The sequence below is a fragment of the Zonotrichia leucophrys genome, chromosome 1 (assembly GCF_028769735.1).
Source record: "Zonotrichia leucophrys gambelii isolate GWCS_2022_RI chromosome 1, RI_Zleu_2.0, whole genome shotgun sequence".
Classification (NCBI taxonomy): domain Eukaryota; kingdom Metazoa; phylum Chordata; class Aves; order Passeriformes; family Passerellidae; genus Zonotrichia; species Zonotrichia leucophrys.
This window is the reverse complement of record NC_088169.1, coordinates 29,348,279-29,416,692: the sequence shown is the minus strand read 5'-3', so window position 1 is coordinate 29,416,692 and position 68,414 is coordinate 29,348,279. Positions and strand designations below refer to the sequence as shown.

Below are 68,414 nucleotides of genomic sequence, written 5' to 3'. Positions count from 1 at the left end.
AAGGACCTCAATACCCCAAAGGAGCAAATCCAAATTACTCTTCTTGTCCTATGGTCCAGAAGGAAGTCTGAAATATCCAGGGAGTGATCTGAAGTTGAATCACCATTCAATGCCTTGAAAGACTCTTTCAGCAACATTAGGTTTTTATGCTAATCTGCCAAGCTTTCCTCATGATCACATTTACATTTTCATAGCCATACCTGCTGTTTCCTTCTTTTCTTTCTCTGGTGACAAAGACTGCAGCAAAGCAAGGCCAGTGCACATAAAGAATTGTAAACAAATCTAACAGTCATTAAGGACAGCAGTGTGGTCATTTTGGTGCTCATCCACTCATTTCATGCAAGCTTCTAAAAAACCACCATGATGTAGTTTTCAATCACTGTCAGCAATGGACCAAAATTGAGCTGTGAATTCAACACCCTTCTGAACTTGGGCAGGGGAAGGCCGCACAGACACACAAACACTTGGGGTGCAGAACCAGTTTCCTTGCTGACCAGCTCCTGGCTGACCATGACCCAAATGTCATGTTATCCATTTCACATACTCAGAAGCATGTTCAATCTCAGTAAGGCATTCCATTCAAAAAATTTGGCCTTCTCAGGGTACAGAGTCCCCAGACCAAACCTCAAGCCCTTATCTGACAACATCCTCAAGCCATGTCCAGACCTGAGTAATAATCTGAGCTAGAAATGAAACAGAAGCTGAGTCAGTCCCCTGGAGGTAAAACCTCCTTGACACCTTATTAGACAGGCCTAGATCAAATTTGGCTCACTTTGATCATTTTTTGCCAATCTCTTATGCTTGAGAAGAATTCTTTTGCCCCAAAGGCAAAAGAGAGGAGGCAGAAGAGAGAGGCAGAGCTTTCACCTGTTTATTCTTTATTTGTAGCAATATTTTATATTTCTGAAATCGTGTATTTTGAAAAAAAGGGACTATTTTCAGTGGTCACAAAGTGATGTTTTTACTCCTTCTTAATGTGACTTTTCAGGAAGAAAATTTTTTTTGAGTATAAATAAGGAGCAGCCATTCAAGAATTTTTATTTATTAATAGTTAGATTCTTTCTCTAAAAAAAACAACACAAAACCCTCCATAGCACCTTGATGGCATTACTACTTCATATTTGCCTGCATAAATAAACCTGACGTTTTACTGCAAGAGAGGCAGCTATTTTAAAGATGGCAAAATGTCAGCTCTTGGATGGTTGGTTTCATTTAACAGGGCTCCACATGAATTTATGAACTGTTCCATAACATCTTCTCCCTGCACCAAATGGCAGACTTTGGGCAGAAACCCAATGTATGTTTAGCTAATGTATAACAAACAGAGTATTTACATAGTCAGTGGACCCTATTAGGTATTAAGAATGGTCTCTTTCTAAATTTACTGTTAATTCCCTTCCGCAACAACCTGACTGAAGTGCTCGCTTCTCAGAGAAGGCTAAGAAAATGTGCATTTACTCACATCTGTGTATAGGACTTTTCTTTCATTTTAAAATGTCTTTAACAAAACTTCTGACAGTTATTTTCTTTTGCTGCAAGGGTGAGAATGAAGTTTAAGATATTGTTTCCTGACTTTAAAGGTGCCTTGTGGTTTTTAAGGATATTTCAGCAGCTAAAGAAATTCTACTGCAGACACAATGTACCGGTTCATTTCTTAAGCAATAAATGGCAAGCAGGGTGGTGCTGAATAAGCATGCTTATATGGAATTTCTCTTTGAAAAGACCACTAGTTAGGCCCTATAACACTTCAGTTGATATTTCCACAGTGCAAACACGATAGTGGAAATTAAGTTGCCCCAGCAAATTCAGTTTAGAAGAAATTTGTTATGAATAAAATGCTGCTGCTGGCCTTAGAACATTGAATTTATCCACCAAATAATATCTTAGAAATACTACTTCAGAAGAAATCAGCTCTAAATAATTGATAAATTTGGTTTGTTTAGAAACCTTTTGACCCCTGTAATAGAAAGTAAAAACACATTTCAGTTATTAAAGTCACATATATTCCCTCTGGTAGGGGAAGCTTTTAATTTTAAGCTGGTCTCTGTTGGGGCCATTTGATAAAGCTTGGAAAAACCTTTTCAACTGCTGCTGGTGGATTTGGGTCAGCTTCCCTTGGGAAAATGGCAAAAGATAAATTTGTAGCTTTTCATAACACATAAGAAAACTTCAGAGATTTTAAACATCAAGAACTGTTGGAACTGAAAGACAGAGTTTCTCTTTTGTTTCTCCCCCTCCTCCTCCTGCTCCTTCTTCTCTTCTATTTCCAAAAAGATCTTTAAATTCTCTTGTTGTTTTAATTTTTTTTTTGCACTATGGAGGTTAGAAAGTTTTGACCTCTCTAACTACACTACCAGTGGTCCTTATTAGCGTAAGATTTATTTTGAGATAGAAATACCATTATGCAGTTTTTGTTTTTTAATGGAGCCATTTCATTCTACTAGTTTCAAAGCCAAGAGCAAAGTAAAAACCTTCTATCACCCTTTTTTTAAAATATATTTCTTAAACTTTGCTTTAGTCACTGTTACCAGATCTTTATGTCCACAAATATGTCAGTCTTATTTCCCCAGGACAGCAATCACAGTTTGTGAATGAGGGTACTGATTCTACTGGGATTGCCAAAATGTACCTGACATTACTGCACTGCTGTTCCACAGCAGGGAAATAAACAGGGGTGAAGGAGAAGAAACGTACTTAATGCTTATGAAAACAAAAAGACATAATAACACCCAATGGTCGAATATTTAAGTAGCCACTTCTGCGTAAAGCAAATACAGGCAACAAGACAGATTGTGGTGGTCTCTGAATCTCTGACTTGCAGACATCCCTGCCTTTATTTGCAGAAGTTGCTGCCGTTCTTTGTCCCTTCAGGAGCTGCCTCCAAGAAGCAACATTTGCCGACTTTGTGAGGACCATCCATTTCTATACATTTATCTGAGACTATAAAAATCACTTCATATAAACTACTGAATGGCCATAACTCAACAGAAACAACCACCTTTCTCTGATAGCCTGGGCTGAACAAAAACAAGCCCCCTGGAGCATAAAATCTGTGTGTTTTCTTACAGGCTCTAAAATGATTCAGCCTCTCTTCCCTGTTGTCATTAAGACTAAAGTATGATTCCCTGGAATATATTTGTGAGCACAGTGAGAATCTGGAGTGGTAGACGGTTCTGGCAAGCTGAGTTCCTCTTTCTGATTTTCATGGTGAATGAAGCATTGGCACTTTTGAAACTACAGAACAGCCAAATTTTTTGATAACTGGACAAGTCCCTAAAATTTTGCTTACCTACAGCCTGTGAAGAGTGCTCAGCAACAAATGGGTAGAAGCAAAGCTTTTCTTCCAGAAAACTAGCCTTTCTTGAGAAGCCAGTTCTTTCTTTTTGACTTTTCATGCTTGGTTGCTATTCCCAGTGTAAGACACTTTGTTGCATGGATGCAGTGGTAAATTATTAAAAGGGTCTCTACCAGGTATTCATTCATGCAATCACAAATTATGTGATTGTGTACCTCTGCCTATTCTTGGCAAGTGGAGCTCCTCTGTGAGTACTTTAGCAATTCAAACACCTGCATTATTTTGTTACATTAGAGCTATTATTCAAAGAGTTGCACCTACACCCCATTAGCACCCTCAGAGGGAAGCCAACTCTTGGTAATTTATGTTGTGGAGGGATTGCCACCTTGGACAAGAAAGATGACATGCAGAAAGCTAGGCTCTGATTTTACAGCTACGCTATTCCAGCTTCTCAAATAAACACACATAGCACACATCTTCATGGTCACTTGGTCCACTTGGATGAGTGAAAGGGGCTTCTTTGTGTTTACTGTGCACTCAGTGCTCACACAGGAAATAGTTGAGGAACTGCCAGTATTTAAAAAGGTGGCAGCCTGGAGTATTTCATGGTGTTTTTCTTGTGTAGGAATGTCTTGGAAGGATGTTACATTTTGAATTGAAAAATTAATTTTTATTTTTTAAGGATTTTTTTTCCTGTTGATACACTTTACCCGATGTCTAACCTTCTGTTTGTACCAAATCAGTGTAGGCTGTTCAACAGCCTTTATGTCAGACAGTTTCACAACTCAATACATACTCTAACACAAAGGCAATGCTAGCTAATAGTACATGTTGTCCTGCAGTTTTTACCTGGTTGCACTTGTTCTCCTAGAAACATAGATGACTTTTTTAATCTGTCTTTTCTTTGGCTGTCGCTCATGATACAAGCAGTTTGTGTAGTATCTCTGCTTCTGCTCTTTCTCTGTTCCTTGGACTCCTTTTTCTTCATCTGCATTCTTTCTTCCCCCCCCCCCCCCCCCCCCCATTTCTCTTGCCCATTCTTCTTCTCTCTCTTCCACCCACCTTATGATAACCTCCAGCTCACAGGCAACTGCTGGATGATTCCCTTCCACTGCCTGTCTCATATTTCATTAGGCTGACTCTTCCCACCTACTGCAGCACACAAACTACTGCTGGCTAATTCCTCACCCCTAACGATTGTGAGCAGCACCTTCCCACGCATATGCACCGGCACATATTCACCTGCTAAAAGCCTCTTTATGCCTTTCATCCTCTGACACACTGAAATAAAGCCTGTTCCTGGCCAAAACAATTGGATGTTTACACCAGTTACAGAGGAAGAAGCCAGCGTATGCAAAGCGTGATTGTTTCAGTTACATTACAGTTACTGCAAGTGATTAGTTAGAAGAAAAATCGCAAGGTAAGCAAGAATATTTTTAAGTTTATATAGAACTTAAAACATAAGCACAAACTTCTTCAAACTAATTGCCCAATAGCAAAATGTCCCAAGTCACAAGCAAGTGGAAATGTGCTCTGTTGGGAGAGGAAAAGAAAAAGAATCCTGCAATTATTTCTGTCAACTAGCAGTTCTTCCAGAATACATAATGAAAAAAGCCAATCAAGTTCAAATACGTAGTGTCTGACCAAGGCGAAATTTGGAAGCCGTTTTACAGAATCCTTTTCTAACGGCAAAAAGCAGTGGAAATAAAGTGATATTGTTAAGAATAGAAAACTTGGAGTGTATTTACAAATTTAACATACTTGATAATGTCTTCTCCAAGACAAATTTTCCAAAGTACCTGTCTATAGAGCAGAGAAAAGCCACAGTAAAATAATAAGTTCAGCACACAGCTGACCATTTTCCACACAAATTAATTGCAAATTAAAACACAAAACAGATCTGAATTTTCAGTGCTAGAAGAGGGTAACTGCAGTGGAATATTCATCAGAGGAGGCAGAATTATCCATAGGATAAAAATATTGTAACACCATAATAACAAAACAAGCACTTTGTGTAAAGAACACCACTGTGTCATTGTAGCTAAAGGCAAGAAATCAGGGATGGTAGCATTATCCCTCATTCTTCTCTACATAATTAGAAAACAAAATCCAAGATGCCTTATCAAAAATAAAACATGCAACAGCAAAATCAGCAGTAAATATTCTAAAGTAAGTGCAAACAAAGCACTGAAACCTCATGAGATCCATGATCATGTCAGCCTAGTGTAGGAACAGATTTATTTGAATCAAAGTGGAAGGATTACCTCTTGTAATGATTATTTCTTGAGTATTTTTTAAATTGAGCTGTTGAACAGCCCATTGATGCAACAATGTAATGACACATTGAAAATCACAGTTTGCTCATCACAGGATTCCAGATGAGTTAATAGCAGATAATTGCACACATTTTGCAAGCACGTCATTTCAACAGTTCTCTTTGATATTTCAATTTAAGTGCACCTTGTAAACTCTGGCGATGTACAGCCAAGTGCACCAGAAAAAGACTTTTCTCAAAGAGAAATGAACTTAAAACAACAAGATAAAAACAAGCCAAAACTCAGCAATCCAACCAAAAGCCTACATTTTCTAGGTTAGAACATTTTGATCACAGAGGCATAAATGTTGGTGTCAAAACAAGTTCTCTGAATAAAAGGTTTTTGAACCTAAGTTAGCTTCAAAAGAAAATAAACTAGGAGCAAGCAAACACAGGGACAAAAATGCCATAAGTTCTCTGCATTAGCAGCAGAACTACTGCCAGGAGTTACATCACCAGCACCAAGACCATATGCCATCACTGTTTGTGATACTGGTGAAATGAAAGCCTTTAGAGAACACCCAGCTGGATAATGCTGCTCTGCTTTTTGAGGTAACACAGATGCAGCCTTCTATGTCTCACTAACTTTGGCTCCTGAATGGAATGGAGAAAACAATTTTGAGGCATAATGCACTGTGTCCTAAATTAAACACAAAAAACAAGTTTACCTTCAGTTGGGTAAAGCTCACTCAAACTCACCAGCTATGCCATAAAACAAAGGAGCACACGAACACAGCAGCACACGCTGCATCAGAATGCAAATTTGCTTCGACAACTGCATTTGCTATAGGAAAATGAATTGTTTGGGAAAAGAAAGAGACCAGATGATTTGAACAGCAGTTACTGACAGTTGTCCTAAGTTCCACCTGAGACATTTCTATTCACGTGTGTGTTATGAATAAGTGTCACAAGTTGGTAATGTCTTCATTTCAGCTGGTTTCATTACCTGCATTTCATTTCCAGAAGAGTGGTGATACAGATCTCATGGTATCCACTGCAATTATAAAATTGATTTCTGCCCTCTGTAGATCCACAGAGAGGCTGAACAATCCTCCAAGAAGCACTGTTTCTGAGCCTCTGCCCTGGGGCCAGTGTGTCCAGCTTTATGTTTTTTTGGCTGGCGGTAATAGTGGGGTAACATCAGAGCCCCGGTTTGGCTGCTTGACACGGCGCTGCCGGGTGTGTGACACGTGCTGCCGAGTGTCGGCGTGGCTGCGGATTTGCAGCACATCCTTAGCCCTTTCCCTGCTGAAAGCAGATTGCAATTTGGAGGAGTCATGTTCCCACAAGGCTTAGCACAATGCTCAGCACCTCCCCATGCTGCAGAAGACCATCTGAGCTGCAAATCTTACATGCATTAAGCCATTAGAAATTTGGCTCACATTTTTGTACTACCAATAACATCACTAGGAATCGACCATAATAAAGGGCTGAAGAAAATAGTCTGTTTTTTCGAATATAGATGTTAGGGCTTTTACATCACACTATTAAAGATTTCTCTATTAGGTTAAAAACATTTTAAGCTTTGTGCATGAGTCTTTGAACTGCTGCTATTCTGGAGGTAGCTGAAGGGAAGCTAGCAAGAGGAATGTCGACTTTATCCATCAGTCTCCAAGTTCCTGATTTCATTTCAGAAATCCATGAGAGAGTTCAAAAAAATCTCATAATTCTAATATCAGGAGAAATTCTGAAAGCAAAATATTACTTATCTCTGAACTGTTTTAAAACTAAAGTCTCAAATGCCTCTAAATTAGGAATCTATTTTTCACACAACCCTAGCTATGAAAAGTTTTGGTTGAAGCTGAATATGGTTCTCTTGATAAGTGTATGTGTGTGAAGCTGGGGTTTCATCTCAGAATCTGATAACTGTGAGTCCAGGATGTAATCCACACCTGAGCAGTGTTCAGTATACATCTATGTTAAATGCTGAAGAAGCAAATTCTGGGTTTTCATTCCAGGGCAAAGAACATTATTCTGCAAAGTCTTGTGCAAGATCTCTCTGCATAAGTAAAATATTAGGAGGGTGCAACACCTTCAGTGACTTAATTCACAATCTACACTAATGACATGGATTGCATGGCTTTCATGGGTTCTGGGTAATTATCGAAAATGCTTAAATTCTGTAATTTTTTAACAAAGGAATGACATACACTACCTAAGATATTGACTTTAATGAATGCTCACACTATTTCTGAGCATAACATATGAGATTCCAGGTTCACAAACTGCTAGTTGAAAATAGTTACTTGGTGACTGCAATAATAATAGTGACTGCAAAATCAAATATGTAAGACTAAAATATCAATCTTTTGGTTGTATGTGCTAACCTTCTCCTACCCTCTGAACAGTCCACCCTGAATACTGATTTAAACAGGATCAGTTGGAAAAGGTAGTGTGATCATATATAACACATATTTGCACCAGAACACATTCATGTAAAAGAAGCTAAATTAGGGTTCAGAGGCATTTCTTAAATCTCAAGTAGAAGCTCTTGCAACCGCAGGAAAATTAATTTAAAGATAACTCTTCTTGGAGTTATTTTACACTCCTTCTTATTTCTGGCATTGAAAGTTACACATGAATCTTGAACCTGATGTATTGCAGTGCAGGATGCTATTGCTAGGATTGTTGAGACCATTAAGTGTACAGATGCACATTAGCTGAGAAAGGGGTGTGTGTGTTTATGTGCATTGTGTGAATGAGGAAAACATCTTGAGTCTACAGCGTGAAGAAGTCTGTACTGCTACCCCTTAAGCTAAGTATTTTAGGGATGGTTCGGGACAGAAACTGCTCAGTTTGGAATTTTTTGTAATGTGAGACCACAGGCTGAACCTCTTCTTCACCTACCTTTCCATTTCCTTGTCTTCAGCTAGTTCAATCTGTGTCTCTTGGTGTTGGCAGTGTCAGTGTGAGCTTGGCCTGCAGCATAAAGTCTACTAAGGTTTTCCCAAAAGATAAAAATAAGAGAAGGGTAATGACAATTTCTGTCACTTTGCATCCTAAATGGAATTTTATGGGACAAAGAGAAGAGACTTCTGCTGCCCAAAGGGATTTCCTCTGCTGAATACCAAACACCTTCTACAAACAACAAAAATGTGAGAGATTCTCAAAACAAAAGGTCACAGGGATTTTCTATAATAGAAAGGCTTTAACAAGAGGGTGTTGTCAACAGCTGCCCGTCCAGTGAGTCAGGGAAAATCCTGGTGAAGGACTTCCTCAATATGTTTTTCTGCAATTCAAGGACCTACTAATTTGAGGGATAGTCACTGGAGTTGCCAGAGTTTGTGTCAGGGACCATGATGTTCATTTAGTAGGAGCCCTGAACACAGGGAAGGGAAATAAAAAAGGATTCACAGCAGAAAGGGAGATGACCATTCTACTTGGACAGCTTGGTGACAGCATGTCCAGGCTTGCTCTGCTAAGGTAACATCCATGTGAGGGACAGAGGAACAGCATTTGTTTGATTTCTGGGAAGAGCGCAACTTCCTCATGAGAAAGGAAGGGGAGGAATATGGCTGGCTAATGATTTCAGACTGCCTGAGGCAGTGTCTTGGCAGCTGTAGAGAAAAGCAACTTTTTCTCTGCCCACTCACCACTAGAAGTCATGGTATAAATGGTTATTTATGACCAAATTTGGCTTAGAACATAATCAAGGATGAGCAAGACAGGTCAACAGGTACTGTGGCCATCCTTGCACCTCACTAGGTATCCACAGAAATGGGAGCTGTTTCCTTCTGTGGTTAAGAAGAAACTGGACCCAAGTTCAATCAGGGCTACCACCCACTCCAGAAGTTTGTGTGCCTTGGGGGGTTACTAGCGCACATGGATTTAGAATAATATCAAGTCATTTCAGCATGTGGAGAACATACTGAGTTCTCCACATTCCCTTCTGTCCTTTCTCCACTACCCCTGGCTTCTAGTAATCATCCACATCTGGCCATCACCACTGTCTTCCTCCACCCACTCCTCTCCCTTGGACTCACAAGCTCCATTTCTTCACTCTGGTCATAATTGCTTTATTTCTTTTCTGATCTGAGTACAGAAAGGCATAGGAAGAGGGACAGCATTTGAACTCCATCCATTTTGAGAACAAAGAATCTGACTTTGAGATACAAAGAAATTGGAGCGAAGGGCCCCTCTCCTCCACAGAGGGTCAGGGCAGGGGGGTGTGACACATGTGTCTGTACTTAGGACATAATATGAACACAGTGAGGCCTGTTGGTGAGTCCAATAATATTAAAACACAATGATAACTAATAGACACTTTGAATATTCAGTGGTATGAGAGTAACCTTTTCTATTTATGTGTCCTTCCATAGATAAAAAGAAGCAAAATTGTTGGGGTGCATACGATTTCAAAATATTACTTCATAATGAGCATAAAACACAGCTTAAAGCACATATTATGGGTCCAGAAGAGCACATCTTTCAGTCTTCAAGAAGTATTTAAACTACTCTGGCAGATGAAGGTAAGAAAACATTAATTTCAGCTAGTCTCTCTTTGATACATGCCAATGAGTACAGAAATGCGAAAATGAAACAACTTAAGAATGTGTAGTTCAAATTACATATGAAAAATCATCCATTCAAAGTGTGGATTTAATCATTTTTGTCTTAGTCAGCTCATTCTTTCAATCACCCATTTCCCATTCCAGGTTACAATACTTGCACTGTAGTGTAGATTACTATAATTAACAGGTTAAATGCATGAAAACAGTTTTTTCCCCTTGATGTGCCTTTGGATCCTTTATTTTTGCTAGCAGTTATACTGTAGAGTCACTTCCTATGAAGGAGAAACAACTGCCATGGGGTTTCTTAATGCTGCTTATGTTCTTTTCTTTCCCTCCAGTAATAACAGTAAGAAATTATTGTCTGTAAATAAAAGAATATAATGGAGAGCATATATCAGGAGAAGCATGTTAAAAGCTGCATGTATAACATCTGTAGGTACAGACCACTTGTATTGATGGAGTAGCCAATGCTGGCTTTTATTAAGATGCAGTGAGAACCTTTCTAATTTCTTTGTAAAGAGCAGTCCTTTTCTGATCCAAACGAACCCCTTCAGTTAGCATGCAATTTAATTCTACTGAATAAGAAAGAAAATAGTCTTTTGTGCTGTGATATTTACAGCAAGTATCAATATTGTTCTTACTTTGTTTTCTCCACCAACAATGCTGTGTGACATATCCGTAGATTTATTTATTTTTTAATCATATGTCCTGCTGGTTATAACATAACTTAATGTACCAGCTGCAATTAACAGACTGTCAAAGGATCAACTAACAAGTGCTGATAAGCTTCATTTAACTAATTTGAGGAGTGGAAGTTTGATTTTCTTTTTTTTTTCCAGGAAGGTAGCTTGTTTCCTTATTTCCTGTCAAGTGAGCCAACTCCTGTGACCTGTAGTTAAAAGGGCCCTTTGTAATTAAGGCAGTGAGCCTCCAAGTGAACAGTTCTCACAGTAGGAGGGGGAGCAGGGGGAAGAAGAAGAAGAAAAAAGCAACAAGGAAAAAAAAGAGGATGCATGACACTGCTTAACTAACTAATCGGAGCTGAGCCAATCCATTTTCCTGCGGGCCGCTCAGCGCTCCATGCGCGCGCGGAATCTCGCCCTTCATTGGCTTCGTGTCCATTTTATGGACCAGCGAGTCTATTAAGATCTTGGTGAGTGGCCCTATCCGAGGGCAGGGCTCTCTCCCCGCCTACCCATAGACTACCAGAAACTGATCAGCCGTGTTATATCAATAACGTTCTCACACCAGGTTGTGTAAATTGATCTTTTACAATTTCTCTCGGTGACAGTCTCTGTAACCAACAAGATAAATCATTCCTCCTGTGGTTTTTTTATTGATTGCTGAGACCTGTATAAAAATTACACTGCTCAAGCTGTGAAGTGAACATCCTCATAAAAGAAGACTTTCTATTTACAACCAAAATACGTTTGGTCCAGAGCAGGCGCAGATAGTAAATACCATCCCAATACTATAAGAGACCAGAATTAACTGAGATTCAAAGCACCAACAAAGTAACCTACATAAACTTTTAAATGCGGATAGTGCACAGCAATACCAAGAAAAAAAAGAAAATCAAACAAAAAAAACCCCCAAATTTGCAGGGTTATAAAGTCTTGCTGAAGTAAAGGCAGTTGTAATAGCAAGCCATCTGTTAAAAACAATGATGCAGAAGAAGCACAACACAATCAGCCAGCTTTTTTTTCTTTTTGGTTTTTTTTGGGGGGGTTTTGCAATTGCTTGTGCAAACACTAACACAAATTACTTTTTGATATCTTTTTAGCATCCATGAAAATATATTTTTTTAATGAAACAGTAAGGTTTGAAGACTTCTTACCTTTTCAGAAAAGAAATGATCTTCAACTTTGGAAGATCTGGCAGCTGTAATATCATTCTAGAGAAATTGATTTAAGCTGCTGTATAGTATTGGCTTTACTGTTTTATTAAAGTAAATAGTCTAATGATGTCTAACATAAGCAATCAAATGCATTTGCAGTTTTTAGGCAGAATCAACTCTACAATGATTATATTCCTTCTACTTTATTTGATCATTTAAATTCTGGTAAAATAGTCTCTAATTTCTTTGCTTTAATCATTTAAAACTTCTGCTAATATTGTTTAGAGTGAGTTTACAAGAGTGTCTTTTGAAACAGGTGGACTTAAACTGGAGTAAAACTGTTAAATGTTAAATCATCAAGCATGATGAAAGAATTAGCAACTGATTCAGAAGGCTGCAAACCAGATATGAAATACAAATTTCATTGTCTTACTGACTCAGTTTGTATTTTTTGGATAGGACATTTGTGAGCCAATACTTCAATTTACTCACCTCTAAAAAGTTATTACAGTATCTAGAGGAAATGTGTCATTTCTGTATCATGCTAAGTGAAATCAGTAGAGATACACCCAAGCCAGCCTTGTTCTCTGGGAAATTGAGAAGTTTAAATTAGTGTTTGCAAAGTACTCTGAAACATTTGATGATGAGACCTTCAAAAATGCAAGCTCTTGTTATTATGATTCTCTGACATAAAAAAATGAAGGATGCATTCAAGTATTTCATGTTATCAGAAAACTGTGCAGCCATCATTAGTGCAACCAAGGAGAACGCCGTACTAAGTAGTCTCTCAAAATTAAGGATGTTGTTAAAAGCATAGTTCTCATGAGGTCATAAAAATTATTCTTCTTTTCCTGTTGAAATCAAAATCTATGGTTAATCTAAATACCTGTGATGCTGGAGAAAAGATAGAAATTTTTCTTTATTTTAGATTGTACACATGTAACTAGACATTACATGTTTCTAACTGCTGAATACTCAACTACGCTAAATTCTTTTAAAAGGCAAAACCAGATACTATTTTTGCTGTTTAGAAATCAGTTGGTCAGAGAAACTTCAGAAAAAAATGTGCATCAATCTGAAAATTCAGACTATGAAAATTATTAATGCTATAAAACTCTCCATAAATGACAGAAGCACTTCTTTATTTGCTAGCTGACTAAGGTGATTTCCCCACTTGAATGAAAAGAAAGAAGGGAAGGAGTTTGTTGGATGAGGGGGTTTGTAATAAATATGGTTAGGACTGCACTCTTCTTAGAGAGCTGACTTCAGAATAAATTTTGCTGGTATTGTCTATTCACTTCTCTATTCTTCTTCAAAAGATATTTTCAAAGGGCAAGAGTTAAAACAAAATTTATTAGAAAAACTTGATTGGGAGAAGACAGTTCAAGGCTCAGAACCCAGACAAAGGGCAAGTGCAAACAAAGGATTGTGTGAGGACAATGAAAGTAGTACAAAAAAAGTTATGTTTAAAGAATATATTTTGTCTGTATTTTGGAATTCTTTGGCAAAGTATGTGAATTATCCAAACCAGAATCATCTGAGTCATCTTTCCATTATTAGCTTTATTGATATGATTCCCCTTGAATCTTAGCAGTGAACTGATGATGACAATACCAGTATTCTGGGGCATTGAGGGGTTTAGTTTGTTTCCTTTAGGCAAGAATGAAAAATAACTGGAGCTAATTTCTAGCAGCATCCTCTTGATTTCTCTTAATCCTGGACTGTGATGACTCTTCAAGCATCTCATTGGAAGCAATTGTGGGAAAAAGGCCATTCCCTTTTCAGCTGCTCTTCCCAACCCTAATGAGTTAACAATTGAAATACAGAAAGTTGCTTCAGAGGTCAGGAGAGTATATTCTACACAATGGTCACAGCATTTGAAACCATGACAGCTCTATAAATTGACAAACTAAAGCAGAGCACTTGGTGGTCTGAAGTGGAGAAAAGAACATCGGCCAAGAGCAGTAAAAAGACGAGCCATGAAACCACACAGAAAAAAATGAGTGATTTTTTTCAGATCACCTTGTTAGAATTTAGTGTATCAGAGGTCAGATGAGTAGAACAATAATAAGGTCCAAGGTTGAATACCAGTGGGGAAGCTTAACCCAGGAGCTCCAGGTCAACCATAAGTGAATGAGGTAGAACAGTGAAGCAGTAGTCACCCGGGAAGGGAACGCACAAAAGTCAGCGGGTTAAGGGGAGGAGCCCCACAGTTATCAATTAGACTAAGAGAAAGCCCAGGCTTGAGCACCTGGGATAGAAGAATAATCCCAGTGTGATGAAAGGAGATTTTCTCCTGTGCACGGTTATTGTTCCTTGGTTTTCAGGTTTTGAGAAATTTGAAATGTGTAAAGCTAACGACCTTAAATATGTAACAGATGAGAAAACACTGGCCAGCTGGACACATGTTTATGTGCATATGAAAATGTTTTCATCCCACGCTGGACAGTCTGCTGAGATACAGGCATGAAAGTAAATTTCTTTTAAAAATATGAGCAAACATATACACACACAGGCAAAGATGGGCATGCACACATGTACACCACTGTGAAGGGGGTGTTTTTCAACTTCTTATTTTGTCTTCACAAAAGTATAATTCACACCAATTTTATTTTTAACTTATGAGGAGGAATTTCTTCAGATTTGTGAAGAAAATTGCTTCAAGTGATAAGTATGGAATATTTAAATGACATTTTACAATATAAAATGTGTATATATATATATATATATATATATGATTATGCAACTTCCTCTTCCGATGAACATGCTTCACCTAATTTAGAAGGAATTTTGCCATTGATTTCATTGGAGCTAGAAAAGGCCTAAAATAAAGCAGATCATGTCTCATAGCCCATAGTTCAGAGTACATTGAAAATACCCAAGTAGAGCTAGCCATAACTATCCACCAATATGAACATGTTTCTTCTGTCATGCAGATCTCCATTTATGATTGTCATAAGATATGAACAACTGTGGTATTACCTTTGTACATCTCTGTGTGAGTGGAGTGAGAGTGAGGGGGTAGTGTGTCTATATAACAGAAGATTTTTGATGTCTACACTATGTACCTGAAATTCAGTCCTTGCGAGCAATCTGTGGTGAAAGGGCAAGGATGTATATTGTAAGCTAGACTCAAACTCTAAGCATACTTTGTAACCTACTACCCTATTTTTCTTCTTGTCTATTCCTAACCTAGCATTTCTGAGGAATTATATAGTTCTGGATGGTTGCTAAAACCAGCAAATTCTTACAGGCAGAATAAGTCTCACCAGCTGTAGCAAAGCACACAGTATCCCCACTCTCCTCTGGTGTACACATGCTACTTTTTTGGGTTACAAAAGACCTATTGTCAAGGTATTGTGATAACTTTTTAAACTCCTTCCCTTTTGCTTCTCCAGAACAATTGCACAAATACAGATAAAGCAGAGGCTGACTGCTAAGCACACAGGTACACTGCTCCACAGTCACTGCCTTCCCACATGCACCAAAGAAGATGAAGAGATTACATTGCCAAGAGGCTTCTTTCTGCTTTAAACAGGATGAATTTTCTGACATGAAAGCTTCTCCTACAAAGACTGAAACAGAGAAGTCCAGGGACAAAAATACCCAACCTTTTTTCAAGAGATTATCAATGGCGGCCTCTGAAATCTAACAGGACAGGAAAAAAATTATGGTCTACTTAAACAAGCTGAAAAAGTTTAGGAAAGGAACATGGACTGCAGTTCTCATGGCTGGGTATTATGCTTGTTGAGAAAAAATAGAATAGCTATAGAATAGAATAAGCTATGAATTTATTGCTTATGATAAAAGAAAAAGGGTACAACTTCTTCAAGAGTTCCTTTCAAGATCTGATTTGTCTAAAGGAAAAGATGCTTGATGTATTCTCTCTAAACAGTTTTTTTTTGATGCTGTTAGACACCTGGATTTACATCCTGGAAATTATGGGAAGTCATGCCAGATGTAAGCAGGGGAATCAGGAAAAGGGGCATAAGAATGTCTCTTGTTTTAAGAGAGGAGGTCCTTTATAAAATAGTGTGGAGAAGCATGGGTGGCAATAGTATTTCTTTAGTGTGCAACAAGGGAAGTTGGATTAACTAGTACTAATATGATTTTCTTAGGGGAAAGTTTCTTGCTTTAACTTCACAGAGGAGTGAAACTCGTGCACCATTCAGTTTAATGAATATTTTTTCTTTCTTACAGAACAATAAAGTTTCAAACTCAAATTAATGACATCTCTTTGGGATGCTACTCACAAGAAGACGTCATTGTTTGCAGTGTTCCCAAATAGTGTTGCAGTCTCCAAAAGTACTCTGTATGCATTAAAGTTCATGTTTTTAATATTTTTATACTGCAAATAGCTCCAGGGGAAAAAAAAAAAAAGAATTTTTAGCAGAAGTAGTTCCATTAACTGACTCTGATGATCCATGTTAGAGTAAACCGAGGTAATAATTGTAGGTTCCACCAGCTCAATATGAAAAAAATCATAGTTTCCTACCAGACAGATGGATGGAGTTTTTTGAACTGAAATATACCACAGTCTTGGGGAAGGATTTGGATCTAGCTCAGCTGGATTTTCCTCCAGGCTCCATCACCTATACTCCCTAGAGCTCCATTGATGTAGTGGAGATTCTAAGTCATGTGTTGACATCTACGCCATAAGCATCTAAATTTGAGTGCTTCAATTCATATATATATACAGAGAGTATAGATACAGTTTATATCCACCCAACTAACCCACTTAGATAAGGTAAGTTAGTTGGAATAGCTGTAAAATCATCTGCATCTAAAATGGAACCATACACTCCCCTGGTAGTAAGTAAGAAGGAATAATCACTTGCAAAATGAGATTCATCTCAATCCACAGTAGATGCCTGAAATCAGTCATATAAGTTACACCATAAAAGCTGTATTTTTTTGCTCTGAAGAGAACAGAAAACTAGTTCTGGAAAAGATATCTACATAAGGAGAACAAATGTCTCCTTCACTCACAAGCAGTCAGACAGAGAAATGTAAAGATTTGAAAAAGATAATGAAGTGGTTTTTAGAACTGTTGGTGAGGGTGATCTCCCACAGGAGGAGGATGCCATTGATACCCCATCTGAACTTTAACTAATAGGCTGTGGATATTTGCCAGAGACTGACAAGAGCATCATGAAGTACTTATACACTAAGTCAAAAAGATGAGAAATGCAATGAGATGGGGAAAGGAAACACTGGAAGGATTCAAGGCAGTGATTCCATGAGCTTTGAAAATGGTTATTGTGGCTGTATTTTCAACAGATACAAGCAGGAAACAACAACAGCTGTCAGTGCCTGAAAGGAAAAAAAATGCAGTTCTCCAGATGAAAGTTAAAGTGAGTTGTAAATGGTGGAAATTGAGAGAAGGATGCATTCTTAGACATGCATTGCAGAGTTGGCAAAATAAAGATATGGCCTGTGAATTCACCCTTGCCGACTGTGTAGGCTGCCCCTGTGGTTTTGGAAGAGGGATTCCCAACCACAAGAAATGGCAGCTGTAACACTTCAGATCCCCTGCCCCCAGCATATTTAGATTCTGGATCTTTAGCAGTTAAAATGTCAATAGACTCTTATCTGAGGCATGTTATTAGCTGTAGCTCATTTTCCTGTACAGTTAAAAGAAATTTATAAATTGGTTATACAGATTTATCAGTCTGTTAGACAGAAAGACAAACTCTGTTCATCTTAGGAGGTACTCCTCTTAGCACGTTTTTCCCAGTTGAATGAAGACCAAAATGATTGATCACATCTTTGTTAAGAATTGCAGCGGGGGACACTGGGAAACTGTGGGAGTCACAGTTCATTGAAGTAAATCACATGTACTCTCTTGTGTTAGTGCAGAATGGCAGAGGGGACAGATGACCAGCGTGATCCAGTCTGTCTAATTTCATACAAGCAGTGAATCCTTGACTATGGGCTCTACAGGGCTCTGATTGTGAAAAAGAAGGGACTAAAAGATCACGGCTAAAAACCTTCAGTAAGGAAAATATGCAAAGTTCTCAGTAGGGAAGAAAGAGAGATAAAATATTATAATTGATCATGGAGGCCATAATTCCCGCTCCTCACCCATCATAGAGAAATTCAATTCAAATCAAAGACTGCAGAGTTTTCAAAGATTTTGCAAAACTGGTGGTACTGGTAAAATCAGCCCCATCTTTGGTGTTTTAAATAGTGCTTTTTATACAAAGTCTATATTCTTTTGTGACAATGCAGGATCAAGCTGACACAATAAGAATTCTATCAGAAATAAAATTAATGGCATCACCACTAAATTGTTTCTAAATTCAGTATAAAGAATGTCTAGCAAGTGGGCAGTCAGAAGTGAAAGCATTACCTATTCCCTTTCAAAAAGGGGCAAAAATATATCCTTAGAAAGTTCAGTTCACTCTGGTGAGGGGGTGGAATGATTTTCACCCTTTTCTCATCAACTAGAATGCTTTTCACAGCCAAAAAATCACAAGGTACAGTTAGATACAAGACTACTTCTATAGGAAAATGTGTTCATGTTAAAAATGAATAGAAATTATAGCAACAGAATAAAATGAAACTTGCAAGCCCAGAGAAATAAAACAACTTGTTATTTATGATAAACAACAGGGGATTGTTGTAGGTCTGAAGCAATCAAAAGAATTTTGCACCACAAAGAAAATCTGAACAAAAATAATAATAATACTTAGAATTCAGACTTTTCATTTATTGAATTGTTTCTGTACAACAAGCTTTACAGAATAACACAATACATTCTAATGTTCTGGAATTGTAAATGAAACAACCTAGTTGTAAAAGAATATCGAGCTCTACAGAAGAGAGAGCTGTTATTTTGTTGGTTCACATGCTTCTTACTCACATATCCATTGTACATACTTTTCTGTCCTAAAAGTGTTCCTCACATTAGTTTTTAAGAGTGTAGGAGGGCACTTAATGATTAACTAGAAGAAATAACTGTTTGATAATACCTTACCATGTGTGGACATAAACTAGATCACAGTCTTTATTTTAGTGGTTTTCCATTTCCCCTTGTTATTATTTTTATGGTACACAGTCTCATAGAAAATCTGACTTCTTCCACGGCTTTTCATTTATGCCCTTGTTCACACTTGAAAGCTCTGCAAAACTCAAAGGAGTGACTGTAGGTCTTTTTCAAGACCCAGACGTAAAATAAATCAGTGATCACTGTCAGATTACAAATTTTTCCTTTTAAAAAATCTGCAAATCCTCATCCCAATCTGTAAAACAAAATTCAGCATTCCAGTGGTGCACAAGTCAGGACACTATTTGGTCTTACACACAGTAAGGAAAACACCATATTCCAGTCCATGTAATCCATACACTTGAAATGGAGAAAAAAATTTAAATTCCGGTGTATTTAGTACTTAGACCTTCTTGTGTTCCTACTATCATTTAAGAGCTTTACAGAAAGATGGTCTGAAGGCTTTGTCAGGGAAGTGTTATCTCTTTTTTTATCCTCAGCTGCAGTACAAGCACAGAAGGAAGAAATATTTTCCTCCAAAAAGTTTAGTCAAGTGTGTGTGCCCAAAGCAGAAAAACCTTTCTTCCTTCTTGAGGAAATTTAACATAGCTTGTTAACTTTGGAATACTTGGAGAAAGAGAAATAATTACGCTACTGTATAATTTCAAGTCTGTCAAAATACCTTCTGCCCCCATCAGGATGCTGGTGGTCCCTTCTTAGCAACTACCTTCTCTGCTAGAGTTTTTATCATCTTGCTCAATTATTAAGAAATAAACATATGAAAGCATAAAATATACCTTAAAAGCTGCATATGCCTGCATGAGAAATGTATCCATGAGTTTAAATTTTGAGCACCTCTGGAGTGTGCAAAGTCTATCTGAATTGACCTTTGAAGCTTTTGCATTGCAAAGAGCAAAGGGGACGAAATTCTTTGAACAGATGGTTATAACTTGTTCATCTAAGTCTTTCAAAGGCTACTGGACTGCCAAAAAGAGCATTTTATCCACTGGGGTAGGCAAATACGTGTAGGGAAAGTTAATCACACAATGTCGATAAAATGGGGAGAAATTCATGCAATAAGATTACACTTTATCTCAATTTTATTGAAATTAAATGGAAAGTTTTTTGGGTGTGAAAAGAAGATACACAATGATCCTAAAACAGTTTTAAAGTAGAAAGAGGCAGAAATTCCCTAGCTACCAAGCGCAAGCCATTCACTTCTTGTCTAAAACAGGAAAGAAGAACCAAAAGTTGGATAAGTCTGTGTCTTGTTCATACTTCATTGCATCTTCCTTTGAAGTCGTGGTTTTGATCACTGTTCACAGGACAGTGGACCAAATGGGTTTCCAGTGTGATACAACTGACCATTCCTGTAATCTTGAATGCCTCAGGATTCCTCTATGCTAGAAGACTTCAGCATAGAGGATAAAATTGTGGGCACTTCAGGAAAGAACAGATACCCTAGATCATTTCCCTCTTTCTCCATGTTTTTCTTAGCTGTTGTTCTTTCTCTATACTATTTTTGCTGTGAATAGTTCTTTATTTATCTTTACTGCCCAGGCACGCTGCCTCACAGAAAAGTTTATGATACTGCTGAGTACAGAATGATAGAAAGTTGGTCAGAGAGGAGTGAGCAACACATAAACAAACAGCTATAGCTCAGCCTGATTTCAGCCCTAGATCTGCAGCAGTACAGATCACCTTCTGGTTTTTTCTCCAGCCTACCCTACTACAATATGTTACATATTGTGGTAATTGAAGGCTTTATTCAGAAAGCAACTGTGCCAGGATAAGGATTCTCATGGATGAGCTTAGGACAAAATTTTGTTATTCCTTCTCCAATCTTACATTAACAGAAAATCAAGTACTGCAGAGCAGGATGAATGAGTTCCAATGACCTTTTGCTGAATATAAAGCGCAAAAAAGTTAGTGTTATCCTGTGAACTGTCTGATAGTTTAACACTGTTCTGCTTGGTATCTGCCTGTACATATACATATATGTACTTTTTATTCTTACTCTGAATCTTAGTTAAGTTGAAAAAACTGCCTTCCCCACTGGAATGAGTACTATCAATGTATTTCGTGCCATTGAAATAGAGTGAAGTCCAGTGAGGTAGCGTCTCACTCTTTATGACAGCTTTTCTTGGCCCAAAATCAGTTGGTCAAAGTTCTTTGTCTAAGTTGATCTAAGTTCAGCAACGTTTGTTCAATACTTGTCATGCCATCATAGAGATGTTGATCAGATCAACAGAAAACACTTTATAAAAGTAACCTTTTCCACACTAGAAAAACATCAGTTTCCTTTTTGGAAAGGGAAGCATATTTACTGAAAATTTTCATACTCTTTTAATCTCAAATGACTTTACAGCCAAAATATTTGTTTCACAAAAAAAAATAAAATCCGGGGGAAAAAAAAGCCCCAGCCCTACTTGCTCTTTATCTTCATTTCTCTCTCTCTCTCTTTGCTTTTTTAGGATTTATTTATTGTTTGTCAAGGAAAGCAATATACTAGCAGTATACATACTTTTATACATTTTTTTTTCGCTCTTCATTTTCCACTGAATTCTCAATCGTACTCAACGAAACTCTAGCTTGTAAAGTCATAGCATGCAAAAGCAAAGGAATCTGTTGGCAGAACTGTACAATTACCAAGAGAGTTCAAGAGTCTTTTCTCACTTCTTGGACATGGATATTTGCATAATACTGTATATTTTCCATTATCAAATCACAGGATTTTTTAACTCCACTGTTCTTGGGTACAATCCTGAAATCCAGCCAGAAAGATCCACTGTTTTAGTAACTACTACCTTGCACATTAAGTGATACAGGATGACCAGGTGTCAGGTAGTCCATGGTCCACTCTAGTAGCTCTCAGTGTCCTGGGTAAATTTCAGTTTTCCAATATTTATTTCACTGGCAAGTGCATCTAGCTGCCTGAAAGACTGCCTCTCACACTGCTAGATTTCTCTGCTGTAGAAACTAAATCTAGTGAAACACAACTTTCTGGGATCAGAGCCAGGTCACTCTCAGTTCAGTGGCCTTATCTTTGAATTTACAATTAGGGGCTCATGCATGTCTCCTTTCATGAGAGGCAAACCTCATTCTTCCAGTGATCCATCCCCTCAAATATCGAACTGGTGCTACCAGTAGACTGCATCTTGCACACATGATGAGATTTTGCTGGCAAAAATTGCTGTAGAGTTTTATTCCTCCTTGACTGAATATCTGTCACTTCCAAACTGATGTTAATTGATGCCTCCTTGCTGTGGCGGTAGGGGTTTCAGAACAGATGTTAATACAGCAATGAGTGTGTTAAGGAAATTTAAAATATAAAAAGACTGACTTGTGCTTACAGTCTATATGTACTACCGGAGATTTATTGAAAAACAAAATAAAGAATATACTTAGCTGCTGTGGGTGGGATCTGACATTAATACATTCTCTGCATTTTTCAAACTAAGTCTTCATGAATAAACTTAATTCTCTTCCTCTTTAAGTAGTATTTTAAATGCACCACATATCTTTTTCCTTCACCAGGTAAGCATCTGGAATAACGGACCTTACTGATACACAATCTAGCACTAGCATCTAGCATGAGAGGCACAAGTCAGCTGAACTTAGAAAATATTGCTGTTAAATAATTACACACTGTCTTTAAATTATGGTTTGCTGTTTCTGAAAATGGCTGTATCATCCATCAAAGTAAACTGTAAGCTTTTTAAATAGATATTTCGTGTAGATGTATTTTTTAAGATCACATATAAATGCATTTCTTTTTACTTTGTATTCATATTTAATTTTAACTCCATTATTTGAGATTCAAGATGGGATACATCTAAATATGAAGCTTTTATTCTGCCCTGTAAGTTATACAGTATAGTTTAATATTAAGATTTTACTAGACAGTTACACAGTACTCAGTTTTAATATGGAATACTTCATCATGTTCATTATCGCCTATTTAGACTCATGTAAACTGACACTCCTGAAATAAGCAAGCTTTAAAATGTTAATATAAATGTTATGACTCTTTTAATTGCAATAGACATCTCATTAAGTAATTTAATACCAGTGGGACCTCTTACCAATACACAAAAAAACATACTTAGCCCAGCTTTTACATACAGCACAATATGACAGATAAATGTTTTTCCACAGTGATGCTCATCAGCTTTCTCTTTGCTGTCCATATCCTGAGTGAGAACGTCTTGGCAGCAAGCTGCCTTGATGGGCTGGATTAGCTGGCTTAAACCAGAGCACCTTTGGTAAGGCTGTATCTGTCTGCCCAGGATTAACCAGCAGGACATCTCAGAAGCAGCACCAGAGAGAGAGCTACCTAGACCATGGTGGAATTAGTTCTTCACCTAGGTGGAGAGAAAAACATGCATGACATTTCCATTAGCCTAGAAGGCAGAAACATCTGGTTACTTGGTTCAGCTCATCAGCAGGAGAGCCTGTAGCTGATTAGCCCTTCTCTCAGTAGTAGGCGTTACTACAGTCAGTGGGAATTACTAAACATGGTTTCAGGGGACCGACGTTAATTTGGCTTGCCAAAATAATATGCAATTTTTTAAGGAGTTTGTGTTAATTAGTTGTATAATTTGATGTGATGTGATTGGTTTTGCACAAAGAAAAGCAGAACAGGGTTTGCTATTACAAGCTGCTGTAGGAGAATCAAGAGGTGACACTTAAACAGCTCACAGTCTGAATTTGCAGTGGTGAAAGGCCTTAGTTCATGATCTAATTATACAATGGGATTCCCTTTCTCAAAAGCTAAAAGCCTTTTGATTCTTTTTTATCTTCTAAGATAGTTTATTTTGGTACTTTTAATTCCTTGCAGCTATTATTTCACTACAGATTAAGTCACTTTGGATATCCTATTTTGGCCTGTTTTGTATAATATCCCGCTTTTACGCGAAAAGAAATATGTAAAATTATGAAAGTTGGCAATTTACAGTTTATATAATTCCTAACTGAATCTCTCTGCCTGCCTTTTGTTGTCCATTCACTAACTCCTTCTCAACTATTATTGGCAATTTAGGCTTCTTTGCTACCTGTGGAATGGTAATCAGTGGTAGCACTGATGTCAGAATTACAGTTTCTGCCAGGATAACTGTGTAGCCTGGGAACTTAGAAACATACACGAGGTACTCAACATCCTCTCATTAAAAGCGTTTGCTGCCTGATGACTGTTGAAAAAATTTAGCACTGCACTGAAAAGTATCTGCTGAGGACTCTGGCTGAATGAGAGGGTTGTTTAAGATTTTTCCTCAGGATTTGCTGAGTATGGAAGTAGGCAACCAAAGCAATTCTCAGAAATAGTATACCCGTCCACCTTTCTCTGTTCTTCTCAACTTTCTTGCCTATTTGGACGGCAGATTCTTTGGGCTGGTGGCTGTTTCTTCCTAAGTGCTTGTACAGTGCTCTGCACACAGGGTTGCCTGTCCTGGCAGTGGCCTCCAGGCACAGCTCTCTTAGACATGCCAGTTAATTAACTCACAGCTCTCTCCCATTATCTGCCACCCCCACCTAACATTTTAAAATTTCATGTCCTCCACTAGCAGCAAGAGGCAGGAGTTTATTTATCACTATTTCCACAGGGAAGGAAGTCTGGAACATACAGTAAGCAGTATATACACTACTGAAATTTAGCTACATACTTATTCAGGAGATTTCTCCTTAAGCTGTTTGTCTTGTTAATGGCTACTGCTTCAGACCAGCCTTGGAGTGAGACTGTCTCCCTCCACGAACTACCAAAATTAAGGCAGCATGGACCCACCTCAGGATATCCATTTCGATCCTTCTGCAAGAAAATCCCATGCTTGAAAGCCTGTCTCCACAGAGGATGGCTGAGAGAAACTTATTTGCATGCTACTTGAGAAAGTCCTCTGTGGACTGGGGTTTCACACAAATCTGCTGGGCAATGGAGAACCTTCTCACACTTTGCTGAAAGTCTGCCTGAACTTTGCATGCTGATGTCCAGGCTTCTCAGAGATGTTCATAAATCTCAGACTCAGAGTCGCCTGAAATCTCATACAACTGCAGTTTCCTATGATACGAGGTTCCCTTATAAATATTTCACAGAGCTCTCTTCAAATTTCTAAAAAGAGGCACAGCATAGTTTATGGGATGTTCTGTTCAATAGCTAATCCCTGTGGAAAAGCCCTGTAGTTTAGGTATTACTTCATGTAATAAAGCAAGTCCACCAAACACAAAAGAGAAAAGAGTTCTGATGGAATCTTTGTACCATCAAGGCTTGGGAGATATGAGCTTAGTACTGGTGGGAAGTGTTTAAAAGCCTGAAAAAGATTGGTGTCAAAGGAGGAATGCACTGTATGTAGTGGAGTGAAGTTGGTATTACATATACATAAGGGGCAAGTGTGCTGGTGCAGAAGGGTGCATTGAGCAGTTCTAGTAAGAGAAAAGTGGGGAGGAAGAAAAAGCCCAAACATTTCATTGGACAGATCAGGACTCAGGAAGTCTGGAAAGCTTCCAGGTAATTTCTATTAGGTGCAGCAAGAGTGATTTCATCCATCAGGGTGACTGCCTGTGCAAAGCTCAGCTCTCTGTCATGGGATCACCTGAACCCTTTATGGATCGTACACTTAAAATGCTCTTATTGCTTGCTATTTATTTTCTATTTGAATATCAGTTATCACTGAAGCCATGAAGGTTTGTTTACCTTGAGCAGTCAGTGATTTGTAGTTACTCCTCGGCATCTTTAAACACTACCTGCAGTACTGACTGGTGCTACCTGTTTCTGAAACTGCCTCAGTTACCTGCCTCTTTGACTGTCATTGCCTATCTTAGGCCTAGATTTCAAGTTCATGGAGAATGAATGCCTACATTGCCAAATTCTATATATTCAAACTTTTTGCAGAATGAGTTTCTGTATTTTGTTCTGTATTTTCTACCCATCTATCACAGTGATGTCCATAATGGGGAGTACCAGGAAGTACAGTAAGGTGAATGCTAAGATTGATAGGAAAGAATTAATGCAACCAAAAAAACTGCTAAAAAATAAGTGTTTCATTTTGTCCACTTAGGTCATTTCATATAAAAGGATGTTGCAAGACCAATGTTTTAATCACTTCATGTAAACCTCGCAGAAACAATGCAGTAAACAGACATGGAAAATTCTTCATAATTATCAACTCCTGTGCTATATATGGGTAAATATGTCTTACATCAGAAAAATATGTTCATCAATACATTATTAATTAACAAATAAAAAATGAACACTTCGTTGAGTAAACATATTATTTTTACGTCAGGTTGACTGTTAAAGTCTTATAGTACAAATACGGAATTGTTTCTATTGGTGTAGAAAAGTTATATTTTCACTTATTTAATGAAAGGTGGTAGCAATTGATGTAAAATCAAGGCAGAAGTACCATGCTAATAACCAGGACAGGTTAAGCCAGCCTATATAAATCTATATTAATTTTAAATTAATTATGAGAGTGGTAGATTGATCAATTGAATATGAAGAAAAATTTTCAGATTTTGATTAAATACAGAAGAAGAAATGGATATAGAGATAAATCATTAATTTCCTTTCTTAGAAAAACTGCCTTCTCTTTCTTTCCACCTCTCCTGCCTTCTTCACTTCCCCAAGTGATATTGGAAGGATTCAGGCCAGGAGATTTTCCTACTTTGTGATACATTACAGAAGTAGCCTGAGAACAATTGGTGAATGAATGCATTTGAAATCCATCAGTGGCATCAGTACTAAAGGACATACAGAAAAGACATCTGAGCCTTACCTAGAAAAGTCCTTCGAGGCTGAAAATTTTGGACACGTGTATATACTGAGGCATCCCCGTATGAGCTTTTAGACTCATGAAATGCCAAAACACTATTTTTATTTGTGCCAGTGAAAAGCTTAGAGGCTGTTGTACTATTATTTTTGTTCCTGTTACTCAGACATATTTTCCCTGTGAAGCACATTACAACTTGGGAGTACCCAGTCCTGTGAAAGGTAAATTACTTCAGAGGTACATAAGCCAAAAGCCTCACAACACAAGTCACAAGGAAATCTAGCAAAGCAAATGTACTGACACTAGACAACAGTTGCTGTAAATATGTAGATGCCTTTTCTTTATAACTGATGATTTTAAGATGCTCTTCACCTTTTGAAACGGGGCTGAAATCTTCATTCTTCATCTCACTTCCAGAATTGATGAATCTAATTTTTCTGTCAGTGTAGATTCAAAAATCAGTTTGAATGGATATGACATATCATTAATAAAAAAGAAATACACAATTAAAGTTCTAAAACTATCCATTGTTAAATAAGCCATATATTAACATTTGAAAATTAATTCCCATTCACACATTCACATTCACTTGAAAATTCCTTTATTAAATGTTTAGCCACAGATTTTTTTCCTGAAACCCCTTAATATTGCAACACTTCACCTGAAATATTTCTGAAGTTTTGTTCAATCATTCACCAGTGGTTGGATCTTGAAGCAAACTACAGAACAACATAATGTAATGGCTTCTGACTTATGGACTTATCAATGTCACAGGTTAAGTGGTTTAATTGAGAATCTGTAAAATGTCAAAACAGAGCAACAGTAGTGGACAATATAATTAGACTGCATCACAAGGTGTTCATGGAAGGGAGGGAAAATGGTCCATTCAACCTTAATTTTAATATTCTTGACTTCTAAGTACCAATGCTGTCTCATCTAGGAGAGGCCAAACATAGAACTCATATGGAACTGTGCAGCAAGATCATCAAATTATGCAGTTAAGTAATACACTTTAAAGCTTTTTTAATAAAGGTTTAAGAGTAATGAGGCAACAAGGCTTTGGTGTAAGATATTTCATTATGAAACTCAGTTACACAGCAAAACTATTGGTTTTCCCTTGTTGCCTTCCAAGAAAATGCTGTGATTTTCCAAAAGAAATTACGCTCAATTAAAACCTACTGCTATTGAGGCGTGCTAGCTGCGTGCTTCTCCACCAGAAGCCTACAACAAAGATGGCAGGCAAATTAGCACAGCAAACCACCAGCAGGGATTTTAGTATTTGACTGGGTATAATCCCAAACTCTTCATTTACCTCTAACCTTCCTTCTCGTGGCAGTAGCCTCACAACCTTCCCTATATGTGCTCCTGAGCCATTTGTTTACACGCAAAATGATGGTGATATTACCAACTTCCCCTATTCCTTAGTCTATTTTCTTCCCCTCAAGATTCACTTTTTGCCTTTTTCTCTGTGACATTTGCAAAATTGACTGTGAAGGAAGGGTAACTAGTCCCCAATGGGCTGGTATTCCTCAGTGTGGGTTACCAAGATGCCTAACTAAGAACTGAGTCTGCTATCTCCATGCTTTGTGTAGTCACTTCTGTCTTCTGACTGCAAAATAAATTTACCTCAAGAACACTTTGGGGGGGAATGCTACCTTTTCATTACATGCTTAATATCCATTATAATGGAACCTGGCTTCTAGTTCAGGCCCTAAAGGCATTTCACAATGCAAATAATAGACAATACTAATAATAAAAAGAAAATTTTCATTACAAGGAACTTGATTAGTTGTCCAAATCCTGAGTAAAAGTGTCTATACATGTATAAAGTTTTACAATTTTTATTTTGTTTAAATACATTCCCATTTAAGACTAATTCTGTATTCTCATGCAAATATATATATATGTTTCCATATTGCAATGAGTTCCTTTAGTTGTTGTTTGAAATGCATGTCTCAGATTCACATATCATTCCAAAGTTAAGCTTATGGAGTCTTCACAGATACAATTGTATCTGGTTAACAGATTGTTTGTTAAATGGAAATGGAAATTATCAACTATGTGAATTATTTCTTGCGTTATCCTCGCAAGACAGTGCTTTGAGTCACATGCTGTTAGACACTCACTGTGACATGCAGCACTGTTTTCAGGATACCTACAGCTCCCAAAGGTGTCGTCATGAGAATTAGAGGTCTCAGCAGTTTTTTCATAGGACGGGATTTAAAGCAACATATACACATTATTTTCTTGTTTGAACATTACCCCTAGCAGCATATCCAGGTATATTGTCTTTTATCTCATCAGTCATACAGAGATGAAAAAAGCATACAAGAGAAGTCATCACTTGTGGTGGACTGGTTTTGAAGAACAGATTATTCATTCACTTTGACATCTGCTCTAGGTAGGTAGTATCAATTCTATAGTAACTGCACATGAGCAGGAATATGTTTTCTTTTGGGTTAATTTGCAAAAAACTTTCTATGTGCCACGGTGATCCAAAATTAATGGTGCAGGTTTTTATTTTAGTATTGTCATTACTAATTTGGTCCTTTTTCAGATGCCATTATGCAGTAAAGATAACTGTTATAGTAAAACAATTATTAAAGAAAAATCAACAGAAGATATTTTCATGGCAAAATAATTTTTTATTTTTTCCATACACACATTAAAAAAACATAGCAAAAATGTACATTATTACCAATTTAATCACTTCTTCATAAGTTTATAGACAAATCTGTCCTGGCCGAACTAAATCTTAAGAATAATTTTATAAGATTTGTGTTGTAGCACTTTTACATAAATGATTCTGTATGAACTGATTCTCCATTCAGTGGCAGTCAGAGATATTGCTTCCACAATTTTACATAGGCTATTTACTTGAAGTTTCCTAAATTTTTTTTACAGGTAGCTCATGGTTATGGAGCTATAGCATTTGAACTATTCTCTATTGCTTGTAACCCAGTGCTCTTTTCCTTCTTGGGGATAAGGCAGAAAGTGGTTCAGTCTGGGATAGATGTGGTGAGGAAGCACCATCAAAACAGGGAGATCAGATATTCATAAACCACTGCAAAAGCACTAACTTACCTACTATCACCTTGCTGGAAAATTAAACCTGTCTTCCTTTCTGCTTCATCAGGATGTAGCATCTTCAAGGTGCTGATAGCAGACAGCCTGGACATTTTATATTGGAGACAAGTCTTTCATCACAGGAGGGAGAATGCTTCCTTCATCTTCTCTGAGCTTCCTAGCCTTCATCCTCATCATCCTCCCAGAGATAGTCATGGGTTTTTTTCTTCTACCTCTTCTCCTGTGAACTTGCCCCTCTGTTTCCACTTACCACCAGATCCCCCTCTCCACAGAGCTGATGAGCTGCACTGTACTCTCCCCCTGCTGCTTCCCCCCCAGCACTTTGCTCATGGCAGCTCTCTCCCTCCTTTTTCTGAGGACCAGCTTTCCTGAGAGTAGCTTGCCCTGGGGCACTGTCCCTGGGGCTGGTGAAGCATCCTGCCTCTGGCTAGGCAAGATTCCCAGCCAGCCTTGCAGCTTTGCCAACTCCCTGTCACTCCCTGCCACCCTCAGGTTACTGGGTTGGAGCAGCAGGACACAGAGACACTGCATGCCAACCTGTCTGCACAGGGAATGTCTCCAGGGGTGATGTAACACTGATCCTGCTTCCCTGGGAGGATATCCCACTTTGAGGCACACATCCACACAAGCGCATGCCATGTTTCCAGCAGAACATCTCCTTAATCAATGCACTGCTGTTTGCTCCCTCACCCATTGGTGTGCTGGTTGTTAGCAGGACTTGGTGCACACACACTGCAAAACCAGCAAGATTACACAGCAATAAAATTGCTAGCACAGATAATGAAACAGAGAAACAGATAATGAATGGGAGACTTCAGTAATAAAGGAAGGAAACAAAATCACAGCTGACGTGATAAGTACTTCCAAAATAATAGTAAGGGTCAGTCAGGAATTTTCATCTGTACTCTCCTATCATTACATGAGGGTAAGGAAATACTTCCTGAAAGTAAAAGCTGATCTTTGAAAATTCAATGAAAAAAAAGGAAATATTCCCCTCTTCACTCACAGTATATAATTAGCTTATGGTAATAATTGCCCTTGTGTGTCACCGAGGCCAAGTACTTTGTAAGATACAGTCAGTACAAAATACTTGTAGTTACCTATTTTGTAAGAGGGATACTAATGGCAAGCTTCATGCTTTAGGTCAGTCTCTGTTAAAGACAAGGAGGAGACTTGATACACTGGCTCTTTCAGAGAGATTGAATGTTAGACCACAGAGACTTATTGTCTGACCCTGTATGGCAATTTCTACTGTAAAGAGAGCAAGGATGATGTAGAAGGCTGGAGATTCAAGAGGAAACATGTAAGGAGTGGGGGAGAAGGTCCATTGTAATAAAATGAGAATAAAATTATGGTAAAGAAAAAGGTTTAGCTGATGTTTAGGTATCTAGGTATTTAATTCTGTTTCTTTTACTTGTATTCTGTTTCCGCGATGCTCTACAGAGGTTTTATTAAAGACTATATATTTATCTTTGTTTTATAGAAATATGCTTTTGAGAATCTTATTATTTGACTTGGAAGCTGCCTCCAGTGTTTACCTAGATGATTATCAATATTCAGTAAGTCTGACTTTGATTCCAGTTCCATTGATTTATTCCTACAATTAATTAATCCTAAAAAGAAATGTCCAGCAACTAGCAATTTGTGAAGACCAGATACCATGTGCTGTTACATTTGGGAAAAGTACATATAATAAAGTCCACTACCTGTGTACCAGCTGCAAAAAAAGTAAATTTTGGGATTTTTTCTAATCCTTATTGGAGAAATATGACTCAAAGATATTTAATTAATACCACGGAGTAAGTGGTAGAGATAGTATAAGGCTGACTGACCATTTTGGACATGAAGTTAAACATTTGCTGGGATTTGAACAACTTTTCTTTGATTTTGATCCTTGTGCCTCTCAAGGTTCCTTTACCCCTGGCAGCCAGCCTCCAAGAAAGAAAGAACTGATTTATTGCAAAATACTAAGGCAAAGTTAATGTTGTATGTATTACTGACCCATCTTAAACTGTAACTGGTGGTAGTTTTGCCTAAAAATCCGAACAAAATGTCACAAAGTGGATGAGTGTCATTGCATAGTATGCATTTGAAGCAGAATTATTCTGATCCATGTTACTCCTTCAAAGTTACTCATTTCCAATATTTTCTGGACCGCCCTTAGACCAAGGGAACTTGATGTCTTTCAAAAATTCCTCCTTTAAAAAAAATGCAGGCTGGAAACAGAATTCCTCCCCAGGAATCAAAAGTATTGACTGTAACAACAGTATGTCCACTCATCAAAGTAGTGCTCTGGTTTTCAGTTTAACTGGTAGCTTGTTGTTTTGAGTAGGGACTGCCAGTGAAACCTTAAACCATGGAAAACCTAGTCTGGGACAGAAATATTCCATGCACATATCCATCTCATTGAGTTACTTTAATGTTTCTAAGTTTTGTCAGTGATAATGCAAGACAGTAATTGCAACATAAACAAGAGCAAATGTATCTTTATTTGGGTTATTCAGCTTTCTATCCTACTGTTTTCTCCTTCATATTAGCCTCTATTCCATGCCCCAGGGCTCCTTACCATCTCCTCATTAAGGCATGCACCTTCTTGTGGCTCCCTATCAGCCTCCTGCACTGCAACAATTAACCCATTATAGTACCAAGTACACAACCATTGCAGCATTTATTCAGATTCATAATGTGCTCTCATTGCATGCCAGGTTTTAAATTTAGTTTTGAAGGAAACAAGAGATGTGTTGAAACATGTAAAATTTTCCCAAAATGGATCATGTCATAAATAAACAGGTTTTTCTAAAGAAAGGAAATGCAATAGATCTCATTCCTCTGGTATCCATAAAGCATATTATCATGATTGGAGGGGGAGGGGTATTATTTAAACTGGAGAAAGAGGACATCAGTTGGAAGAACTGAGGAGAACTGATTGGAGAAGAGGTGGCTGCAGGTCGTACTGAAAATAGGTCTACTGGGACAGACAGATATCAGTAATCAGGTCCTAATGTACTGCTTTTATTATTAATCCTTTTGTAGGGTCCTATTTTCATTAGCACCCACACTGCAGCAAAGGGAGTATAGGCAAGTGAAATTTTCTGATTACACAAAGCTAGGGAAAAATACCAATAGTATCTTGTAGTGCAAGGAGAGAAAAGGGAAGAAAAGGAATGGGATGTGACAAGGTGAAATCTGAGAGAGTAGCCTCAAGATGGTACACTTCAGAAAACAAAAAATGAAGCAGTGGATTTAGGCACATGGTTTGGGTGGGTAGCATTCCTTCAGCAGCTGGCTGAAAGAAGAGGAGGATGTTGGGTACTTAAAAATTTTGGATCACTCTCCTTGCTAATAAAAGGTGATCACGAGCCTTAGATATGTTTTGCCGATATCAAAAAAAAAAAAGGTTTGACAAGGAAGAGTGGGAAGGGAAGTGGTGGATTTTTTTCCTAATTTTCATTGGATGATATTTCTCTGAGAGAGTACAGGCAGACAGCGAACAACTTAGGTCACCCATTTTATTTCACCCATATACAACACAATCATTTCAAACTGGAACAAGGACCAAAAAGGTGCCCTGGTAGGAGGAGGAAGGGCTATCTAACACGGCAAATTAAAAGTGTCTTACTTGTTTACACAGACAAAACAAAGGCTGAAAGGAAACATAACTGTTTTCAATAAATATACAAAGAGGGAGAAGAGCTATTTAAAGGATGATGTTGACATAAGAACAAATGGTTATAAAATGGCCATGAATAAACTCCAACAGGAAATTAGGAGGAAGCAACAAAATGATATCCTGGAGCAGCCCTCCAACAGGAGCAGGAGAAGCAAGAAACTTCACTGGTTACAGCATGAAATTTGAGCACTTCATGAAACAAATTGTGTGATGTGCAGTTGACAGCAAAAGCTGGGGTTTGAACTTGATGCAGGAGGCCTTTTAAATCCTATTTCCTATGTTTCCCGAGGAAGCTGATTTAAATCTTCAGCAAGAGATGTCTTAGATGCTGATAACAGTAATTAATACCTTACACTCCAGTAATAACCTTCCATCTAAAGGCCACAAAAAACATTCAACACACGTGGGAATAAAACATCTAAATATCCACCTGTGTTGTTTCTGTTGTTTTGCAGCCAGGAAATTGTGATGCCCTAAGCAACTCTTTTGGATCACTTGGAAAACTCTGTAAAAATGAAGAATAGACCTCACAGATCTCCTAATTTTAAGAATAAACCTGTAGTTTTGAAAATTGTCATTGTGTTTCCAAGGCTTTTTAATTCCAGAAAATGTATGAATTGTATACAATTGCTTGTACAAAGCTATAAGCCATATGCTGTTTAGCTTAAAATGTCAATGAGCGAGTCAGCAACAACAAGAAAATGAAGGTGTTTGTAAATGTTGCATTTAAAAAGCATTTAGAAAAATGAGAGCAGTCCTCCAAAGATGTGCGCATCTTCAAAATCAGAACAATGCAGTATTTCACAGCCATTAAATAACGTGTCACGTAGCTGCAAACAAGAATCATATAGCTTGAAAAAATGTTGTTTTCCTCTTGGGGAGTTGGAACAGAACCAGTTCCGTGTGTGTTAATCCCCACTCTGACTTCCACCGGGAAAGGAGCCAGGGGTGGCGAGGGATAGAGAGCAGTCGTTCCCTGGCTCTGCTCCCTGCCCTGAAGCCCTCCCCTCCCAAACCTGCAGAGCCCCAGCTGTGCTTGCGGGCATTCAAACAGGCACACAGAGGAGGCTGAACACACTGATTTGGCTCTTTTCTGAGGACTTAAAATCCTCTGTCTTATCCCTACTCTTTCACTTCCATCACATAGGAGTAAGTCCTTAAGTCCGTCTGATTTCTTACTTTCACTACGCTGATCACTAAATAATGAAGTGCTGCGTACAGAGATGCATTCAGAGGAAGAGCTCATTTACACAATTCCCACCTACCCTCGTGCTCCTGCCTCTTTCACTGTCATGTCAGATGCCAGGTATGGTCCTGAAACACAGCAGTAAGACCACTGCCTTCTGCTGCTTCAAATTCCTCCACTCTGCATCCTCTGCTAGGGCCTTTACAAACCCAAGCAAAGGTGAGCCACATGGGCTTCCATGTCTGTGTAGTGCCATGCCCTAAAAGAACTGACTGTGTCCAGAAAAATACATAATCCAAGTCAAAGGAAGACACGTGTAGCTGAGCACAGAATCTGGCAGCAGTGGTGTGTAGACCCTGTTAAAAGCAGGTGCTTGAAACAAGACCGTGTGCATTCTCAGGGTAAACCAGCTCTGGGGATGAAGATTTAATAAATTTGGGATGGCGAGCAGGGTTGTGCTGGGTGCAGGGATGGAAGGGAAAGGTACACACCAAGAATTTGTCAGGCATCAGAAAGTGTCCATTTCAAGAATATCAATTATTTGGGAGGATATGACCATGCAGAGGGCTGATGGTTAGGCTGCCTCCACCCTTCACATGCTGCTGGTTCTTCTGGGCCATAATCTGTCCAATGGGTAGGACATAGAGCCTTATTTTCCCAAAGCTCCGGACAATGATACCATGATTCTTATAATAACATACAAATAATAAAAATAATAAGAATTCCTATATGCAAAAAGTCCAGATACTGCCCACAAAAATATATGCTGTGTTTAAGTCAGAGAAAATCGCATGTGTGTAGCTGAGCTCAGAAGCTGGCAAGGAGCCCACTTGTAACTAAGTCATGCATGTGAGGACAGAATAGATCCCATTGTCTCTTGAGAGCTTTTTAATTTTTCTTTGTTTTTCTCTAGGACAGGAATTACCTAAACTGAAAACCAGAATTTTTATCCAACGTAATATGTCTCTGTCTGTCAGAGACACATCATATTGGATAAATTCTATTTCTTTTTAGATCAGTTACCACTTTAAAGACTGCTCAGAGGAAATAATGTGTGTCAACAATCTCTTCCCATAGACCTACCCAAAGAAAGTTTAATCTGTTGTGGATGATGCCTAGAGCAGTCTCTGATCAAGTTCTGCTATGATTCATTTAGTCCAAAACAAGGGGTGAAGGGTTTCCTCCTTTGAGTTCTCTCACAACTTTTTCAAGGCCACACTTTTCCACTAGAAAAGTGACCCACAGGGACTAGAAGATAGAGTGGAAAAGTGTCTTTTCTGACTTTCCTCAGAGTACAATACAGTTTTACTGGTCTTCCCTTGGTTCCTGCCATTGCCCCTCGTTAAGGGCCTTCTAAAGAGCAAAGCCAAATATAAAAATTATATGGTTTCCAAGCACATGACCTTTCAAGACGTTTTTCGGCAGAGTTTTAGAACAGTGGTGCCAATTTCTTCCTGTTTCTCCCTTTTTACTTACATCATTTTCTACCAGATCTTTGCAAAAACTCATAGAGAAAAAGAGTGACAGGAAGGTTTTCCCTACTTCACTGGAGAAAGATGATAGCCTGAAAAGGATCTTTAGCCGAAAATCTCTTCTGGCTGCTGTTTCTGACCTGGAACACACTGGGATTACATCTGAGATCAACAATTTTAGAAAGATCTGTACACATTTTTTACTTGAGAATTCACCTTGGTTCCAGATAGGGCTCCTGATATATAAAGAGGAGAAGACTAGAAATCTTGAGGAGTGTCCACCTGGCTGAAGCAACCTGGGACCAAACAAACTCAACAGCCAGTCTTCCAGTCCCCATCCCCATTTCCTTCTCTCCCAGCCTCACCATCCATCTGAGACAGTTCCATTCAATAGGTAGAACTGTGCCACAGGAAATAAATCCCAACTTGTGTTAACAATCCTTATCTGTCCACCCTCTCACATCCAAAATTCCTATATCAAAGGCAGAGGTGTCTTCATTTTATGTTCCAAGTAGCTCAGGTAGAGCAGAAGACAAAAGCTTGATAAAAAGACAAGAAACTTGACAAAAATCCACAGAAATAAAAAACTGATGGTGAGCTGAAAATGATGACTTAAAAGTATTTTACCTGCATCTAATTATTCTGTGGAGAGAAGGAAGCAACGTAAGAGCAGTTGTTTTCTTATTATTTTCAGCTTCAGCATTCATTAATACATATTGGAGGGCTCAGATGTAACCATGTTAGTGTTTAGGAGATGCATTTCACTGTGAGCTTGTGGGAAGTCTTCAGCTTGAAGACACTGGAATATTTTGTCTTGAAATGGTCTGTGGGTTTTTTGTTGTTTTTTTTTTTTTTCAAGAGCGATAGGATTTAATTAATTTGGTGGTCTCCTGTCTTTTTCAGTCAGAAGTTCCACGTAAGCTGTCTGCTGTTTTCCTCTCCTCCTCTCTCTCCTTTTCCCTCACAGAAGATTTTGCTAGGCATGTACATCCATTTCAGAATCTAATCGTAGCCAGCTTACATTTTTCCAAAGTTACCCACATTAGTAATTGCAAAATAATAAACATGACAAAACTCAGATTAATAGGGCATCCTGCGCAACTGGGATGGCAGGGAGAGTCCTCTGGAATTCTAAGAGTAATAGGTCTGTGTTTATTTCTCAACCGACGGCATAATGTGACTGATTTACAAGAGTTTAACTCAAGTGTTAATCTGACAGTGACGAAGAGCTTCTCAGTGGCAGAATCACTTACACTATCATATTAGTTGCCTCCTCTATTAAAGCAGTATGGTCGATAATTGGAATGCTTTTATGTCTAGTGGTTCTGACAAGGCTCTCTTTAGGTCACATATGGGCGGTCTGGCTTGCTGCACAGCTGAACGGTGGCAAATGATTTAAACTGAGAAAGTATTGTTCTCCTCGTATTATGGAGCAAGGGCAGTTCAAGGAAAGTAAGGCTCTGCGCTGGCTACCTGCTGGTGTGTAGTAAAATAAGATGGACATGATACTGGGTTGGGAGTACAATTAAATCTATTTTGCACCAATGTGTTGGTGGACAGATGAGTTTCCACATGGCAGAGCTTTATGATCTTTAAGGTAGACTGAACTAATAGATTGGTGTGGAGCGCACTGAAGTTACTAAGGATGAGAAAGCAAGCAGCAGTACATTTGAACTACAGGTTTCTCATATGCTCCACGTCATGCTGAGTTTTTATAGCTCCTGGCTTTCAAAAAGCCTGTTTCAAAGAGGTTTGCGCTAGACTGGGCATGCAGTTTTGCTCTGCAGATATTGTCGCTACCGATTTAGTGGAATGCAATTAGGAAGCCTAAATTAAGTGGTAATGGAGAACCAGCTCTTGAAACTGGGGTTTCCACGGCAACCACTGCTTACAATACAGCCTTCAGTTAGTTTTCCCACTTTATCTGCAAAATGCACAATTGAGCTTTAAAACAGCTTTGTGCTGAAAAGCGCACTGTAAACAACTGTTTGCAATGAGAGTTTTACACTGTCTTTAAATACAACAAGCTATCAAATAAAATTTATTTGTCCACACTAATAAAAAAAATATTTAAAAATTCACACAGTACAAAAAGCATTAAAGGGTCCAGAACCTTATTATTCATTCTGGAAATGGATATATCATAAAAAAATTCAAGATCTTGTGGGTCCTCAGTCTGTCTTTTAAGTCTTATCATCATTCCTCAATTTTAAGACACATAATCCCATATCTCTCAGTAGTGAGAAGAACTGAGCATTTTGGTACAAATACTACATTTATCACAATAGTAACACTATATGGTTATAAAGCACTTTTTGTCTAATATGAACTAATAAATGTGCATTTTCATCAGACTTCTTTTAACATCTAGCAATCTTTTGCAATTTCTTTTTCCTTTTCATAATACAATATTATATCCTCCACAAATGTTCTTATTTTACGGCAAAGTAATGCTATGCCATTTCTGAAATGCTTAACATTCTTGATTGCTTTAGAATCATACCCCAAGTTTTGCATCTTGTCAGAGGCAACCACAGGTGATTAAATACGCACAAAATACAGGAAAGTGGAAAGGATGATGTTAAGGTCTTAGATGTAAATTATATTGACCACCCTTTTCATGATAACCCCATCAAAATTAATTTCTAAGCTGAAATTATCAATTTGCAAGCAATCATTCTTCTCTGTTGCACAATTGCAAGTCTTGGATTAGTACTGTCAAGTAATAGGTAAGAGTTGAGACCTTGGCATTTTTTAATTTTTCTTTTTTTTTCTTTTTTCCCCTTCTTATATGTCTTTGTTTTAATTAAGATAAAAATCTCAGAGAAGACATTGTCCAAACTTCCCTGAGCTAATTTCACAAGAGATATCACATAATTTTGATTTCCGGTCTATCAGCTGATAAGTATTCTTTCAAGGAAGCATTTTTTGGAAAAAGAGAAAAAACACACCAGCAAAGGATGCCCAGAGCAAATTAAAACAGACCTAATTTGTGTCTCTGCTGAAGTACAGCAACCCAAGCATCTTGCAGCCTTTCAAGACTGATGCACTTTCTGTGTGTGTGTGTGTCTGCATGTCTGTGTGTGTGTGTGTTTGTGTGTATTAGCAACCACACTGGGTCAATGCAAAGAGAGAAAAAGGGTGTGGGGATGGAGGTGGAGGGAAGGGGAGAGAAGGGGGAGGTGTGGGTGCCTTCTCTCAGGAGCCTGTTGGTCAGAGGACTGCATCCTGACATCCACAGTCATGTATAAATCTGGATTTGATACAGTCTCTGCAGACTTTGAACACGCCAGGCAGGGAAGCTTGCCCTTCACAGTACGGGTGCACTTTCAGATGGGGCTGTGACTATTCTGATCTGCTGGAAAGAGCCTTTTCAGCACTAACCAAAAACAGAGTGAGGATAGCAAGGCTGATTGCAAAGTTCACATCTCCTCTGCTGTGTGCTGGTGCTAATGGGAGTTTCTCCTGTGATGGGTAGGTCATAAAACACACAGCTGCAGAGACTGTGCAGGGTGAACAAATCAAAGAACTCAGTAATAAAAATGATGTGTGTGCCAATATTATTTAATATTAACTTGCGAAAACTGTTGAAGAAACACATCTTTGTCATATATCAGAATTGGCTCTAAAGCTGAATCAACGGATTAATAGGGTTATTTGTAATGATATTGTCCTCGTAAAGGCTTTATTATTTAGGAATCAGAGCTGGAAATTGTAATTCCTTTAATGATTTTTCATCACATAAATTAGCCTGCCTCAACTCCTCCGTCTAGAAGGCAAGAGGAGAGGTTGAGCTGGTCCTCTTCCTCATTCTTACGCAAAATCTGCTCATTTGGATGGATCCCAAATTTTAAAGAAACAAGTTCCTGGAAGAAATGCAGAATGCCAGTGCTCTCAAGACTTTCACAGGGCATCTCGTTTCAACACCGACTGCCTGCATTTTATCGGAGTACTAAAGGACACATTGAAATTATTTTGTTCTGGCACTGGCATGTGTTGTGATGTGTATGCATTCAATTGCACTTGACAAATCTTTGGGGCAAACAAAATGGTCTAATGTAAGGAAATATCTTAACATATTCCAAAATGACATTTTTAGACCAAACATGTGTTCGATTGATTTGCCTTCTCCAGAGATCACTTTTGAACGCAGGCCAGCAGCGAGCGGGGGGGCAGGCTCTCGCTGAAGGCCAGGCGGGTCAGCCGTGCTTCCGCTGGTATTTCCTGCGCGGCACAGTCCCGTACCTAACTGTACAAATAGCTCCACATGGCATCCTGAGAGCGTGCCAGGGAATTTTATGATCGCACGCCAAGTATGGTTGTCAGGTTCCACTCCACTGCTGTGTGTGTATGTGTGTGCTCATATGTGTGTGTGGCTGAAGCTAACTTCAGACTGAGTAATTACCATAATCCAAACAGGGCCTTTACCATCTTATTTGCATTCAGCCAGCAGTGCTGTTTTTATCAGCACCACTACTGAATTGTTGCAAAGTTTTAATTATCTTGACAACTCTCCTTTTTTTTTTTTTTTTTTTCCCATTCCTTTTTTTTTTCTCTCTCCCCTCTTGGGTTGTGTTTGGATTTCAGCAGTCATCCCCCTATGGCAGCAATCACATTTCTGCAATGAGGAAGTTTTCTCACTTTTTCTTCTAGTATTTATAAGCAGCCACAAAGGCTGCTTAGAAGGGGGCAGAAATGGAGGGAGGTTGTATTTATTAGTTAATGCCTAATATTTTTTTCAGCAAAAGTCACTCCAGATGCCTCTTTTTGAATTGCACTTGAAGCCCTGGTGTAACTTTACACACGTGTGTAAGCTTGCAGAATTGAAAGAAAACCATTTCCTTTGCAGAGAGATATCCCCTTGCATAAATGTTTGCCAAAATAGAGCTTTAGTTGTCATGTTTTCAATATTTCCATAATCTTTTGATTTAGGATTAGTATAAAGTGTATCATGTCAGTTATATTTGCTCTCTCTCAAACACCCTGCATTTTCAGTATTTGAATGCTGTTAGACAAATTCAACCTTGAAATAAGACACCGTCTCCTAGCAGTAAGGGTAATTAAACACTGGAAGAGCTTACCCAGGGAGGAGGTGGACTCACCATGGCTTGGAGTCTTTAAAATGAGATTAGACATCTTTCTGAAAGACATTGTTTAATCCACCTACTTGGGAAAGTTTCCAGTGCATGTGTACAGGGGGTCAGAGGAGAAGATTGCCAAAGCCCCTTTTGACTTCTCAGACCATTGGTCTAGAAATCTGAGTTCAGATATGTTTGGGTTCAACATTTAAAGAGAAACTATAACACCTACATACAAAAACTGGTTTTTGGGAACATTAAGACTAAATAGGTTTTAAAACTTTGTTGTCCACTGCAGACAATAATGCTCTGCCTGCTGGGTTTTGCACTATCTTTTGTTTTGCTTTTATAAATAGCTACAAATCACAGAGTTTAATGCAGAATAAAATACTCCAATATGAGATTGCTATGGAGGAATAGAAGACTTTAAAGCCTAAAGATTCACAAGCAGAACAAATGCAAAAATGGTTTCTAGTCTGTTAGCATTTCAGGTACAATGGATGTTTTAAAAAGAAGCCAAATTAATGTATTTTTATAACCATAGAATACTATGACTGTATTTGGCATCTCATCTCTTATGAAGCTTATGCATTATCTTGCATATAATAGCCACTAAACAGTGTTGTAGTATTCTGTTAATCTGAAAGATAGACAAATTCTGTTTAACAGTCCTTAGACATTTCTTTTGCTGCATTTTGGCCTCATGAACACCTTAGCCTTGTTTTTCCTTTAAAAGGAAAAAAATTAAAGGTAAAAACCATTAGGGATTTCTCTTTAAATCCAGCAATCTATGCATACTACTAAGAATCAATGCTCTGTAAGCTGTCTGGTGTTCTGCAATAAATTCTAGCTTTTATAGACTTTTTCTGGGCCAGGTAGCTGTTAATGCCATAGAAATTGATTATTTGTGGTGTTCTTATCACTGCTTAAAATATCTAATTGCTTTTTCTCCACAGATTTGGATTTGGCTTGCTTGATGCTGGACGATTAATGAAGGAAGCCCTAACTGGACAAATGTTGGTCTCCTGAGACAATGTGTTGTTGATAACAGGTCTGATTTGAGCAAGTCTAGTCAAATTCAATTTTAATAGTATTTAAAGGCACACGCAGGACACATGCAGCTGAGCTTTTGGCTGGTTTGTCTGTTTTTTAATGTCTGTTGTGTTACCAAAGCTTATTCCTATTAAGTATTAAACTTTGCAAGGCAGTAAAGACACATACCTGTCATCTGCAAAGACACAAATTTAGCCTCAGTACAGCAGATTTTGTTCAAAATTTGCCTTTCTTCTTTCATACTTATGCAGACTGGAATATGTAATTCATCACTACATGACTGTTCCAGTGGAGGAATTATTGCACTCTGATTATTTTGAACCCTAAAAATTATTGATTGAAGTAAAGAAGAGACAAGAAGGTATTGCAATCAGTTCCCAATCTAGTGAGGGCAACCTACTTAAAGGCAGCTAATCCTTAGCCTAAAAGCTGTATGCAGTTGCTACCGCTCCTGCAGGACTTTTCACATCTCTGTGCCTGTGTCATTTATGTGAAGTACAAAACGTTTTCCACTGCACTACCAAAATCAAGACAACCACCAAACATCAAGGCACTATCTTATTGGATTGCTGCATTGACTGTGAAATTCAGCTCACAGCTCAATCACAGCTCCAGCTGAGGAGGAAAAAGGTCTCACATGCCACCAGAATTCTGGACTTCAGGATGTCTCCCCTCTCATAAGGTGGAAGCAATGACATCTAAAGTCAGTAGGGTCTGGAGTACTTTCCTCCTTCCAAGACCTCCCATTTTCTAGGGAGAGGTAAAACCAGGGGGAAGTGGAAGGTGCCTCTGTGCATCTTGCACCTCTTCTAACCACTGTGCTAGCCTCTCTTTCTTTGTCCCCAAAGAAGGTTATTGACGCAGAGCCTAATGGCCAGCTCCCTGCAGGCCTAGCTATGACACTGCACATTGTTTTAAGCATCACTTTGAAGAAGTGACTGTGTTTTCTTGTGTGGTATTTGTTGTCTTTTGTATTCTCTGGAGTGAAAGGTAGAAATCTCAGAGGGGGAAGAAAAACAGATGGACATGCAAAGTCACGAACACAAGGTCCGTACTCCAGTTCCAGCAATTATCAGTAATCATAACCCTTTTCAGCAAAGTGGCCCCTAGCCAGTTTGGGACCTGGAGTCCTCTCCTCTGGCTGATGTTAACAATATTTGATTCAAATAAATCAATAACCCTGTTGGTATCTCTTGCAGCATTATGATAGTCGCAGCAGTGATGCTGTAAACTGATGTTTTACCTAATAGCCTAAGTACGAGGTTACCCCAGGTCTGTCTCAATTCTCAGAGCAGCCAGACTTGTCACTGCCACCTTGCAGAGACCTCCCCCCCTTAGACACAATGCTCTGAATCAGGGTGTTTCCTCTCTGCATGCCATTCTTCAGGAAAAAATTTAAGATTTATTAGTCTGGAGAAAACAAGAGATAGACCGTAATTTACTTTTTCTCCTGCTGTGCAGGTGCAGAGCAGTTGCCTACAACGAGCTCATCCCACAGTGCCTTTTTGTTTATCAGTTTCAGCCAGATTAATGTTAAGATGGACTGTGTACAAACAGCCGGTTTTGTGCACCTATGGATCAATGACTTCAGGGTGTTTTCCAAGCATTTTTGTAAAAAAGGCAGGAATGGAGAAGAAATGTGTATTCCTGTGAGGTGCTTACTTCCCAAAGATGTTTCTCTGTTCAATCCGGCTGTAATTCTCCAGCAAAGAAATGCAGAGTTACACCCCTGAGGGACAGGAGCACTCTCCCTTTTCTCTTGATCAATGTTATATGTAAAAGGCATAGCACGGAAGCCTGTTTCTCAATATTGTACCTACCTGAGGCTCCTGAAGGTGTGATTAATTGGGAGTAATTAATTAAGCCATGAGTCATGACCTCCTTGTTTTTTCTGTCACATTACTTATGAAAAAGAGGGCAGTCAGTGTAGTTAAATGGTATGAGATAGTAAATTTAGAGGAAATAAAAAGAAATTAGTTGTGTTGCATGTGGTCAACCTGTGGGATTTCCTACTACAGGTGACCATCTGATAAATAGGGTTCCTTGATTGAAAAGAATAGTTGTTAATGCTATTACCATAACAGATGGAACCATCACTGTATTTCTGGGACTTCTGGGTGTACTGGGAAGGCAGAAGTGAGTCCTGCTTGGCTAATAAAGTAAGAGCAAATGTACCATGTGCTGGGAAGTCAGGCAAGAGTGCTGTTCTCCATGGACAACAGCACTGCACTATTAGCTTGATCTATGACTTGCCATTTCATGGTTTGGTTGGCTGTTTATTTGTCTGTCTTTTTAATTCCTCTGGAAAATACTGTACTGGCTCCTTCTGTTGACTGAATGACCAGGCTTGGGCAGAAGACGTGGCATTCTTCTTCTCTGACCTTTACATCAAAATTGATTAACAATAATTCTTTTGCAGAAAAGGATTGACAATAAGATGTGGATGTTCATCTTTAATGAACTCTAGTCACCAAGTGGAAGCCAGCTAAGTTTGATGATGCAATTGACCACCTTCTCAGCAACAGCTGAATGTTTGCTCCTCAAAAGAGTAAGGTAATGTTGCATTCATAGACAATAGGAAGAAACACCTGTTGCTGTACTTGGATTTTTTTCTGTCTGTCATATAATTTCTTGGGACCTCTCTCATTAGTGGTAATAGCAGGATTTACTGGCTAGTATTTATGCAGTCAGAAATGGTAATCAGCAAGAATAAAATTAATAAATAAGAATTAGAGTCCGTGTAATCCTGTAAAATATTGAGAAATTTATGTTTATGTATTTTAATCTATGTAAAGTAAGAAGTCCACTCATAACTTAATTGGTTTTGTTTGTTATCATGTTTGGCATTTTAGAGAAGAGTTCGCTTGAAGGGTTCTGTTTTATATTGTTCTCACTTTCTAATATAAGACTCTTATTTAAAAGACTCTTTGTTTTCAATTATGAAAATACTTTCCTGATCTCATTAGCCAAAAAAGATGAAGTGCTGTTTTTCCTTTTTATTTGTGACAATACAAATTAAACACACCTATGGCAAACCAATTACTGTGTTTATTCTTTTTATACAGAGCAAGCCTGTTAACTGCAAATGTGAAGAGATGAAGCAAGCAAAAAAGAAAAAGTGTGAAGAGTTTGCTGCCACATCATCCCTGTATCAGATAGTTTTGGGATCAATGAATGAACAGGTATGTAAAAGGGACTGTTATTCTACAGAGAAGGGCTATTCCAGAGAAATGAAGGGGGAAAAATTAAAAGGCAGTACATTGTCACTATATGATGACAATGTTAGAGAAAGAACTTCATTTGTCTTCTTTTAATTTTGGATCTTTACAGTGGAAGAGTACTACAGAGAGATCTTGATAATAATATCTTTTATCAAGTGTTGGCACGGTACCAGTATTTTTGTTTTCTTGTTGGAATTACTCATGTAAGAGGAACAACTCTGCTGTATAAGTTAAAAGTTCACATTCTGTCCTTCATTTTTGCACTTTATATTATAAGACACTTTGTTTACTATAGAGGTAATAGATATCATCACCTTTGGTTAACCATGAAAATGTTGATTTTCAAATTACTAGAAATTTTAATTATTCTAATTATAACTTAATATTGCTGCAATGACATTTCACATGCAGAAGTTATATCAGTGAAAATCTTAAGATAACAGGCAGAAATTAAAATGTTTTCCCTGAATATTCACAGTACACTGGAAATTGGGAGGTCAGGATTTCTCACAGATAAGACCATCCATTGCTGTGTTTTAATCCAAGGAGTTATATGCTACATTCCCTTCCTCCCTTATACACCAAAGCAAGAGAAACATTTCCCTCACTAGCAGGGATTCAGTGGTCTTTGTCAGGCACTAGTTTTGGTGGTTTTGGCGCTGTACAAGGCAGAAGATATGGGAGATGTCTGGATTGCCAGCCCCAAGTGGTTACTTTAAATGCCAGAGGTGAAGGAATTCTGGAAAGAGCTGAAAAAATACAAGTAGATTAATTTGCACTTCACAGAAGTTTCTGTTAGACTAGAGACAGAAAGGGACTGAATGAGGCAGGAAGGGAAGAGAACATAGAGGCGAAGTAATGGCAAAAATTAAACATTAAATATTTCCTTTAACTGCACTCGGGGATTATATTTGACCAAACAACCAAATCCTCCACCAGAAGTCAGAGCTAAGGCTAACTGCACTTTTTCATTTCAATACTTTCAATAGAAAGGATCCAGTCAGTTATTCTCTGTGTGCTATATAGTGTACTAGCAACACTAATAGACCAAGCAGATGGTTTTGTGGCATTGTATGAGTGGTATAATATTTTACTGTAAATATAAATAGGATACTCACTCACCTTGTTCAAGTTCCCAATGTACTTTATAATAAACCAAGTAATTTTAACAGAAAAATGTTAATATTTTACTGTAAATATAAATAGGATACTCACTCACCTTGTTCAAGTTCCCAATGTACTTTATAATAAACCAAGTAATTTTAACAGAAAAATGTTGACCAACCCTAGCCTAACAGCATTCACAAAATGAGCTGAATAGTGACACAAATCCCACCCATTTACAAAAAAGTCAGTGGTATTACATTGACTTTTACAATTTGAAGGATAAACACAGAAATGTGAAAGATGGAGTAATAAAAGCCATGTAGTCCCTGCTCTTCAAAGGTCTCACCAGAACCCACAAAGGTAATATACCTACTCTTTTTGATTTTAATAAGCTTTGTATAAGTCAAAAATCATTGAAAATTAGTAACAGGAAAAAGAATCACTCTGTTTGTATTTGTTGGGTTATATCCATAATAAACTTGTAAAAAAAGAAAACAGTAGAAAACATTAAAACAGACCCAAATATTAAATTAATTCTAGACTTCAAGGTTACCTCGTTTTCTGATCCAACATAAGTGTGTGATGACTTTTCCAAAGCCTTTATTGAAAACATTTCCGATCTTGAAACTGTGCATCTTGCTTTCCTCTTGCAGCTGTTCCTTCTAGGGAAATGAATCCTTGGACAGGCAGTTACCAGTATCAGAGGGTAGTCTGGAATATACCACCACCTGGGACACCCAAGGATTACAGATTGCTCTCATGGGAACTGCTGGGTGAGGGGTGGTGGTGGTGGGTCAGGAAAGCATCCAGATAAAGCAGAGTGCCCAGGAGTGCCCCAGGGAACAGAAGTAAGGCCAAACATCGTTCTGCCAGACACAGATGTCAGAGCTAACCTGGATTTCCAGGTAGAGAAGATAGATTTTATTCTTTCAGTGGATTTTTATCTGACAATAAAATAAAGCAAGCAAAAGAAGTATAAAATTAGGTCCTCATTCTGCATATCATAAAAGGAGAACTGAGGAAAAGACAGCTGGAGTGATTTTCTGGAGCAAGTTGAGCCCTAGGTCGAATTGGATCTCTTGTCTTGTTCAGAGGCTGCCCTTTCCTGACTGTGATGTGGAAGAAACACAGCCATTAGCAGGCACCTGCAAAAATGCTCCACCTGTTTTTGCTCAAAGTGACAAAGCCCAGAGGACGATGTCTGTGTTCCCTGCAGGTCTGTAGGGAGCATGATGTAGCTGATGCAATTCCCAGCTCCAGCACACCTGCAAGGTCTCATTGATCTGCTGTTCAGTGCTCTGAAAACTCAGAAATCTATTATCAGTGTGAGCATGTGCTTATTGATCAGGTTACCTGCTTCTGCTCCCTGTGTGTGCCTAATTGTACCAGCATACACACAGACACACACACGTAAATATTCACACACGTGTGCATAGATACAGGCACACACACATGGGTTAGGGGCATGTGTGTATGATAAAGGCTTTACCTTTTCTTTTTTTTTTTAGTTTTACAAAACTGCACATAAATAAAAAGAATGGACCTTCCCTGTGAAACGTGAGCACAGAAACGCTCACAAGTGGCCAAGAGCTGCTAAATAATTAATCAATAGAGCAGTGTGGCAGTTTGAAATGTAAATGTGATGGATGAAGGTGTGATGCTTGTCATCAAGCAGAAAATGATGTGACTGGAATGGATAACCCACAGTACCTGCTAACTGGCAAGAGCTTGGACGCAAAGATAAAGTAAAGCCATCAGAAAGCAGACCTGGCAACCCCTAATTCTTGCCTTTGACCCACAATTCACTTTCATGTCTCTGTCCCAGAAGAGATGTTTAAAAAAATGATGAAGAGAGATCTTGAGGTGGGAAAGGGGTGAGAAAAAAACCATCTGAAGAAATGCTACCTGACAAGGCTGCAGGCTACGTTCTTGAGAACACCTTTCTTTTCTTTATGTTCTCCTTCTCCCGTTAAATAAAAATGCGGCTCCTTTTTTCCCTTCCCTTTCTTCCGAAACTCTCCCGAGCCGTTCCTGCAAGTGGTTCTGTGACTCGGGAGCTGACAACAGCCGCATGCAAAGGAACAAAGAATGAGAGTGACAATTCAGAGTGCACGCAGGTGAGAAAGACACCTTTTACTTATCAAACTAGGCTGCAAAAAATGCTCTTTTTACTCAGTGAGCTAGAAATAGCGGTGATCTAACAAGGCACTGATCCAAATTCTTTATTTATGCTGAGATGTAATGCTAACAGGATTTTTAGGTTGACTAGTAGTCTGTGGCCCCTCCGTTCAAGTAAGGAAGCATTCCTCTGATTTGGAAAGAGGAAAATCCATATAATTACCGTATATTATGTGACAGGAAAATGTATGCTGTAATAGTAAAGGGTGACAGAAAATGTCCATCAAAAAATTTGTTCTCAGAGTCTTCCTATGCCAGTCATTGCATTCTCTCTGTGGAGAAACACAATGTGATAGAACTCAATTGGTCCAAATTTGAGAGAAATTAACTTTTGTAAAAAATGGGATTTTTCTGATCCTTTTTTTCCCCTATAAAATTGTAACCCTGCAAGTAGAATTTAAAAGTTCAATGCCTCCCTCTCCCTGAAAAAGAGAAACCTCTTTCTCAGTAAGTGCCATTTAGCAGGTTGGAGATATTTTTTTCTCTTTTGTTATCAAAAGCACACTCTTTACAGAAAGTGAAAAATACCACAGTTTTACATTAAATTTTCAAACTCCCCAAAATATACATTAGCAGATAACACCCACTAAAAGTGAAAGATAAATATAGATATATAATAATAGTGCTTTTGCATGCAAAACAGATGTTCTACCATTTCTAAGTCATAAAATATAAATACAAGTATTCTCTTAAAATCTTTTTGTGCTTTTAGGACCTCTACAGTTGTGAAGCAGCCTGCAGAAGCAGTAGATCTCCAGGTGAACTGGCCAGTGTTTCCATATTTCCTCAAATGATTATTTTTTACCTTTTTTTTGTTGGGATCAGGTTTTTAATCTTTATGATACCTTTATAAAGAGTCATCAAGAAAACAATTATTTCTACACAAAAAAATAACAACAAAAGAAAAGCCAAATAAAAAAAAAAAAAAAAACAGGTGCCAAAATTAATTTTGGAAGTCAAGAATTAGAGCTTACATTAAAATAGGACCCTAATTTGTCCAGCTCCATAGTAAATATGCCACATTTTGTCTGGGACACGTTGCTGATGTAAATCCATTGAAGGGAAATCCCTTCTGTAAGCTGGCTATCTGGATAAGCTTTGAGCAAAGTGCCAACTATCTGTGTATACAGGGAATCACCATGGTCCAAATAAATATTTTCTCTTTAGAATGGCAAAAATGTGGTCTGATTGGTAATTCAGCTTGAATTTAATTTTTGGGGCATTTTAAGTCTTGTTTTAAAACTTGCTGTTTTGGTGTTTTCATCTAGCTCATGTCAGAGCCACTTAGCTGTATATATTTACTTGCACAGCAGTGTATTAATAATAATTTTTAGTGTTTTTTGACAGCTTCACAAATGCAATATCATCATAAGCAGGAATTAGACCTGGGAATTTGGAAAAATATGAGTACACTAGTCTGTGGGATGGAGGAATGATCCCACACTTTACATCTGTTATGTTTTTGACGGGATATGTTCGTAGATTTTGCAGGGTTAAAAAGGAATTTGGTCTAATGGCTCACAAAGATTGATGCTGAGTATAAGCAATTGCCATATTGCAGTAATGTAGCAATATTTATCACTAGTAGGTCTTCCATTCCCTCATAAACTGTTGTAGAAGTGGAAAAGAGACATTTTAGCACTCTGCTGTCACTAAACTCACAGAAGTCCATTTCTGTACCTCTAGTCTGTCTCAGCTACAGAGGGTCTTGCAATAGAGAAATGACAGATTGGGCTGTAAATGTGCGTCAGCCATCCCCAGCCTCAGGGAAGGAGAGGCACCTACTGAGGCTGGAGAGGGCTGGGATGCACCCTGTCCTTGTGCCCAGATTGCAGGACCAGCTCACGCTGGACCGGTGCTTACCAGCCTGGCAAAGGGAGCAGTGGCTCACTGCGATAGGGACTGTACAGACACACCAGTATTAGCCAATATTTTCAAATACTATAGAAACAGAGGCACCACCAGAACTTTAAGTTTGGTAGGTACATAGAGGAAAGGGACATAAAAATTAACCTGACAAAGGCAGAGCTTAAAAACAGACCTGTGTCTTAAACCCCAGCAGCTGCCTACTGCAGAGGAGAAGCTGACAACCTCCTAGCAGAATGTCCCAGATCACTGTCCCAGCCTCCAGCAATTTGAAGCTTGGACATTTCCCAAGTTAGGAAATTTTGCGTGCCTTGCTGTAGCAATGATTGTTTAAATATACAGCCATGACTTGCCCATACAAGCAGGCTTTGTTTCACCCCAAGTGTTATGCCAAACTTGTTGTATATCATCATGAAGAATAGCTGCATTTTTTCAGAGCTGATTTCCTATGGCACATTTTACTTAGATACTTTCTCAACACCCTCGCAAATATGTCATAGATCTAAAGCACAATCTCCGTTTCAAAATGAATGGGTCTGATTACAGGCATATTCATTTTGTAAAAGGTACAAAAGGATACAAATGTGCCTTTCCATCTCCTATAATGTCAAAGTAAGACCCTCTTGCCCTTTTATTTCAATCCCCGCAATTTGAAAATATAAAAAATGACTTGATTATATGTTTTTTACCATTAAGTGTATAATTGCTTTTGTGTTTTGACATTTAATTCCTCTTACCAAAATACATGGTAGGAATTAAAAGTCAAATCTTTTATATATTTGATGTACAGAACCTTCCACGTATTTCAATGAGGAATATAGAGCAGTGAAATCTCACGGCAGGTACAGTGAAGCCATCTGAAAATGAAGTCACTTTTTATACTGGAAATCTGACTGTGGCCCCAGTTCTGCCCTCCCTTATCTAGGTCAATGGCTTTTGAAATCACTGGAAGGTCTGAATGAGTCAAAACCAGGCAAAACCTGCAGGACTTGACCTTTAAAATAGAGCTGGGATTATACCGTGCCCTCTCGGGCAGATTTTGAGATTACAGTCCAGTCTGAAAATTAGTTCTGAAAGCCCTAAGACAGGAGTTGGCCAGGCACTTGAGTGTATTGACCCGGTATGGGATGGCAGTAGGAAGGAACACAGATCCCAGAAGGGAGGAACAGGAGCAGCCAGGGCATCAGTGGGGTGTCCCAGTTGGCCCAAGGCCAGCAGGAGGACTGATATTGAGAGAGAAAGCGAACTCTGGGCTGGTGAAATGGTGTAGCTGCACACAAAATGTTGCTTTTAGGTGTTTCACACAGGTTTTATCTTCCCTTTGTCACAACTTTCCCAGTAAGGTTTTCCCACTTCCTGTATTGTCCTTCCCTATATTGCATTCTTCCCTCTCTTTCTAATGGTTTTCATATTCCTCCTTTTCCTCTGTTCTTCTGTCTCTCTTTCACTACTTGTGCCCTTTATTTGAATTCTCTCACTCCATCCTTCCCTGTACTGCATGCCAAATTCTCCATCTTTAATTTCTGTTCATACTCATTCACAACTTAGAGTCTGAGATTTCTTGTGGCTGCATTTCCTTCCACTGGTCACTCCATTGTGATTTATTCACTCAAGTCCCAAAGTGACTCAACCCTGCAGCCATAGCTGGGATTAGTGCCCTGAGGTTCAGATTTATGGAGTCTAGTGCTGCCTGAAAAAGTTTTCTGCAATCTGGAAAGCGGACTCTGTCTGGGACATCAGATGAATTGATCTTGGGACTGCCTGAGCCAGGAATTTTGATGGTAGGCAGTAATTGCAAACAAGAGCTCAGCAATGCTCTTCCCAATGTTGGTATTCTCACTCACAAATTCTGTCATGACTTCTAACAAAAACTGCTGGTCTAGGAGAATATGCTCTTGGAGTAAAATTTGTGCTGTCTTTCTCCTTTTCCTGAAGCCAGGGACACAGTTTTTTCTTTTACCTCAGGAAAGATGCCATCAACAAAGGTAAAGGAGAATATAAAGGGTATTCAGGAAGAGAAGTAAAGGGAGCTGGAAATAGTTGTGTCAGGAAGAAGCAAGTCAGAGAGAGAGGGAGAGGAGGGGGAGAGAGATAGAGTGAGAGAGCTGATAATATCTCCACACAACAGTTGTAAGTGTCACCAAATCTCATGGAGACACACTTAGCTCCCCATAATGAAAGCAGCTTGCATTGCATGGGTGCCAGCCACACAAATGCTGGAAATTGCTTCCCTTTGGCCATCATGTGCTTGCACTTTGCAGGGGGAATGAGAGAGCTTGGGGCTGTTCCAGTCCAGCCATGGCTTCCAAGGGCCTCCTTTCCATGCATCCTACTGCTGGCAGGACTGTGAGCATGAAGAAATTTTCAGGGGTGTGTTGAAGGTCCATTTAGACATACACAAGTGTGTACGTGCACATGCAGTTGCACATTTTCCTCATCATTGTTTGCACAGGCAAAAATTTCAGTCTAAAAATGAGAAGGGAATGGAAAGCCCACAACATGTAAATCACATAATTGGCCCAAGCCCATACATTCAGGAAGGCAGATTTACAACAAAAAGCAGACTTACTACAAAGAAATGGATCTCATTTTTGTTAAATGAGTTACTGCAAGTAAGAGAAGTCATTGATTTATACCTGTATCCTCCTGTCTTCGAAGAAGTCTCTTGATAGAAATTTAAGATCAGCCATCCTGAATATCCTATGTTTATATGAGTAGCTATTTTACCCACAATTGGGTGTCATTTGAAAATTCTGTATTTTTGAAAATCTGTAATCTTCTCAATTGACCAGCTTCACAGTAGCCATCAACTCAAGGAGATGCTTCAAAGTTAACAACATTTTATTCTTTTATGATCATGCAATTCTGAATTTGGGAGTTGCAAGACAGGTGCAATCTATTGCTTTCTTGCAGTTCTTACAGGGTGACCAAAGTCTTCAATAGGTCACCTTGCACGGTACAGTATTTCAGAACACACTTGCATCCAAACAAGAGTAATTACTCAAATGCAATTCATAAGGGGTTCTCTTTTCACACCACTCGCCAAATGGTTTTGGGGTCATTCACAATGACCTTTCAAATATTTTTTTTAAGGAAATAATGTCAAACAACTACAGAATTTACTGCTGCTCAGCCTGAAAGAGAGCTGTTTCTCAGAATGGGGAACTAGGGGAAGATGTTTTCGCTCAGCTGGAAGTTTTATGGGGCAGATTTCATCCATAATCCAGAATTAAATGTCAGGTCCCTTGAGATCTTGAAACTCAATGAATGTTCAGCCCCAGAAATCAGGTGATGAACCAGAACTTCAGACTCTCAGAAACCAAACACTTTGTGCTTCAGAGAGATTTGGTTTGGTTTTATGTTTTCTCCATTTTTTTTTCTTTTTTTCCTTAATTTTGATGGATGATGTTTTGTTCTGCAGTGAGTTTTAATGTGTGTAGCTGTGGAACATTTTCAATTGTCGCAAACAACAACAACAAAAAGCAATATTTCAATATTTCTCAAGAAAAGGCTTCAAAGGTTTCAGATCTTTTTAAAATGTTTCTGCTTTATTTTGACGTGGCATAAAAGTTTTGTATGCAGTCTCGCATCCGCTATTGTGACAGCTGTATTTAATGAGTGCAAAATGATCAGAAAAACATCCTTTTCTGTGGGTTGCCATTGCCAGCAGATGACAGGAGAGAGGCAGTACTGTAATAACAGAAGCGATGAAGTAGTTCATATTACTATTGATGAGGTATTTCTAGCTCAAACGCCTAGGTATGCCTTTTGAAAATAATGCATTGGTCACATTACCTGATGGTTTCATCAGATTTTGTTTTCAAGAGCATTTTGAAGTAAAATTGTGCATTCTTAGCCTCAGGTCATGAAGTGGTTGGTTGCGACATATTATTTGGGGATAACAAAGTCAGTTTCCGTAAGATGAAGAGGGAAAGGTCCTAGTCTTGTCTATAAATACCAGCCTTTTCATCAAACTAACACTAAGCATGAAATGCAGATCCACAGATATGCTAGAAATGAAACATTGCACAATATGTTTGATTTCTATTTTATATGCATATTTATTATCAGACTATTTTAGTCCAAATTGGAGAGAGTATAAAAATAAATCTAAATGGATTTGAAAGGCAGGGTATTTCTTTTTTCAAAGCTTCGTCGTTCCTGACTTCCTCTGGTGACTGTTAGCTTATCATGCCTTTGTACAGGAGATCTAAGTATTTCATTCTCTCTTGTGTCTCCATATGGTACCATTTAGCAGATAGTCTTCCTTTGGTCGCAAGATGACAGTGAGAATGGATTGTCAAACTGGACCACTATGACAATTTACTCTGAGGGAGAAAATCCTGTGGGTGTTTAGAAGCTTTACTGTAAGTTATATTTGATTAACTTATCCTACTACTGACAAATAATTAGGTCAGCAATTAATTTCAAAATGCAAATGTGCTACAGGCCTTCATATTTTAAGAAATTCCCTTTGTCTTTAGTTTCTACTTGTGTTAAAGTCTTAATGGATTTAGCCGAATGAAGAAACAAAATTATGTTTTCTAATGCTTTATTTACTGGTTGAGTTGGACTTTTTCAGCAAATATTGACAGCAAATGTTTGTTCAGAAATGATCATGTGGAATGGAATTTAATGGAGTAAGAAAACAGAAGACTAATTATGAACCACACTTTAAAAAAAAGTATATATATAATATGTTTTCACATTTCTGCTGCAAAATATTTATCTACCTTCATGGAATAGGAACAGAAAGACATACCAGAGGGTCAGGAGGAGATAATTTTGGCAAAATCTTTAGTACCTGCTTAAGCAGTCTAGGAAACCAGGGTATATCAGAAAAAAACCCATACCTAACATTGATACAAGTATGTCTCAAAGAAACTTTTCTATCAGCCTATCTCAGGGACTTCATTATTAAACAAACAAAGGTTAAAGGCTCAACCCTTCCCAAGAGAAGCTCAAGGGAGTTTTCTGTTAACTTTAAGGAAGTGAGGCACCTAAGTCTATGTTTTCTGAGATTAAAATCATGCCATTTTTTAAAAAATATTCAAAATATGCTGCTGCAAACAAAACTAACCAGCTATCCTGATGTAAAATCTGAATGAATTTACATAGGTGGCAGAATTATATTAGAATTTTCTATGAGTTATTTTGCTCAAATGTGTCAAGTCAAGAAGGAGAACAATCACTCAAAAATTTGGTGAGGGTTTTTCACAAAATTTTTACTGACCTGAAGATGAAAAAAATTTTTATGCTGAATGATACAAGCCACTTTGGAAGAAATAATGGTTTAAAAAAAGGTCAGGTTTTTGGCTTTCTGGGCTTTTTTGGTTTAAAATGATGCTTTCATATCACATTTGCTTAAATTAGTAATGCAAATAATTACATGAGGAAAAAAATAGAAAATAAAATTAAACATTGCATTTTTTAGGCGGTTTTCATATTGGAAGGAAAAGACAGAGAGAAAGAGAAAAATTGCATGGGGTCAAATGTGTCTCATGTACACAGAAAAATCTTGGTTTCCATTCTCCTCCAAAAGATAACATCCAAGACCCTCTTTCCCTCTTAAGCAGCTCCTGAAGAACTTTGAAGGTTCCACTAGGTAGGAGCAGGCAACACAAGACTGGAGCTTGATTTTGAATGAGAGAGAATCTCTCTTTTTCTCTCTCCCAGAGTTGTGGGAAAGAAAATCAGAAGCATATCTGGGTGCCAGAGGGCTGAGCTGTTGGGAGCTGAGCAGACAGAAGCTTTCTTGTAAGATAAGGCAGTGATCATGCTGCTCAGCTGCACTCTGGCAGGGACCCCATTAAAAAATCACTTTTCAAAAAAGATACAGCTGCCTTCAAAAGTGTCCGAAGTAGAGGAATGGGAATGATCAGAAATTTGGGAAATGTCACCTACAAAGAAATCTGAACTGGGGTGATTTCATCTGGAAAAGAAAATGAGTGGACATAAAATCCAAGGACTTCAAATGTTAAAAGCCTTCTGGGAAGAGGCAGGGAAGAGTTTGTATTTCAGGACTACATCCAGATGACAGAAAGTGACAGTACTACATTGAAACAAAGGAAAGTCAGGTCAAATGCTGGCAAAAATTTTCTAACAGTGAAGACATTGAAGCTGTGGAAATTATTGTTTGTGGAGGGTCTGGAGTCGCCCCCAGTGAAGACCTTGAAGAATAGGCTGTGCAAGCTACTTTCCAAAATAATGTGAATATAGTTTTTAGCTGACAGCAATTCCTTAGCAGTTATTACATTGATATTTAATTTATTTTAAGAAGCTGATGGAACTCTTGCTTTTATGGTACCATTAAAAAAAAAAAAAAACCTTTTAAATTAATCTAGGGCAAAAAACACACTATAAATGCCCAGTACAGCTGCCGTTATGAGTGAGAGGAATTGTGGATGGGACTTATCTGCTGAAACAGGATGGATAGAATGGTCTGCATGACCAATGGTGAGGTCATTTACATAACAAAACAGAACAAAATAAAAATAAAAAAAAATTTAAAAGTAAAAATAAAAATGTAGAATCTTTCCATGACTAATTAGCTGGATGAAGTACTCTAAAATAAAGCAAGTCCATATGACATAACTTTATCATTAGAATTGGAGTATATGCAACAGATTTTAGAAGCAGAGTCTCTATGACTGTGACGAAACAGAAGTACAAAGCAAAGCAATCCCAAATTCTATTCCAATATCACTAGCAACTTGACATAATAGCACTTTGCCAAAACGACACAGAATACAACCTATATAACACAAGTCTGAATGAGAATATTATTTCTTTCAAGTAGTATCTGTATATTTGATGAAAAAATATCTTAGAATCACAGAATATGCTGAGTTGAAAGGGACCCACAATGACCACTGAGTCCAGCTCCTGTCCCTGTTTAATACCATCCCCAAGAGTCACACCTGTAAAACATTTAATTCACTCTTAAATACAAAAAAAGCAAACAAATTTATCATTTAAAACATAATTTTTTCAAATCAGAATGATCTCTGGAGTCACCTGCATAAGGGTTAAAGTATGTAACAAGGTAAAAAGAATTTTGAAATTTTGTCACACTCTAAAATTAGGACTTTTCACATTAGTTCATTAACACATTTGTATGTGTTTAAATTGAAGCATCCACACTAACTATCCTAACCTTTTACAAAAGCCTTCTCCTGGCTTCCCTTCCCTTGGCTGCTGGTGTGTTAGTGCATTCTCTTTGTCTCAGAAAGGGAACGGCACATCCCGCCTCACATGGTCTGTCTTTCTCTCTGTCATCCTTGGGAAAGAAGAGATTTCCCTTATCCTGTAAAATGTTGTCTGAAGATTTCCTTGTGGGGATCAGAGGGCCATTTCCCTTGGGATTGCCAGGCAATGGCTGAGGCCTGATGAGTATTTGTTTCTCCTGTCATCCATTCTGAGGGGCATAATCCCAAGGAAATCAGTGGGGAGTTTTAATATGGACTTTGAAGGCCAGCTACACCTAAGAACATAAAGGTGATTAAGAAATTATTCTACTGAAGCTTTCCCAACAATCTGGGGCTGGCATTTTTTGAAAAATAAACCAAAATAAAAATGTCTTCCTTTGTTTTTCATGAATGTCAGGTGACAAATCTTAGCTCTTTCTTATATCCTAAACCACATTTGGCACTCAACCAAAAACACAGATTCCAACCTCAGGTAAACTTATTATGCTAAATCCTCCCAGTGGTGTCATTTGGATCCCAAGTGTAGTTTTGAAGTTGGCCTGATTCTTTTCTTCTGTGGTTTCAACTCCAGTAAGGCTTGTTCATGTATATGGGAATAGTAGTACAACTATCTTTTATAAATGAGTGAAATTCACAAGATTTACCAAAAAATGCAAAGTTTAACTTTATGAAATCTTTACAGAAACATCTTATCTAACATTCTACTTAGATAAAGCTTTCCCTTTGTAACATAGTATGCATAGTATGGCTTTATAAAAGGCCTCTTTTTTTATAACAAGGTACAGTCCGACTCTAGACTGCCTGGTGTCATCTCAGAGCATGTATTCCCTCTGCATCCCACAGCCGCCCCACAGTCTCTCCTTGAGTGTGTCCCATCTGCTTGGGCCCTGGACATTTGGCATCCCTTTGTTTCAGGGGCCGAATCTCCAAACCAAGGAAGTAGATACAGACTCCAAATGACCCACTGGCTTTCAGATCATGCTCTCTGCAGAGTGAGGATTTTATCACTCTTGAAAATCCTCTTCAGCACTCTACAATCCCCACTTCAAGTGTCATAACCACTTGCTGGCATCAACATCCTCTAACAGCTACCACAGAAGATATTGAAGAGCAGCTGAAAGAGGAAAGCTACCTTAAGCCAGATGGCATACTTTAATTTTTTAGAAATACTACAACCACACACAAGAGACAACCAGCACAGGAAAAAAAGTAGGGAAACAGAGGGGAATTAATTACCTGGAAATCACACACTGGTCTGAGAAGGGAGGTGAGGGGAGAAGCTTTCTTTTCCTCAGAAAACACATATTGCAGCATCTCCAAGTATGAAAAGAAGAAAACAAGTATGAAACCTTGAGAATGATTACCTGTGCTGCTCTCTTCCTTACCACCCTAGCCAGCCACCCATGACAACAGAGCCAGTTAGAGAGTCCCAGCCGGCAAAAGGATTAAAAAAGAAAAAAGTAAAGTGGAAAAATGCCTCAGGCCCCACACATGTGACTTCACAGCAAAACCTAGAGCCAGCCCTGAGGGGTCTGGTACAGAGAGTGAAGTAATATGACTGTGATTAGGATGTGTGGAAATTAGAAACCCTCTTGTTTTAAGAAGGCAGGTTATCTACCAAGCCTGCTCTACACTTCTTTCAACTGTAATGTGGCGAACAAAGGCTGTCTGTACAAGATGCTGCATTTTTCTACTCAGCCTATGTCACTTAGAGCTTTTTATGCTAGGCTCATTTTAAAACTTCAATTTAAAGCAACATGAAAGGTCCTTAAACAGTAAATAGCACATTATATCAAAAACAAATAGATTAAAAAGTGAACAACCATAGCCAGTATATCTCTTCCCAAAGGAGTTTCACTTTCCACACTAACTAAAACTCTAAGACTGGCAGATCTGGGCCAGAGGTTTGTAATGGGCCTTTTACTTTTTTTTTTTCCTTCCTCTCCAGAGATAAATAATCAGTTTTAGAGAACAGATAAAAAGAGACAAGAATGAAAAGTGAGTGTGACACATTTATGAGAAGGATTTTTCATCTGTTTCTTAAATACAGCACCTTTATTTCAGATTGTATTAAAAAAAGAGATGGGAGAGCCAAACAATTTATGTTGTGCTACAGTAGTGAATACATATGAATGTACAGAGAACAGCCTGGAAGAGACAGAAAATTCACCCAAAAGTTCCTGACAAGTTGAAAAAAGTTATGTTATCATTCAAGAATCATTTATTTGAAAAAGAAAAATAAAAAACAGGCCACATGACTAAAGGCAGCAGAGAACAAAAACACATTGTTTCCAGACAAATCCCCATCAAAGACATATGACTCGGGAGTCTGAAGTCAAAATATCTTCGTATTTTAAATTTCCATGAGCACTTTCAAGAAAAGCTGCAGTTCTGCTAAAGGATTTGCTGCACACTTTTCATTACTGATTGATAGTAAGAAGTGGCATTAGCAGTATTTTTCCCCCATCGTTCCTCTGAAGCTAATGGAGTCGAGGATTCGTTACTTGTTCTAATGGCAATAGCTTTCCAATAGACATGCACAGAATCATTGATTAGTTTGTCCTCTTCTTGTTTGCCTTGGAACACTGTTCAATTTACACCAATTAAAGAATGCTTGGTTTGTGTATTGAAGAATAATTAAGGGATGGAATTCCCTATAGGCTACTAAAAATGACATCTGACTAGAATGGTGATTACAGCATGAAGACAGCATTAGTATTTAAATAGTTTGACTGCTATATAAAATCATTACAGCACCTCACCATGAAAAAGAGCATTAGTTAATTTTGCCTATAACAAAATTAGTTGTATGTATTTGCCTGGTCACTTTAAGTAAATTTGACAAGGCTAATTTTAAAGCAAGTGGTCCAGGTTTGGTGGAAGGAGCAGATAGACCACGGTTTAAAGCAATCATCTTAATAGATATGTATATAATCTTCAACCAAAAATACACACAAATGAGTAACAAGAGCTTTGTCAGAGATGCTCAAATCAAACATAAACATTAAAAACACATTGGTTGCTAAAACTGAAAATCCAAGGGTAACTGACATGTTAATTATACAACAATCAAGGTTTCACAAACCGTAAACACACAAGAAATCCTTATTTGTCTGCCACTGTGGTTGTCAAACCTTTGCTACCCTTTCTAGCACTGCATGGTAGAAAGAATCATGGGAAGCAAACAGGCACCATGGAAGAAGTCATCCTTACTAGAAGGACTTCCCTGTGAAATATTCCAAATTATTAAAGATATTGGAGTGGCCCAGCCCATCTATATAATGACTCATTAGACAAGCTTGGGGGTTTTTTTGGATTACAAGGTGGAGGTGAGGTTCATTCCTGAAAATACTGTTGAAGAAAGAGGACTTTTTATCCTCTGTTTAAATTTCTCCATGCATATTAAATTCTATCTTCTAGCCTTAGATTATAGTATCTACAGCAATGATCTATCCAAAATGTGACAGCAGCATTACCGTAACATAAACTACTTGGGGCCAGTCCTGAAACATATTTATATTTCCATAGTCTACTTAAATAAAGTGTGTTTGTTTTACTAAACTTAGATACTGTAGTATATTTTATAAGGTCATCCGCCTGCCTCAAGACCTCATATTGCAGCTACTGTCCTTCCTATGAGAATTTATGCAGTTTCAATTGAAGGTTGTCAACACTCTCTTTAATTCAGCAAAGGGTTCTCTGTGAAGGAACATAAGACTTTTCCATCTAGGCCTCTAAGGGCATGTAGCCATGCTTATTAGCATGTGTACATTGTGCAATGCTCAACTGTGTCAAAGATGCCCAGGCTCCCAAGCCCGTGTTCCAAATGAGGTGATACATCTGCACAGCACAATGTACCTTTATTTGCGTGGCCCAGCACCTCTGGTCAATCTGCAGTGCCTCTTTGCAGATCAAATTAGTCTTTTGTGGCATGCTGTTCTTGTGAACATGCCTGGTTCTGCAGGTCATGAATGGATATCTTCAACTGTGCTGTATTCCACCAGATGGATCTGCCCTAGAGTTAGGTTTGGGACAGTACACTTCTTCATATAGTACATCCACTGACTTTCCATGGGGTTTTGTTCCAACATTTAAAAAGTCTTCTGTTCTGACTTTTGTTTTCATGTTGGACAAGTAGTTCTCGCTTCTGTACCAGACCTCCTGTTGGGATCTCCCACTATAATCTGCCTGACTAGACCCTGGGCTTTCAGGAGTGAGACTAACACTTTTTTCAATGAATAATATTCTTTTGCAATAGGGCTGATATAAGGGTGTATTCTTCCTTCCATCCAAGAGAAGAAAGTCCATTAATTTCAATAGAAACTCTCCATGCAGAAAAGGGAGAACTGTGCCCCAGGGAACATTCATGGAAGATTAATGGTGAGGAGAGAAAAGTGATACAGTACAGGCAGAACAAAATCAGAACCCACCACACAAATAAAACTGGACAAGGGTTCATTTTTTAAAAGTCAGTCAGAAACGGCAGGAAGGCTTTGAAAAAAAAATCAGGGCTGTTTCAGCACTTTTGCATACATTGGCTTTCAGGAGACATGAATAGAAACTTAACAGTAACTCTTTTTTCGTACCTCCTTTCACAAGTCTCATTGGCAAAGAAGGATTTAGCACTTAATTCCTGTACTTTTATGTGGCAAATTAGGAATTTTCACCTTAAAAGGAAATTGCTTTTCAAACTCCCATAAATTCAGGATTCTATTTTTCTAAATGGTGGAAAACATTCCCTACATTCATCCCAACACATAATAAATAGCACTCTCCATTACTGCTCCTCAGAAAGGTGTAGGAAACTGGACCTGGCCAAAGAGAGGTGTTTATCTTTTCTCCTGAGGAGATGCTAAGCGTCTAGACCCTGTCCTTAACACTTTTGTCTCCTTAGTCCTTTTTAGTTTAGACTATCATGTTTGCTCGCTACCTCAAAATCAAGTATCTGTTGAGGAAAGCATTTAACTTGAGATTTGGTTACTTGATGAAGTAGGGCATGCTGACACTGAATAGTCCAGACCAAAACTGGAATAAGAACAGAGTTCCAATATGTTTTATTTTTCAGTTTACCATCACCTAAAAATAAGCTCCCTACACCATTTTTTGCATCATCTCAGATAACAACTGCCTGATTGGCAACTGCACCAAAGCAGGAGGAAGATGGCAAAGGAGACTGATACAGCATGAGAGCCTGCAGACAGCAGTGGGTGACTCCCCAGCAGGAAGCACTGAAATGTGGATGGTAATGCTGATCCCAACACAAGGTCCCATATCTGGGGCACTTGAGACTGAGGTGGTGCCCACCAGAGTGGGACAAAGGACATGATCAGAGAACCTCTGAAGACCTTTTCTTCATGAGGGCAAGACAAGACTGAAAGACAAGGAAGTGCAGCCCAGTGTTCTCTCACAGTGTGGCACCATGGCTGTCATCAAAACACCTTTCATTCTGACTGTCAATACAGAAGTGAAGACAAGCTTTCAAAAAGGTTGGTACACACCCTGACTTGTTTTACTTTTGAGTCATTTATGGCCTGGTTTCTTTGTCTCTGCACTTTCTAGCATGACAAAAGACACAGGGCAGGTGTTTGGATGACATCAGTTTTTCTCATTTAATCTATGAGAACATAAAAAACAGTCAATGAGCATGGGCCATGCTCTAGATGTGTCTAAGAGTAAGTGGCTCAAATACTAGCATGTGAATTTAGTAAAGTTAAACTCTGTGGAATGGAGATAAATGACAGCAGCAATTGAAGTTGAATGTGATATAGAAATCCAACTAAGAGAAGACTGTCTGGAAACAATTATTCAGAAAGCTGCTGACCCTCTCTTTCTTTAAAGAGTTAAACATTTGGATCAGTTAACTGGCAGCTGCAATAATAGGCATATGCTCTAATCTTTGATCCATAGCTGAATTTTCAATTCTTTGTATGAGAAGCAGATCACATAGATTTGCATATTTTTAAGGATCCATAGGGAGAAAAAGAGGAACAAAACCTGGCTTTCCAAAACACCACTTAGAGATCACACACGGTGTCATGGGTCCTCCCAAGTACACTAATGTTCAGAGCCAGTTGCAAAACTCAAAAATTTAATAAATTGCCCTAAACTGCGACATTTGCATCTGAAGATTAATCAAAATTCCTCCTAGAACAGGCTCTTGCAAGCCAAGGTTACATCGTAACTCTTCAGAGAGTTATGTACATCTATCCTTAAGATCCCATTTCCACATCCAAACTTGTGTCAGAACTTTACTAAAATCTTAAAGAGTCCAGAAGTAATAGATAAATTTAAAAATGCTTTGTAACTAAATGAGAAACTGTTGACTAGACTCAAATTCATGAGCAAGTAAGAGATTTATGCCAAGATCTTGACATTTTCTTAGCTTTGGCAAAACCTTTCAATATTGATGAAAATTTCCAGAGAGAAGACAACCACGAATCACTCCATGATTGGAATGGATGTAATCAACCAATTTCTTTGCATTTAAAGTTCATTTCTTGTTCATCTCTGTTTTCAACACCAACTGAAAGATGTTTCCTAATCACACATTTTGGATCAACCATCATACCTATGGCACAGATTTCCTCCATTCAGTAGTAGTTCATCAGGGAGTAGGTCCTACCGAGAGAAGGGACCAGTATTCTGGGTGCTGTGAAGTGAAGAAGTAATCCTCCCTGCAAACGTGCTCAATTGTGTGGAATGTTTCAATGTAGTCTTTACTCGATTCACGCTTTACAATAGGCTTTCCCTCCTGGTTCACCTACACAACAGCTTTTGACATCAATGAAGATGATGAGAGCAGCTGTTTGTTATTTGTCTGTGAATATTTCCTATGATCCCAAGCAAAAGTGCAGACTACTGCATGGGAATATGCAGAAATGTGTGAGAAAGGCAATGCAAAGAAATCACTCTCCAAAAAGCATTCTGTGTAGATTTCTTGTAGTTGCCCCCAGTAAGCCATATGGGGGCATGGGGGATTTTTAGAAGCCTGACTGACACAGGAGGCAGCACTTCCAGGCACAATCTGTCTTGACCTATCTGCCTTGTTAAGTCCCGGCAAAAATCTCATGAAGAGGAACGGAAGGTGTCGCACATTCCTGGGTAAGGTGTAGTAAGGAGCTGGGGCGATGTGATGGTGGGTGTGATCAGGCCACTGGCAGGTAAACCAGAATTTGAGCCTTGAACAATAATTTCAGTATCTTATAGAGGGAGAGAATGGAGAAGAAGAATAGCATACAAGTTTTAATGAGAAAAATTGATTGCTGATGCAGAGCAGCAGTCCCTTTGCGAAGGGACTAGCCTGTGTCCTGACAGCACATACATTCCACACAGTAAACAGACTTCAAAGTAACCCAAAAGCCAAAATAAAGGTTTGCTGCTTTTTGTACCTTTCCAACAGCAGTAGTTGGTACTCTCCTCTCACCAGCATGGCCATGTAACAGGCTTTTCAACTTCTGAAAGCATTACTAAAATAAAAGGTTGTCTTGCCTTGCTTCTGAATTAGGAAGAGCTATAGATCTCTACAGGACTATTCTTTATTGTTGTCTTCTGTGCTTTGTATACCTTTTAGTGTCTCTTCCCAATGGCCTCTGAAAGATCTTTGATCTCCTAGAATGTTACATTTTAGGGCATTGTGTAACCTGCTTGTTTTGTGAGAAGGCAGAGGGCAAAATTTGAGAAATTGCCTTATGTGCTAGATAGTATGATTTCAATTATTTCACTAAATTATTGCTAACCATATTTTATAAATATCAACACATTATATTTGTTCTGGCCATTGAAATTATGCTTTCCAATTAATTCAAATGTGTCTTCTGATATATTTTGTCAATATTACAATTGTACAAAATTGGTTATATCAGTTAGGAGAAGCATCTTAAAATTGCCTCCCTGCAATTCATTCTCTATATCTTAACTTTGTGCAGTACTACAAGATCATTTTGCTCATGTGCTAAGTGGGATCCTAGCATATCACTACATTCAGTCAAAATATTGTAAGTTAAAATAAGAATACCTGTAGATTATGAAAATGAGACCAAGAAAGTAGCATTTCTTGTTATATAAGCAGAAAAACTGGAAATAATTTCAGGAAAAACAGATTAGAATAGGGATATTTGGGAGGCATTGTCATTATTGTCGACTACAGTAAAAGAAAAACATACATCAAATCAGAATTACTTACCTTGAATTTAAAATGTTAATAAACCAAGACATTAGCAAAGAGAGAGTATCACCTTAGTGGTTTGCTCTAAGGCAATTGCCTACACTCCCTCTGTAGTTGAGAGAGAAAGAGACTCCACCAGTAACAGAGACTTATTTTCATATGGCTGCACGAGATACCATCCTATAATGGCCATATGAAATGGTTGAACAGAGATCTGGAGGTACTACCCATGACAGACAGGGAAAGAAGAGTTATCTGAGACTAGATAGCTAATTCTAAGACAGCCACAGCAATTTATAAAGAATCCTGGTCTCTAAATGAAGTGCCGAATTTTAAAAAATGAAAGACTCAATTAATTTCTAAGGTATTTTCATTTATTACAGACAGATGTGCTAGGGATGAGCATGCATGTTTGCATCTTGACATAGATTTCATAGGCTGGGCTTCAGCTGGCAGCTCTGCAGTTATGAATCTTGAGACACATTTCATTTCAATTTAGGAAGTTTTAGGAAGCTCAGGGTCTTTATTCACAAAAGCCTATGAGAAATAGAGCTTTCCGATTTTAATTCTTCATAGGAAATAAGAAAGTGAAATAAGGATACCCACAATAGGCTTTCTACAGCTTTTCCTTTCAGAAAGCTAGGACAAACTCAACAGCATAAATGCTTTTCAATTTGATGGATGAAGGTCATGGAAATGATTTCTGATATAGTCTCCATATCTGGGCTTCAGGCAGCTCTAGTGAACATCAGTCTCATATCCATACCCTATCAAAGGGATTCTTGTCTGTGTCTCAAATCAGACATATGTTTCTTTAGTGAATGCAGTACAAATTAACATAATTTCTTGGGTTTGAATCTATAAACAAGCCAAGTAATGGGCATCAAAGTTCATTGAAATATATTTTAAGTCACAAAACTCAGTAGTTTTTGTGAGCATTTTTTTGATAAAACTGACCTTCTTTTGAAATATTGGGACTGAAGGCCAATCTACACTGGCTGGGGAATAAAACAGGACATGGAAAGTATTTGCCCCATTTCTGATGTTCTAGTTCTGTCCTTCAAAATAATTTAAAACTGAATTTACCATACGGCAGTTTCCATCTTTCTCAAAACAGAAAGGGAGTGGGAAGAAACAGAAATAAAAATATATAAAAGAAAGAGCAGAAAAGAGAAAGGATTGGTCCAGCCCTCCAACTTCCCTTTATGAAAGGCAGAAGACCAAAGGGTTTTTCACTTGATGAGGGCCAGACCACAGGTTAGGATATAAACCCTGCTCCTCTTGGGTTGTGGTGCTGAGCACTCATCCTGCCCCTTTGCTGTGACCTGTCAGGGGGTGGATTGCCAAGGCACTAGGGAAGGATTTCCTGCAGGACCAGTTCCTCTCCTGAACATCTCTCTAGGGACAGCTCCAGTCTGCATGGGTGAGAATTTAACCCATGTGTGACAGACATAGTGCAGAGGGATGATACTGGGCTTAATAAACCAGCCAAGTAAGATGTGCTGGTATTGGCTGCAGTAACATAAAAAAATATTCTTCAGTGGAACAGCAAGAGAATACCAGTTGAGAGACAAGCCTCACCTATTGGTGAATACTATTCCTAGCCTGGACTTTGCACAAAAACATTGCAGAAATCCTCACAAAGCCATATACGGTGGGTCAGGAGAGTGCAACAAGCTAGCAGAGGAGTTAAATTAATCTCTTGCATTGTGTCTGCTGCTGAGAGCAGTGTAGAAATTCCTGTGCCAAAGGCACTTTGCAAAGAAAATCAGAGTGTGGCCTTTACACAGATTGAAGTCTCTAAGGAGGAAGTTGTAGAGTAACTTGAGAAACTCAAGTGCAGTAAATCACCACAACCGGATGGTGTTCATCTGGGAGCTCCGAGGGGAAATAAAGTGAGAAAAAGCCAAGATACTGACAAGAGGATGCCTTCTTCCCTTGAAAAATGCAGCAGCACAAGAAGGCTGGGAAGCCCTATTATGTTGCCTGTCTTCAAAAGGAGATGAGGAAAATCCTGGGAATAAAAGACCTTTAAAGTTTGCCACAGTTTTAGGGACACCAAAAATACTAGTTTTGAACAACAGCTCAAGAGAGAGCTTGTTGGACATAGCACCCCATGAAGGTGTTCTTCAGTCTCCCAAACCACTAAAGCAGTTACAAAGGGGGAAAATGCACTCGGTTACTTTGAAAAACCAGTGGAGCAGCCTTCAGAGGAAAAAGTGGGATGACAGAGTCTTCTCCGAGAAAGATGACCAAATGATCCAAAGATTCTAAAGGTTACATGGAGGCTAATAATAAGAAATTGTCACAGAGAATATTAAGAAATAAAACTGAGAATAATACTTGATGATGATTCCATCCTGGAATGAACTACGAATCAGTCTGGAAGGAGTGAATCTAAGAATTTCTCTTTCTATTG

The 68,414-nt window shown here is 38.4% G+C and overlaps 1 long non-coding RNA gene across 1 annotated transcript; it reads left to right on the top strand.

Moving 5' to 3' along the window:
• The first annotated feature begins 9,964 nt into the window (after nucleotides 1-9,964).
• On the top strand, nucleotides 9,965-49,526 carry LOC135446521 (uncharacterized). Its single transcript, XR_010439833.1, has 6 exons — nucleotides 9,965-10,078; nucleotides 42,155-42,249; nucleotides 44,671-44,804; nucleotides 45,317-45,433; nucleotides 48,088-48,696; nucleotides 49,470-49,526. It is a non-coding gene; the product is annotated as an uncharacterized LOC135446521 (long non-coding RNA).
• The last annotated feature ends 18,888 nt before the right edge of the window (nucleotides 49,527-68,414 follow it).